The following is a 72,089-nucleotide window of genomic DNA, read 5'->3' on the forward strand; positions in this document are numbered from 1 at the left end:
GACAGGGAAGTTGGTCTGGTATTCCCATCTCTTGAGGAATTTTCCAGTTTGTTGTGATCCATACAGTCATAGGCTTTAGAATAGTCAATGAAGCAGAAGTAGATTTCTTTTTGGAATTCCCTTGTTTTTTCTATCATCCAGTGGATAAATATTACATTCAACAGATAACTTCTCCTGCCAGATTTTCTAACAAAAGTGATCTATGAACTGACGCCACATTCTCTCCAAATAACTGCTGCCGATTCATTGTTTTCTGAGTCATAGCAACCAAAACGAAGGTGAGGGTTTTAATAAGCTCATTTTGTAACCTTGTAACATTAAATAATACATACTTGCTATAATAAAATACCAGTTGAAATTGAGTGTTTCAGGTGCAAACAGGAATTTGTATTAAGAATGATAATTTGGGTGAGAAGCTAAAAACTAGAACTGAAAATCTCTGAACGTGTGTTCTCAGGAAAGAAAATGTTAAAAACATGAAGACTGCTAATGGCAATTTTAGTGGAATCTGTCACAACCTGCACCAACCCATTCATTTGTTACCACCCTGAAAGATTCAGTGCTGAGAAATTCTTCCATTGTGGCGGTTGCTACATTTATAAACGTAATGTGCAACAAGCCTTTTTATCTGGATTATTTGATAATTTTCCCTGTGACATGTTGGAGAGCATCAGTGATATAAGGGATTCTGCAATTACTAGATTAGCTGGCATTATTCTCAAAAACTTTTGATGTTCTTTTAGAGAAAGAATGTATGTATGCATCAACTGCTTGTTAGTTTATTTTTACTTAAAAATATCCTAAAGGTCCAGATTTTCTTCCCAGACAAGCAGATGAAGATGATGCAAGGCTTGATGAAAGGCTTAGTGTGGGCTGTAGTTCTAGACACTGAGACTGGACCTGGGAGGGAAGTAGGAACACGGCTTTGGGGGAAAAAAATAGTATTGGGGCAAAAACTGTCCTGTAGAAATTCTGGCAAAGACCTACCTGGAAAAGCATGCCATTAAACCTTAAAAGAAGGCCAGGCAAAAATGGAAGAATCAGGTTTGTCAGCAAGACTTGAGCAGGTAGGGTCAGGAGGGAAATAGAGGAGAGTGCCTGAGGCAGGGAGAAAAGAAAAAAAAAATGACTTGTTTTGATGCTCTGTTACCCAGACTCTAAGGCCTAAGCACCTAATATAGGCCAAACCTTATTTCTGTCCCAGGTTAATGAGTTAAGCTTGTCGTCGTGTCTGTGGTTTAGACAGCAGAAGGGACCAAAAGTTACAGTGGGTTTTCATTAATGTGCCTGGAGTTAAAAAGGTAGTGAATTGACAGTTTTCACACCCTGAATTTGAGTTTGAATTTATCAAACTTACAGTTTAGTTATAGATGGTGACTTCATAATAGAAAGCAAATCAGAAAGCCTATTATAGCATTAGGTGTGGTTTCCTTTTCCAACAACTTTGCCTAAAATGCAGGAACATTTTAATTATATTTCTGGTCATTGCTCTTGTTAGAATTGTGCTAAATTTTCTAATTTCTAAATGGGGCCACAAAACATTTGAATAATTTTTGTCTGTTTTCCTTATATATTTTAGGAGGAAGTTTCAGTTTGATTCTCTTGATATCTGATTAGATTTTCTAGCATCAGTTTTCCATTCAGTCCATTCAAATCAATTTGTTGAGGACAGTTGAAAGTCAGACTTTCCTCATTCCAGTCCTAGACCACCTTTCCAGCTTCAGTTTTTAAAAATGAGGCAAAACAGTTTCATCTTATACAACATATAACATCAGTTTCAGTTGTACAACATGATTAAATATTTGTACACATTGTAAAATGACCACCACAGTAAGCCTATTATAACATCATCATACAGTTGCACAATTTTTTCTTATGTAACTTTTAAGATCTCTTATCAAATTTCAAATATATCAATGTAATATGGTATTAACTATAATCACCATACTGTACGTTACATCCCCATGATTTATTTTGTAACTGAAAGTTTGCACTTGTCAACACTCTTCACCCATTTTACCCATTCCCTCCCTCTGGAAACCACCAGTTTGTTCTCTGTGAGCTTAGGTTTCCTGTTTTGTTTTAGATTCCATGTATAAGTGAGATCATATGTATCTGTCTTTCTCTATCTGACTTATTTCACTTAGCACAAGGTCCTCAAAGTCCATCCATATTGTTGCAAATGGCAAGATTTCCTTCTTTTTATGGCTGAATAATATTTTAGTGTATGTGTGTATGATATTTTCTTTATCCATTCATGCATCAACAGACACTTAAGTTGTTTCTGTATCTTGTCTCCATATCCTGATGGGAATACAGTTTAACACTTTTTTTTTTCCTATACCTTGTATATTTCAAGAAAGGTCAAGCATGTACCATGTTCTAATTTTTCTATCATAACAGTTTGGTATTATCAATTTCACATTATGAAAAAGGCATAATAAATAGGTTATATTTGACATTTTTACAGGACTTTGAAAAATTAAAAATTAGACCCCAAATGGGTAAGTTATTCCGGCTCACTTTCCTTAGTCCTAAAATAATGGGCAGGAAGGGTGTTCTGAAACTGTTACCGTTCAGGGTGGAGAAGCTCTATCCTATATAAAGTACAGTGGAATACAGGTGTGAATAGTAAAAAATGCTACTGTGAGAACCTTGACTTTGTCAGAGAATAATGATCCTCTATACAAATTATGCAGGTATATCTTTGATACACCATATTGCAATCTTTTTCACATTGCAATTGGAAGATCTCTAGGGATACATTCTCAGGTCTGTAATGCTTTCTTGGTTCAATGTTTGTGGTTTTATTTTGGTAAGTTTAAAAATAAGGACATATTTGGGGTTCATCTCAGCAACTTGCATCTTAAGCACTGCCTGGTGATCTCATTTATATTGGGTTGCCCAGAAAGTTCATTTGAATTTTTCCTTAACGGGTGTTCCTATAACACGTTAGGGAAAAGCCTGAACGAACTTTTTGGCCAACCCAGTACTTCTGTAATTCTCTTTAGCATGAACTGGAGGTATTTCAATAGGATATGAAATTAAGGAAGTATTCTTAATATGGACACGTAGTAGGTGATGAGAAAATGACACTATAGCATGCTCTGCTAGGTTTTATAGTGGCGAAGAGTGAGGAAAGTGGTGAGAAAATGATTCATTACAAGATTTATGTTAACATGCTGCTACTCTTGAGATAATAGAGTCTCACCCTAAGCAGTAACTATTTCACCTTCATCTGCATAATTAGATGTTATTGAGCTAAACTTGGTTTTGTGGTTTGTGCTTATTTTGTATTTTTTGCTATTTTTCCGTTTTATGAAAATGGAAGGCAAAAGGGGGTCATCTCAAAGTTATGTTCATATTTAAGTCTTGTGTGAAAAGGTTTTCCTTTTAAATAATTTTATATTTTAAAATAATATTTTAGAAACAGTTGTGTAGTTGAAAGATCATGAACCTTGGAAGTAAAGAGATTCTCAAGTTCTGATTTTGTGGCACCCTAATTGAGATAAGTTAACTTCTCTCTCTGTGCCTGCTTTTATCATCTGAGAATGATCACAGGAGCTTTGTTATTAAAATAGGTAACAGATGAACCCATGTGCAGTCAATATATGCTTGTTTTCCTCCTTCCTTCTTTCTCTTTATTCTGAATCTACATTTCACCTTCTAACCTTTTCAGTAGCAACCCACCAGGGAAGAGCATGGCCCATCGATTGGCAGCTCAGTGCATTTTTGGTCCATTTAGCCCTAGTGGAAATCACTTGAGAGAGGGAGTGGAAGATATGGCTAATGCACTGGAATTATTTATAAAAGTAAATTACTCATGCTGTTTCTAGTCCCCAAAAGCACAGGTAATCAGGATGTACTTAACACCTGTCTCCTTAGGCTGAGCTGGAAGCAATCTAAGGATAAAAGTCTCTTTTAGACTTTTTTCTTCAAATTAACATCTGCCTTGAATTTTTAATACTAAGTAATTAGCAATAAAGCAAACTTCTATACCTGTTACTAACAGATTTGAAATTATCTTTTTGATTAAATTTGGTGTGAAATAAAAACCTTTCAATTTTGGAATACAATGGTTTAAACAACTTATATACTTTTCACACCTACAGAAACAGAATAGCAAGTAATAGATAATAAAAGGGCTGACACTATCAATTCTTTTAATTCTTTAGGGGAAAAAAATCTCTTCCATGAAATCTTCGCTTATAAAATTTTACTGTGAGACTTCATTGTTACATGACAAAATCCTGCATGGTTACATGTAACATGACAAAAAGACTGCATGGTTACATGACAAAATCCTAACAGTAACAGAATGAATATGAGTTAATCTATCATCTCATTCTAGTTAGTTTGATAATCCATACAGTGTGGTAATGATTTAATACCATGGTCTGGTCCATCTTTAACTTTTATGATTCCTTATACTCATTTATTTAGCAAATAATCTTTGCGATCAATGCATTAATAGGTTATGAGCTCTAAAGAGATGCACTCAGCAATTCATAATCTACTAGAACTAAGACTTGTGTTCAATTACTACACTTTGGGATTTTTCTTTTTTTTTTTTTTTGGATGCCCATTTGAGGGGAATGGGAATAGAGAAGGACCCAGAGGTGGTGACTTTTGAGCTGAATCTTGAGGAATGGGTACTGTTGGTAGGACGGTGTAGTGACTATTCCACATAGACGAGCATGAGCAAAACATGAAGAGGGTTGTGTTCAGGAGTGGCAACTGTTGCAGATTGGGTGGAGTAGAGATCCTTCATAAAGGCAGTTAGCTTAAGATAGGCTGTAACTTCTCTAAGTGGGTGATTAGAAAGCTTAGAATGCCAAAATGTTTACCTAGGGTAGCAATGTGCACTAGGACCAATATGTAGAATGGAACAAGAGTGAACCTTGACGTTTAAAAGAACTTTAGATGCTTAATGACCATCAACAAACAGAGCTCATCCTATAACCTGCTTAAGAAAAGTTGCAAAGAATTGTATGTTTCCTAATCCCACTGAAGAAAACACTGATCCTTCATTGATTAACAAGAAAACAGACAGCTTCTGCCTACCATTCTGTCAAAGATTTAGTGATTAGTAACCATATTTCACTAGATCCTTAGACCTAATTGGCAATCTGTTCTCTACAATGGATTTAAATATATCACTCCTTGCTCTGACCCATGCATGACAAGTATAAGAATCTTGCCAATGCAAAATAATATGAATGTTTTCTCAGCTCCAGGTACAAAGCAGTAAGTATACCCAACTCAGTTTGTTATATCATAACAGCTAGGAGTATGGCTCTTCAGCCACACAGTGTGAGTCTAAATTCTGCCTCCACCCCTTTCTAGTTGTATGACTTTGAACAAGTTATTAAAATTTCCTGTCTAGAGTTGAGAATAAATACGGAGTTGGGAACGGGAGGAATATTAGATAATGTGGATATTCTTTCTTGATACAAACAACAAAAAGTGACAGCTTCGTAAGCCAGTTGCAATGTGGAATCTGAAACCAAAAGTTCTACCTTGTGATATTAAAATCACCCGTCTTTCCTGTAATTAGAATGGCTATTTTACCCATCCATGATTTTTTTAACGTGACACATTGGTCACTGAAAAATACCATTCATTGAATTACACAGATCTTCAAAATGCTAATACATTTCATACAACAATATTTTTTAAAAACCCATGTTAATTTGCCATCAGTGTTATTAAAAAAGTCTTTAGTAATTGAACTGATCTCAGGCTCACAATGAGGAATACAAGGTTGCCAATATTCTAAGCTACAATTATTTGCAACATGTATGTTAGGTTCTCCTGACAGGCTCACTGTTCATTTTGAGAAATGTCTAACAAATACCATAGACTTAATAGTTTGTCTTAAGTTATCTTTTCAAGTAAAAATGGAATTCCATGAAAAAAGGTTCTTCACCCAACTGAAATAATTGAATTTCTGAAAAATAACCATCATGTTTTGATATGCAACATAAGTGCTTTATACATAATTCGCATTTAATCACTGAGATTATTAGACGTATTCAGGAAGTTGATATATAAAATAACTCTTACAGCTTCATTAAATACACTCAAAATGCCATTTTAAAAAATTCAAATGCAGGTAGTGAATGCAGCTGGTACTACTCATACCCCGTCGCCTTGACTTAAAGCGACAGCAGTTTCACTACCATTTTGCACCATTCATGCAAATATGGAACATGTGAACAAGTTCTTTCTTCATTTTGCATGTGACTCTGTTAACTCTGTACATTGCAAGGGCTTCCCTGGTAGCTCAGCTGGTAAAGAATCTGCCTGCAATGCAGGAAACACGGGTTTGATCCTTCGGTTGAAAAGATTCCTTGGAGGAAGGCATGGCAATCCACTTGAGTATTCTTGCCTAGAGAATCCCCATGGACAGAGGAGCCTAGCGGGCTACAGTCCATGGGGTTGCAGAGTCAAACACCACTGAGCGACTTAACACAGTACATTGCAAATTATTTCTCTGAATCTGTGGTTTTTGTTTTCCTGTCTTTTGAAGAGATTTTCAATTTAATGTTTCTTTTTTTTTTTTACGGCTTGTTGTTTGTCCTAGGAAATCTTTGCCTAATCTGTGACCACTAAAATTGTCTTCTAGAAGTGTTGTGACTATTACTTTTAGGTCTATGACTCATTTTTAGTTATTTTTCATGTATGTTGTAAAGGGTCAGTGCTTGTTTTCCATATACGTCAGCTCCATCTGTTGAAAAAATCTGAAAATTACTTATTTTTTATAGATGTTAGATTGTTTGCTAATATTTTCAGGATTTTTGTTCATGAGGACCGCTGTCCTGTAATTTTCTTGTTTTGTAATGTCTTGGTCTAGTTCTAATATCAGAACAAGGCTGACCGCATGAAATAAGTTGAAAATATTTCTTCCCCCTCCATTTTCTGAAAAATTTTGTGTAATGATGACTGGTGTTATTTATTCCTTGAATGGAAACATTTATAAGAGAAACTATGGGATTGGAGTTTTCTTTGTGGGAAGATAATAACTTCAACTGTATTCATAGTATTTAAGGCTATTCAGATTTTGTCTCTTCTTGTGTCAGTTCCAGTGATTTTTATTTTCCTAATTTTCCCATTGTGTCCTATGTTGTCAAGTTTACTGACATAAAAATGGTCATAATTTGTATCCATAATTAAAATTCATAGTGGCAACTCTTCTTTCATTCCTGGTATTAGTGATTGGCAGTTTCTCTGGTTTATTTGATTGGTCTAATTAGAGATCTACTGATTCTATTGCTCTTTTGAGAATCAAATGTTGATTTCATCGATTTTCTCTTATTTTTCTTATAAATTGTTGATTTTTATCCTCTATTATTTCCATCTTTCCACTTAATTTGGGTTTGCTTTATTCTTATTTATCTAGAATAAAGATTAAGGTAGGTGATAAAGAATATCTACCAAAAGCCTGTAACTAAGATTATATTCAGTGGTGAAACACTGAAAAGCTTTCTTCCTAATTCTGAGAAAAAGGCAAATATGCCAGCTTGCATCACTCTTACATACAACATGGAGCTGAAAGTTCAAGCCAGTGTAATAAGGCAGGAGAATAAAAAAGATAACAATTAAAAAAGAAGCAACTTCCTTAATTTGCAAATGACGTGACTGCGGGAGTGGGGGCCTGTTAAATCACTCCACCATGTACTGTAGAAGAGGGGTTCTCATCTCTGCTTTGGAATTTGCTGTTAACATACCTGAAACGCCAATAACAAAAATGCAAGGAATCCTTTCTTCGAGTGTTGGCGGTTTTTCCCTAAGTTTCACATGGTATACATTAGTCATCCAGACATCTCGTAAATTTACTATGTATAACAAATGCAGATGTTCACGCTATCAGAGAGGTAGTGTATAAATAGGTTCTGGAGGCTAACAGTAAGATCTGTATTTTGCCGGTCACTAACTGTATTAACACCGTGGGCAAGTTTCTTAACCTCGCGGCTCAATTGAGTTTCCTCAGTTATATAGTGCTAATGATAATAGTATTTACCTCCCTGGGCTATTATGAGAATTAAGTGTGAAAACATGAATGAATACAGTGTCTGATGTATAGAAAAAGCTCAAATACTAGTTACTCATATTATTGTGAAACAAATGTTCCCATTCCCCTTAATGTGTTCCCTCTAATTAAAGATTAATGACAACATTACTCACAAAAGTTTAATACATTAGAGAATTTCCATCAAAAAGCAAGATTATATACATAGACAAAAATTGGAAAAGCAAACAAATAGAAAATTTGTTGGCAGAGGAAAGAAAATTAGCACATATGGTAAAATAGTCAATCCTACAAATTACTTACAAAATTATAATATAGAAATTAAATACCATTTTATAACTAGTAAATTAGAAGCATTATAATTAACAGCCACTGCTGACCAGGTTGGAGTCAACAGGTATACTATATTGACAACAGTGTGAATTAATTCTTTTTGGCAAACAATTTGCAATACATTTGGAAAGAAATCTCATGAAACTGACGGGCTACAGTTCATGGGGTCACAACAGTTGGACACGACTTAGTGACTAAACCACCACCACCATCCTTACGTCTACTGTATACAATACCGGGCTTTCCCGTAACTCAGCGTCTATAGCTTTGTCTCCTCCTCCAACAGAGGACAGAACAAATTCCATATTCAATCTTTCCAATGTGCCCCACAGTATCAGTTACCTGGGTGTTACCTGACATCCTCAGCTATGTATGAGGATGAAGGATGAGAAATATTAAACCCAAGGCCAGGAAGTATGAGCCTATACCAGGAAAAGGATACCAAAAAGGAACAAAAACTCAGTGGTAAGAAGAAATGCGGGGCCAAAATAACATGCCTGAGGTCAGGTTAAACCACTTCAGAACTTTCAAGATGTGGAGTTTGGAAGACATGGTTCTAGGGCTATACTGAGAGGTACTAAGAATCTTATCAGTGGTATTCTTATGCTGTTTGTTAGCGCCATCCTTTGACATCTTAAAAGGAAATTCATCATTTTGAATTGGAAAACAGAGGACACTAAGAAATAGTCATCAACTTTTGAGTCCTTTTGGTAGAACAGATGAATCTATTTATTTATATGTGTATCTGACTAAAAGAAAAAGATTAACTTGGTTTAGTCTGCTGGCTCCTATATTCTCACTCACCAATAGACGGTTATTGATTGGATTATGAAAAGGCTAACAAAATCTCTGACCATATTAGGAGACTTCAGATAAACCTGCATCAGAGAGCAGCATGCAGAGGATACCTTTCTCCCAAGCTCTTATTACAATACTCATAAAGATTAAAAAAAAAAAGACTGCACAGACATATTACTAAGCATAATATGATATTCAAACATCATTAAAACAACAGGAATCTGTTTAAGATCTGCTTTCTATTTGAGTCTAAATCAGAGACCTGGCACTGTCCTCAAGGAACTAAATACAAACAGCTCAGTGCATGCCTCGCAGCTTTCTCCGTGTTCCCTCTGTTGGTCCAGCCACGTGCTATATGATTCTTCCTCACCTGAATGACATTATTAGCAACAGAAAATACTAATATTACCTTAGGAATTAGCTAATTATTAAAAGCTGATTATCAGCTATATTTATTCTATAATTTAATTTCATCTGCTTCTTGGTAATTTTGCTCTTACATACAAAATTTACCACCAACTATGTTATCTCAGGCTCCCTAATATAGAAAAGACTTGTGTAAGAAAAAACATTTGGTGACATACATAAAATCACAATTACAGTAATTGGACCATAGTTAACACTGATTCAGAAAAGAGGAATTTAGGCTGTTATAAGTGATTATATAAGGAAGAGAAAATGGGCTAGGTAACAATATTAAATTTTTATATAAACAACATGAATCCCAAGTTCTTATAAAGTGTATATTTAAAAAACAGGTCAAGGTGAAGGAGTGAATCTTTACTTTTAACTTCCATATGTGATCATTTGTGTCTTTTTGCCTTGGATTCGTTTTCCTTTGGAACTTTTCCGTTTTGACACTGAGTAAATCTGGCTACTGTAGAAACACCATCCACAAACTTGGTTTTGAAAAGGACGTTTGCGTTGTTGAACATACCTTCTTTTAGGGATACCACAATGAACTTAAGGGAAAAAGGAAAACATAAAAAATTGTAGCATCCTTGAAGTTCGCTCTTTTTATACTGCAGTTAAGAATCATTTGGAAAAAATTTGACTTTGTTATCTCTTTAAATGCTGGGCTCCAAGCAAATGCACATAATAAATAGTTATCATTAGGTACCTAAATGAATTCTTTCCATATGCAGTTTTAGGAGTCTCTTAATTTTACTGTGAGTGCTTCATTACCCAAGTTACTACTTCCTGCTGGCTGACTGCTTGTTGCTATCTTCTCCAGTTAGTATCAACTGTCTTATTGCTAGCTCTAAATGCCACTGTTATCTGCTAAAAAATGCCATAATAAATACACAATCTATGATAACTATAAGCGAAGCCCCCCAGAACTGTTCAATGCTTTATCTATATAATCGTATTTGGTAGCTGTAGTTACTGCAGCAACAGTTCAATAAAAAACTGTTTTTAGCTTCAAGGGTTTTTCTCTGCTTTTTAGGAGGAATGAAGAGTATCCATCAAGCAACACATGACTTTCTGATAGATTTTCCAGGTACATCTTTGGAAATAGTCTTGTTTTGATTGTGCATCTTCTGGCAGCTAGCTAGAGAAAATAAGTAACCTAAATAATTCCAAGTGACAAAAAAAATAGATTCCTCTTCATGCTATAACCTGCAATTATAATTCCAGGCTCTTTCTTTAATAAGAGATGAAAGCCTCTTTCCTTCTGGAACCATTTGAATAGAATTATATATTTAAAGAGATATACAACACCTTGGTATTCCTCAATCCTAAATTCCTTATATATATTGACAACTACTAAAGAATAGTTTTAGACAAACAAATCTGAGAACTATTCTGAGCCTCTTTTTGGTTCTTACCTGAGAATGTGTGAAATGAGTACGTAGCATATGTCCAATATTCTGAGTATGAGAAAGATCCAGGGCTGCATCGACCTCATCCAGGATGTAGATTGGGGCAGGTTTGAAAAGGAGCATGGACAGGATTAATGACAGAGCCACTAAAGACCTAAGAAAAGAAGGCCGAAGGAAATACCATCAAAACTTGATTTTACCACTTTTTACCAAAGCGCTGAAGCAAATCTGGTATCCTATTATTATGAATAGTGCTGATTTAGCTGGAAGGTAGTTATAGAAAAAAGAATCTTAAAAGTTTCAAACTTGAAAACTTTTGTTGTATTAAAGTGTTTCTTTTAGTTTAGCTTTCCATTCTTCCCTCTCTTCAAGGAGTGTTATTTTGAATAGAACAGTTATATATTCTTCTTTCTTGTCAGATAATTAGAATGTTAAATTTAGCATCTAATCTTAAGAGACATCATATTACTGTTAATAGTTTTTCCTTTCCTTCCCCAAAACTCTTTTTCAGTTCTTTTCTATCCCTTTTAATTGTAACAGATTTTGTTCTAATCTGGTATGAAGAAATACAATACTTCTCATAATATTTTTTCTTAAGCATTTCATTAAAAATCTTTATTTACTGTAATGTAAAACATTTATAATTATTTAAAAATAGAATTAAAATTACAGTAACAGCTGTAATACACTTAACTCTATAACTTCAAATATCTTCTAGCATGCAGCACTACAGTAAACAGTCTAAGGCTTACTATATTCCAATAGGGTATTTATTAAGAAACATGTAAGTGGGGGAAGAATGTGTGTAGAAGAAGAGGGGGTCTAGGAAGGTGAAAACCAAATTTTCTAGCAAAGGAAAGGAATGAAACAGTACAATAAAAAGCAAGCAAGCTGACCTCTACCCTACAGGGTAGCTGAGGTCATTAAAGCGACCTAAAACTGCTTTTCAATGGCTTTCTCTGTGCCGAATATTTAAGGCATCAAGCTTTCAACTTAATCATTCAGGAGGAAAAAAAAAAGGCTCACCAAGGGTTAAACTACTATGCTAGACTGTGGTATATGTGAAAATAAGTTTATATTGTCTTAATTATGGAAATAATTTTTAGGTTCCAGTAAGAAAATAAGCAAATATTCTCTATTTTCCTCAAAAATTTTTTCTAGGACTTTGGCAGAAACAATTAAAAGATGTTGGGATCTATACTGCGGAATTCAATTTTGATTGACCAGGCAGCAGAAGCTGTTTTTTTTGACTCTTAGAACATTTAGGAATTTTATCAATAATGAAAAATAAAGAGTGGACTGCTATTCTATTCATAAAAATGACAAAAGATCTCATAAGAGAAATGAACAGATCTTAGTATTTTCTACATCCAAAGGAGAAGAGTTCCATCACAGCCAAGAGCATATGAGAGCAATCAAGGAGTATGGACTGTACATCCTGCAGGGGGAAAATATAAAATTAATACACATCTTCAATTATATGAATATTCACAATTTTCTCTCAGGGGGTTTTAATCATTTGGCTCTCTGCAAGTAAGGAGTTAGGCCAAATGATCTTCTAAAGTTTCTCTCAGTATGCTGTCTGAATCACTGTGTAAGGTTGGAGAAACTTTCCTGAAGTCCAGAACATATTATTTCCAGTACTCTTCATTGTTATGTAGACCCAAGTTTCCATTTGGCACCATTTTCCTTTTACCAGAGAACTTGTACAGTTCTGCTGGAATTAAATGCTTCCACCTTTTGTTTTTCTGAAAAGATATATTGCCTTCAACATGAAGAATATTTCTACATACAGAAGTCTAGGTTATCACATTTTTCTTTTAGCACTTTATAGATGTTGTTCCAGATTTCTGGCTTGCATAGTTTTTGACAAGAAGTCTAATCATTCTTATCTTTGTTCCTTGGCATTTAATGAGCCTTTTACCTCTGGTTGCTTTTAGGATTTTTTTTCTCCTGATCCTTGGTTTTCAGCAACTATGTATGACATGCTTTGCTGTGTTATTGTATGTGTAGGAAGCGAGTGTATACATTTATCCTACGTGTGAAAGTGAAATGTGAAGTGTTAGTTGCTCAGTGGTATCTGACTCTTTGCCACCCTCATGGACTGTGACATGCCAGGCTCCTGTCCATGGAATTCTCCAGGCAAGAATACTGGAGTGGGCAGCCATTCCTTTTCCAAGGGATTTTCCTGACCCAGTGATCAACCCAGCTCTTCTGCATTACAGGCAGATTCTTTAGCATCTGGCCACCCCTTATCCTACCTGGGCTTCCCTGGTGGCTCAAATGGTAAAGTGTCTGCCCGCAATGCGGCAGACCCGGGTTCAATCCCTGGGTCAGGAAGATCCCCTGGAGAAGGAAATGGGAGGCTGGTGGGCTACACAGTTCATGGGGTCACAAAGAGTCGGACACGACTGACCGACTTCACTTTATCTTACCTGGGGTTCACAGAAATCAAGTATGTGGATTAACAGAACTCATCAAATCTGGAAAATCTGGGGCTGTTATTTCTTCAAGTATCTTGTTTTACCTGTTCCTCTCTTTGAAATTCCAATAACATATATGTTAGAGCACTCAATGTTGCCCCACGGGTCACTGAAGCTCTTTCTCAGTGTAACTTTAATAGTTTATTGCTATGTTTTCAAATTCACTCGTGTTCCTTTTAATGTTGAATTTGTTATCAATCTCAGGCAGAGAACTTTTCCTTTCAGGTTTTTTTTTTTTAAATCTCTAGAAGTTTCAGTGGAATCTTCTTTAATAGTTTCCATTTCTCTCAGCTTGTAATCTTTGGAGATAGTTAATGTAACTCTCTTTAACTTCCTGTCTGCTAGTTTCATCACCTGTCACTTCTGGGTCTGTTTCTCCTCTAAGTTATAAATCACATTTTCTTGAGTTCTGCCTACTAGTGTTTATTAGATGCTGAACACTGTGATTATATTGTTTACAGTCTCAACTTTGTGGTCGGTCTTTTAATAGCGTTAGGCCTGCAATTAACCTTTGCTAAGGTGTGTCTAGAACAGCCTTCACTTTAGGGATGGTGCAAATATAATGCCACGATGTATTTCCCTGGGCCTTCCCCAAATTCTAATATTCCTTCATTTAGTAAGACTACTAGGCTTTGTGTGGGTTTCCCTCCCTGCATCTGCAGTCAAGAAATTACTCCTAGGGAGAAACCTAGAGTAAACACTGGACTCAGCATTTTCTTTCTTTTCTCTCAGGACCTTACTCCTGGTTCATTCATTTTCTAGTATCTGAAAATAATTGTTTCTCCTGTATTTGGTCTAGTTTCCTAGATGCTAATCCTTATTTCTACTTTGTTGCCTATCATTTTAATCAAGTGTTCTACTCAGAATTTATAGTCTCACAGATTAGACTCCTTAAATTCCACATGCAAATATAGAAAAGCAAATCTGAAATAAAATTGGGAGGTGACGAGTTGATGGATTATAATAAAATAAGAGGAATTATTTCAAAGGGATTACTCACTTACCTCTGACCACCACTAAGTTCAGTTAGGTTTTCTTTCCAAGTATTTCCTAAGGCAACCTTAAACTCCAGACCATCCAGCACAGTCTGCCCTTCTGGTGGTGCAAGCATAGCATTAGCACCAGGCAAAAGAGTAGAAAAAATAGACCCAAAGTCCTTGTTCACCTGGATGAAAAAATGATTTATATTATAGAAAGTTTTCCAAGAAAAATCAAATGACATGTATACTTGCAAACCAGCAAGTGAATTTTGTTATCTGTTACTCTTGTTTTGAAGTTGGCAAATTATGGTCCATATGACAAATCTGGTCATGCCCATTCACTCATGATTGTCTATAGCTGCTAGCAACACAACATAGCAACATTACAGTCCAGTGGTTGTAACAAGAGTATATGGCTGTGATATATTTGTGTGTCTCTTTACAGAAATCATTTACTGAGCTTTGCTCAAACTTTGAGGGGAAACTACAGGCTATACCTCTAACACTAAGACGAAGTTTTGATACAACAGGCGGCCATGGTTGCAGGAATCCTCAGAGACACACAATTGGATAATATAGGAGATTGAACTTTCAGCTGGAGGAGAAAAACAAAAACTTTTTTTGGTATAATTTGTTTTCTGTTGGCTGATATGGTAAGACAGGCCTGTCATTATCAGCTAACTTTAAAAACCTTAAGATCAGTGAAGTCTAGGAGAAAAAGAGGCATAAAATCAAATGTTCTTTTCTATACTTCTCACAGATTGTCAAGGGGCAGGAACAGAACTGAGCCCCAAAAGAAAAAGGCTGAAGAAGCTACTTGACCTATCCCCGTTAAGTTGCAGCAGGAGATTACACAGAGATTTAGGACCAATATTCTAGGCTGTAACTGAGTAATTTCTGTGCATACACACTTGATCACTGACTTGAGAATTCAGCCATCTGTCTTCAGACATGACTAATAATCTCAGAGGTTCACCAGACAAAACTGAGTGTATACATGCATGCACACTGCCACTCCCCCCCCCCCCCCCCGGCCCACAAAGATGTATGACAGGCAAATTCTCCACATTCGAGTATAAAATTCAAGTGCAAATACATATTTTATGAATATCTGTAGTAATAAGGAAATCTCCTAGACTTAAACAGTCTCCTAAATATAAATTTGCTAAGGAACATATATTTTAAGAACAACTGCACAAATGCTAATAGCCTACACAGAGAAAGTAGAGTCTAGTTTTATCTGGGATAGACTTCCGGAGCTACACAAAGTTCATTACAATGGGGAGAGGTCCACTCTTTTTATGGGGGAAAGATGGAAGATAACGTATAGTTTATAAACACTTGAATATTTTTGTCCAGACAGGAGAAAGGCAGCTCAAAATTAAGACAGTGAAATGCTAATAAATCCAAAAGATGACCATGGGATCCCATGTGGATTATTCAAAAGGGAAAAGACAATCTTATCAGTTAATAGGTAGAGAAGAATACAGCCCTATCACAGACAGGAAATAAGCTGAATATTGAAAATCCAATGAGGTTAAGAAGGAAACAAAAATACAACCAGTTTCCAAAATACTCTGGTGTTGTGAAGGAAGTACACTTGAAGCCATAAGGAAAGATGGAATGCTGATAATAAATACCTACCTCATTAGGTTACTGTTGAGAATTAAATGGGAAAATTAATAGGAGAATACTGTCTGACGTATATAATAAGCACTCAGTAAATTTACTTGGTTTGGGAGAACTTTAGAGACTGGAGAAAAATCAGTTTAAAATATAAATTTGTACTTGAATTAAATCCAGCAACCATGGGGAAACCAAGAGACAGAATCTCAGGTCTAGTGTTAAATCCAAATGTTGTACAAGGATACTGGGGCCAACTTTTTGCAAGCATTTTTTAAATGACAGAAATACTACAGGGAGATGGAACACTGAAAAGAAGTTGTAGAGCAGGAAAAATAATGCAAATGAAAAAGACAACTATTCTGCCATTATAAAAAATAAAGTTCCTGCAAAATTAAAAAAAGAAAAAGTGATAAGGTGCCCAATTAAATCTGAGAGGCCCAGGCTTGCTAAAATGCCAAACAGCACAGCATCTATGAAAGCTTCTGACTAGCAGTCTTTTGTTATGGTAGGAAAACTTTACAGAAGCTAAGGATTATGCTAAAGGAGACAAATCTATGCAGCCAGAGAAGTAGAAATAACAGTAAGGAACCTTGAAATCTGCTGAAGTTGTCATAAAACAAAACCAAAATGGTTAATTGGGATTCTGTTGAATATGAATCCTGGAAATACTGACTTCCCAATTAACCAGTTCTAATTCCTAAAGAGCAACAAAAGGTAATTTTAACTTAAGTTCTAATTTAGGAAAAGAGAATTCCAGTTTTCCTACATTTTAACTATTACGATCTTAGGCTAATTTCAACTTTCTAAGCTTTAGTTTCTTCATTTATAAAATAGAGATAATTATCAAAATTATTAAGATAATTCATGTAAATAAGAGCAAATGGTCTGTTAATAAATTATACTTACATAAAAATAACGTATTTTATAATTATTAATCTAACATTATAAAAATGATTTGCTAAAAAACCTAAGAATGTATAATACTTATGAATTCTGAAACACAATAATTTGTAAGTGGAATACAATCTTGCTATAGAAATATTCTTAGCACTATTTGACCTCTGCAAGTCACAGCAAGAGAAACTGAAGAGGTTACAACTGAAGGGGTCCTTTGGACAGGTATTCCAACAATCAGCACTTCTGCAATATGAAACAGATAATGCTTCCAGTTTTAAGCAGAGGATGAGTAAAGGGTATGGCAGATATTTGGAAGAAACCTTAGAATACTGTCCAATATTAGAACCTATGATCTCATGAGAAAGAGGGCAAATACTGTCCCTTTTAAAGGTAACCCAGAATTAGCAAGTGATGGAAGAAAGAAAAATGGGAGAAATCTACAAAGTTAACTTAATATAGCTTAAGAACCAGACAAGCAGATGATGAGACCATGATGGAGTGACAAACAAATCTTTCCAAGTCAGTAGTAAAGTCCAAAAGGACAAAATGCTTTAAAAAGTCTACAAGGTTTTAATTAAGGTATGAGCATGTGCCTCCTTCAAACACAAAAGTTGTTACTTCAGATTTATCTTAGAATACAATGCTATTAACATGACGTCATCTTCCATCTTTGCCTCATACAGAATAAATGATAATATTTTGGGTTCAAATACCTTTTGCCAAGCAATATTTATGGCTTGGTTTTTCTTCTGGTCCAGGTCCTCTATAGTTGCCAGGATTTTGGATTTGTCATTTTCTACAATTCTCTTCTTCTTCATCAAGTCATTATACTAGTAAGATAAAAAGCAGACTTAACTGAGAAAACTAAAAAATTTCTATTTTAGGCTTCAGTCAAGAATAAAGAGATTTTATTATTTTTATATGCAATACATACAACTCATTCTTACCAAAAAGATACACTACATTGAGTTATAACGTAAGCCAAACTGAGGAAAGTAAATATATCTATATGTAAAATTCAATTACTATAGCTGAGAATTTATAGCACAAACTCTTGAAACATTTTGACTCCACTTATATTCCCTATCTACCCAGGAGTCAAGGCAAAAAAAGGAATATTTGTCATGTAAACTCAAAAGTAGCCTTGCATGCAAGGTCAGTCTTAGCAGTGACATAAAGGTTTAACTTTTTAAACTCTTTACCATGATGTATAAAGTCCTACATAATCTGGCTCCTATTTGTCTCTGAACTTTTGGCAACACAGTCCTCCCCAGGCTCCAGCCATATGGCCTCATTTTCAGCTTCCTGAACATAAGCTCCCTGTAGCCTTACGGCCCCTGCACTGTTCTTCCTCCGCTTCAGACATGACTGGTGCCTCACGTTTCCACTCCAACATCTGAGTGGCCTTCTCTGCTTAATGAAGAAATTTACTGAAAAAAATTTTGAGGGAGGCTACAGAGGGATAATCAAACCATGAGGAGCAGCAGAACTTTCTAAACATCCTTTTAACTTATTTCTCCTCACAGCCTCGCATGTCAAGGCGGTTTCATATTCTCCCTGAAAAACTCTAGCCAGTCTTGCTTGCTGTCCCTCTCCTTTGTGGAGAAAAGGTTTTACGAGCTTGGCCACATTTTTATACTGTTCCTTGAATAATTCCATATATTTTCTTACATGTGGTGACCCAAAATACAATAACAAAAAAACAAAAGGCAAACCACTGATCAATATAGGCCCTTCCTCTCTGGTATGGAGATGGGAATTGGTAAAATTAAAAAAACAAAACTAGCCTAAGTTATTATTTATAATAAAAGCAAATTTCACGATGTTAAGCAGCTCAAATTCAGACAAAATAGTTCCCTTCCACGAATGTGCCATATATTGCAAAGCTTTAATGGAGAAACGAAAACCAGCAGGAGTATTTAACAGAAAGATCACAGTATGTGCATTATTAATCTGTTTCGTACCTAACATAATATAGATTCTTTGTAGATACTAATGTCAGTAACAGCTTTAAGAAACCCTTTACCAAAAAATTTGTTAAAAGTGATCGAGCTCATAGGTATTACCACTTACACAGCACTCTCATTAACTGTTATACAAATTCAGAGTTTTACAGAATTAAAGAAGATACAAAGCATAATATAAAATTACTCAGATTGCTATCTCCTATGGGGCCATAAAGAATAGGAATTGCTTTCCCTTTTGGGTTTTTCTAGTGACATGCAGACTGTAAAAGGTAAGGGAGATGGATAACACCATCAAGTAACTGAGAGCCTTAAAACAGAGAAGATGCTGCTGGATTTACAGATTAGTAAAACAGTGTCAATGTATACAACAATTTTAGTCATTTACTTATTTAATGGTTCTTGCAATACACTGGAATCAAAGGAAGACAGTGGTTAGAATGACTGGTGAGGAGGCAGACAGCAGGATACAGGTATTCCCTCACTTTTCCAAAGTTCACTTTATATCACTACTTTTACAAGAAAAGGTAAAAAGCATAAATAATATTCAGCATGTGTTCTGCAGTGAGCCATTCCTTACAGAAGCAGCACACACCCTAAGCAGTGAGAGTGGCACCATCAAGCTCCTCATGAGAGCAACACTGAGCATCTCAGCATCAAGCCTCCTCCCAGGGCTTTGAACTGGGTCTGTGAGCATCTGCGATTTATCTCACTTTGCTCTGTTCATCTGTTAGCAAGAAGGGCCCTATGGTAATTGCTTCTTGACTTTATACCATTTTGGCAGGAAGGGTTTCAAAGGAATACCCTACTTTTTAGATAGTGGGGAAAACCTGTACCGTCTTCTTCAAAGCCTTTCAAAAAGACAAGAGAAAGAAATGATATAAATGTGAGGCGTTAACACGATCGAAGTGTTTTTATTTAAACCAAAAATAAGAAAGGGTTTGAACATATTCACAGCAAAAGGAAAAGCAGTGGAAAAGTCATTTAAGCACAACAGGACACATAACTGATGATACAAAAAGAATGAAATAAGAAAAGAAGTAACTGAAAAGGAAGAAAAACAAAACAAAACAAATTTTCAAAAGCATAAAGCAAAGACTGACTCTAATAATTGTCTTGGGGTCATATCTACTGGAGACAGAAATGGCAACCCATTTCAGTATTCTTGCCTGGAGAATCCCAAGGGCAGAGGAGCCTGGCAGGCTACAGTCCATGGGCCGCAGAGTCGGACACGACTGAGTACACACACTGGGGGTCATATAAAACCATCAATGCTACTCATGTTTTACACAGTCATAGCAAAGTGACTTACACGCTCTTCAGCTTCAGTCAGTACATTCATCGCTCTCATGTTGACATTTCTTCCTAGTTTCTCCTTCATTTCTTGCAACTTGTGAAGTCTCTCACCAGCTTCTTTTGGGTTGTTAGCTTTGAAATCATAGGTGCTATTGGGTTGCCCAAAGAGGTGTTTTTCTACAGTAATCCAGTCGTAGTCTTTCAACATTTTGGACACCTAGCCACAAGATGATAATGGAATAATATCATTGCTCACAAACCTATATTTAAAAATTAGTTTCTTAAATATTTACTAATTTTTACAAACATTTTTGAGAAAAATCCCACAATGTCTCATTTGAAAAAAAATTAGATTCATTGTTGATTGTGAACCTGTAAGTATGAATATTTTTACCGAGAGGATAGGCTAAAAAAAAAAAAAAACAGGAAAAGATATTACTTAAGCATCAAAATAAATGTGAACTTAGAGAAATAGTTAAAAAGTGTATGTGGGTGTGTGTGTGTGGGTGTGTGTAAACATTGCCATTATAATGAGATGAGGCTCCAGATTTTACCAAATTCAATCTATTGCTTCAAAAAAACAACTTGTGAAAGTTTAGTCTTATACGAATATTTAAGTCATAGATAACTGTAAAATCATGAAAGTCTAATAGTGATTGGTATCTAATAATTCTTGAAATTATAATCTAAGTAAAACATTACCTTAAATATTGACTCCATCCCCTTGCTACCCTCTTTTGACAAGGCACAGTAAAATACTCATATAATATAGCCATTAAGAATTTTTAATTATAGTGCTTAAGGAAGACTTTCTTCTAGGGTAACTGGTTAAGATTGGTATTGACTGCTGAAAGCTAATCTTTGTCAATCATTCTTATTAATTCCATGAGTAGAGTCACACCACCAGACTCCAAAGTAATATGGTCGTTTCTAGTCTATCTTTCCTGCCCATCTGTGAGCTCCATGAACACGTTCTGTGGCATGCTGCTCATTCTTGTATCTTTAGTGCCTTGTATAAGTATACAATAAATATTTGATAAACTATGTATTTCAAAGAATACTTGACTTTTTAGCAGTTCTGCTTGCAAGTCCCTCTTTCTACCCTCTTCACTTAACTGTAAATAGAATCCCTTAGCAACCAGCAATACTAGTATTTTCAATTATATTTAAAAAGAAAAAAACCTATTAACAGTAATATTAGCATTGGTAATAGTTCAGTGAATCCACTAATACTAGGCTACTAGGCAAATGGGAAATCAATACTAATAAAATATTAGGATATTACCATGTGGTCATTAAAAAAATGCTTTTTAAACAAAGTAATGAACCCGAATAGGCACTCATGGCTCCTGCAGAAAAGGGTGGGAGACTGCCTTGTATGTTCTCATACATACAAAAAATCTTTTTGAAATTAAATCTCTTGTACTTTTATGATGCTAAAAAAGATTTAAAAGGCACCAAACTGTTACACACCAGTAAGAAAACATGATGAGTCAATTATTAAAACCACATAAAGGAAGCCTCCTAACTAAGCAATGAATTCCTGCAAAACTATGCATTTTCTTTAAAGTACTTAGGTTACTGTGATACATGAAAGAAATTTTAATTAAGAGTGACGAAAAAACTGTGGGATAACTTCAAAGACACTGCTTGGCAAAACGTCAGATTTCAAATGAGACTTCGAACACTGACTATACTAATCCTCCTAAGGACATCCTAAACCAACTAAGTCCTTACTTCAGAAGTTCCCTATGTATATTTCTCTGTGAGTTCCCTAAATTCAATTTGCAATAACGTAAAGAATATATATTACAACTATTAATACATTAGCAATTAGTTCTATGAACAAGTGGGGATTAAAAAAAACAGTTATTTCCATGGGAGGCCACTCAATATTTGGTTAAAAACATCTTGGAGATGGGAATAAAGCCCCTGAAATTAAATTTAAAAATAAAACATTTTTGCCATTTGGTGACTGCTGAGAAGCAGTCATAGTTGTATGCCTCAAAATTTTTACACAGTAGTTCTGTCATTTACAGTAAGTTCTTCATTGAGCACTTTACCAGAACATTTCAAAAACCCAGAGGCAAAAATGTGACTAAGAACAAAAACGAACAACACCAACATGCCTTGGCAGCAGCATCTTCAGCGTCCCGTTTGTGTTTGCTGATGTTGTGGTCCAGTTCCTTAATTTTAAGCTGAGATTCATTGTTTTGCTCCTTGTGTTTTGCTACTTCTGCATATTTAGCTTTAACTATGTTGTCTTGGGCTGTTATCACTTCTTTTTGCTTGGTCACCTCTTCTTGAGCTTTATTTACTAACTCCTGAAATGAATAATTACAAGACAACATACAGCAAGGTAAGATGGAGACATTTTTTGCTTTACTGAAAGATTATCCAACAGACTTCTAGACAAGATGGCAATGTGTCATCTACCTTCTACATTTTATATCCCCATGAAAATGACTAACACATTTACAGATAAAACTTGTATTACCACTAGGAAAAAAGGGATGAGATGCATTGTTCCTGCTGGAAGGCAACAAAGTTCCTGTGACACCGAATAACCGTCAGCACCTAGGTGGAGGAGGGGTTACTGGGATTTGTCCTGTGAGTTCTCTCAAAAAAGTGGGATTCTGGTGGTGGTTACAAAATAACATGACAGACCCGCAAATGCCATTTATTATGAAGGCAAAGAACGGGGGTGGAAGTAAGGTAAGCTGGCATTTGTTCCTTTCCCTTCTATAGAATTAAGCCGTAAGGCCTCCGACAGTGGCAACAGAAGGTCAGGGTGTTTCGTTCTAGCACGGGGGGTTACAGCAGAGATATGGAACAGGAAGAGAAACTGTTTTGAAGAAACAGATCTGTGGCACAGAGAAAAACTTTTCACTCTTTTACTATCATCAGTTTCCCTCTCAAGTGAAAATTATGGCTGGGATTTAGTCTACCAACTCTCACCTCCTCCACCTCAAAGTTCTTTGCTAGATCTTAAAGGTCTTTCTGGTAAAGTCACAAACTCACACAAACATCTGAAAAAAAAAAAAAAACCTAGCTCAACTCAGATTTAGGTACAGGAAAACAAAGAGTAGAATAACTTGCTAAAAGACTCTGAGGAATAATAGATCTGTTGAAGTGATGATAAGCATCAGTAAAAATTTAGGAATTTTTTAAGGCATGCTCGTTAGAAAACAAGATAATTTTGAGCAATAAACAATACCTGACATTATGGTTAAGTTATTGAACATGACATAAGTAATTTCTTTATAATGTTTGTGTCATTAAAAGTCCTTTGCAGGAGGAAGTTAAATTACAGTATTCATCTAAAAAATCCAAAACAAAAACACATGACAAAAACATGTTTATGAAGAAGATTCTCTCACACCTAAAGATTTAAGATGGCGTCACAGGTATAAACTGTTTCAATCTACAATTGTTAAGAGAAAAAAACAAGGATATCTATCACTTCAGATTGAACCAGAGTTTTTAGTTTTTGTTTGAACATAATTAATTTGAAGGCAATTTCTCTTCTTAGCTCCCTAAGAGGGCAAACAGAAACAATTTAGAATATTGAGACTAAAAGAACAATGTTTACAAACTAAGAGATCCATTTTATAGTTTTCCATAGAGAAATAGATATTCTCTTTATAGAAATATGTATATGCTTTGATTTTATCGTTATTTAGATCAAGGAAGAAGTGGCTTATTTTACTTCCACATTTCTTTTTAAAAATATGACATCTAAGTTTTTTAAAATTCCACAACTTGAGGTCCATGAAAGATGGTAAAAGATATGGAGGAATGAGACAAAAAGGCAAGGCAGAAAAGAAACTGTAGAAATGGTAATCAGCAACACAAAACACAAAGCTCAAAAGCATTTTGATCCTTGATCTTCAAAAATATAGTTAAAAAATTGTTCTGCTATTGATTTGATAATGTGTCAAATATAAAAAAACCCTCGAGTTTAACCACAAATAGAATGAAGAGAAAAGAACCACTTTAGGAAACAATGCAGAGTACAACAATTAAAACAATTATCTCGGGAAAGAGTGTGGCAGGAAATGTGAAAGTGGAGGCCAAAAGGCAAAAACACACTTTACTCTAGAGTAGGTAAATGGATGGCACTCCCCTGTTAGAAGCTGTTACATTTCAGTTAACATGACCTACAAAAAGTACCTAACTGCAACAGAACAGAAAACTAAAAAAAAAAAAGTGGTATCAAAAAACCAAGGTGATTAATTATACTTTGTATAGCATGGTGACAGTAGTTAATAATAACGACTACTATGTATTTCAAAGCTGCTAAGATAGCACATCTTAAAAAGTTCTCATCACAAGAAAAAAATCTGTAATTATATATGGTTACCAGACTTACTGAGGTGATCATTTCACAATATATTAAAATGCTGAACCACTATATTGTACACCTGAAACTAATATAAATGTTATGCCAATTATATCTGAGTTTTAAAAAGTAGGAGTAGAAATACTGAAACAAAACAGAATTCAAGGTCAAAATCAAAAAAAGGGTCAAGAGGGTATCCAATACTCATGAGGGAGCATTTCCAATATTCACAGGAAAGAGAAATATCTTCACAACATGAAACCCTTGCACCCCAAATCCACCCTTTAGCGCCGGCTTCTGAGATGGGAACACTTCTCCCTTGCCAGGTGTAACAATATGAAGCCTCATCAGTAAAGGATGCCGTGGGGACACTGGAGAAGGGGCTTTACCTCTTGGTTCTGATGTGCTTTTCTCAAAGGCAAGGCTGTCACTTACCTGGCTTCCCCTGGCACCCCAGCAGCAGTCTTTTCAGACGGTCCCAGGCTATGCACCTCCCTGCGGCCAGTCCCCCTGGCGTCCCAGGAAGCTGTTTTCCCAGCAGATGTCCCGTGCAGCACTTTCCTCCGCATGGTTCCCCTCCTACACCAAGCCCCACCAGCAGAGGGCCACAATGAGGTGTTCTCCAACTACATGTAGTTCTCAGATTTGCAGGTAGAATGGGGCTCTTTTCCAGATTTGTTCCTTCTGGGGGTGCACTGCCTCAGGTTCTGGGTAATGACTGCTCCTGTATCTGCTGTTCATATATTCTTTAGAGTTTTCTCTACCCCTTAGCAATCAATCATACATCATTCCAAAGTCCTGTTAGAGTTAATAATTTTTCTTTAAACTCTGCCTGGTCAAATTACTGGGTATTTTTCATTTTCTAGTAGACCTGCACTAAAACAATTAGTGATATTATTTCAGGACTCTTTCTGATTGGTAATCATCATTTTCCCTCTCATGACAAGGGTGAAGAGACTGAGGCCTCTGAAGTCAAACACCTCTAAGCCACCATCTCAGAAGCAGGCTGACATCTGTATTTCTCTGACGTGCTTAAACCCCTCTCACCTCATTTTTAGCCACCTCAGAGGCCATTACTGCAATCTGACCCTCGTAGGACATGATAGCTTCCTTTACTGCTTCAAGCTGTTGTTGATACGATGCATGCTCTCTCCTGAGCTCCTCCAGCTCCAGGGTGATAGCTTCAACTTCCTATAAAAAACACAGCATCTGGGCATTCAACAGTTACCAACTACTGAAAAATAATTACACACATGTCAGCAAAACTAATAAGATACTCAAGCAAGTAAGGACCATAGCTTACTCAACTACTGAAAACATGTAAGCTGCTTCCCAAGAAGAAAGGGGAAAAGAAATTTATTTTTCTGTATTAAAAAATGTACATACAATTTTTATGGGTTCAAAGAACTTTGCATAAACTATTTCATCCTTTTATTCCTATAGGGAAAAACAATACAAATTCTATATGGCAGATAAATTAGGAGAGGTAAAAACCTTGTTTTAAACAATTATTTAATGACAAAAAATTACTTTCTCCATTTCCCATTATAGCCTTTAGTTCTTTTCAAAATGCTTTGTGTAAAGCTAAATATTTACTAGAAGAATCATAAGGTGGGTTTAAAAAGAACTGTGAAGGAAAGTCAGATTTAAGTGAAACTGTATTCAATAATGAAATTATATGGAAGTGATTGAGCACGTAGCCTTTGTAAACAGAAAAACATAGGTTCAAATTCCAGCCTTGAAACTATCCAAAATAGTCTACAATTGATTAACACTGCAAATGTAACATGCTTTGTCATCATTATTCTTTCACAGTGTATATTTCAAACAAGATGATCACCAAACAGAAACAGCAACAGTGAGTCTCTGATGTAACACAGCTTGGCTTACATGATACAAGCTTTGGTCCACTCCTGAATGAAACATTATCAAAATCAAACATTTATCAAGCAACCTTGTCTCTCACTTTTGGATTATGGATGAAGAAGGCCAAATCAACCAATGGTATTCTACCACCCTTCAGTTCTACACTGATGTGAAAAGATTAATTCTATTAAAAAAAAAAACAATGACCTGTTGTTTCTCTTTCATTTTCTTGCTAGAAGCATCTGCTTTAGTTTTGGCACAATCTAGTTTTTTCTGGGCATCCTTCAGTTCTTTCTCTCTTTCAGCTTCTGCATTTTTCATTTTATTCTCCAACACCTCATATTTTTCTTCGGCTTTTTTCTGAATTTCTTTGGTGTTTTTTAAGGTCTCCTCACTTTCCTCTGCATCATAAAGCAGGCAAATACAACTAAATGAGATCTTCCAACTAGTAACAGTTACAGATAAGGGCTTACAAATTCAACTTGTAACAGAAGAAAAGGTATAGAAAGTTGGAGGCAAGAGTTTTTTTTTTTTTTTTTAAATTAACTGTTTTAACCTTATTCTAGAAATAGTATGTTGAAAACACAGGTCATACCTTAGAGCCATACTTGAATTATCTAAATTCTGTAAAGAAATTATTTCCAATCACATGAAATTGAGTAACATAAACTTTACCTACAATTTAACTTATAAGATCACAGACCATTTTATATACCATATGCTTCCTAAAACCAGAACTGAGCACATAACTATGGTATTTTTATTTTAGTTATAAGAATACTTTTAATTAACCCCATAAAAAAGCTTAACTTAGTGTTCCTTGCTCATTTATTTTTATTCAAGAAAACTCTTATTAGAGAAATATTGTGAGAACATACCTAGGACGAAGCATAGGAAACATATTACCTCTGAATTTATAAATTAAAAAATAAAGTAAGATAGAATGATCATGTTATGGTCACAATCAACATTAAGTGTTAGGACTAGGTACAAACATAACCTTGAAAGCCATGATTATACAGTGTCCTATACTACTTTTCACTGTAGAATATCATTCTAGAAATCAAAAGAGAAATAAAAAAATACCCAACACAAAGATAAACAGAAATACAACAAACCAAATGTACATTAGATGTAGCAAAATCAGTTCTAGGAGTGAAGTTCACAGCAACAAATGCCCACCTAAAGAAACAAGAAAGATCTCAAACAACTTTACACCAAAAATCTGTCCCATTTAGAACTGCATCAAAAAGAAGAAAAAACAAAACCCAAAGTTAGTAGAAGGAAGAAAACAATAAAGATCAGTGTGGAAATAAATGAAATTGAGACTAAAAAGAAATAGAACAAAAATCCATGAAATTAAAAGCTGGTTCTTTAAAAGTGACAACCTTTCAGCTAGACCTAAGGGAAAAAGACTCAAAGTCAGAAATAAAAGATACAACTAATACCACAGAAATATAAGGAATCATAAAAGGTAACTATGAAAAATTTCACACCAACAAATCAGACAACCCATAAGAAATAAATCCCTAGACAAAGACAACCTATCAAGATTAAATCATGATGACATAGAAAATCTGAAAAGACAGATTAGTAATATGGAAATTTAATAAGGAATCAAAAACCTCCCAACAAACAAAAGTCCAGGTGAATTAAATCAAACATCTAAAGAATTAAAACCAATCTTTCCTTTTCAAATTCTCCCAAAAAGCAGACAAAAAGGAAATTTTCCAAACTCATTTTGTGAAACTATCATCATCCTGATATTGAAACCAGACAAGGATACCAAAAGCAAACTATCATTCCTGATGAACATAAAAGCAAAAATCTTCAACAAAACATCAGCAAACCGAATTCAACAACACAGTGAAAGAATCATACACCATGACTAGGTGGGATTTACTGCAGGGATACAATGATGGTTTAAACATCTGCCAATTAGTGAATATGATACACTACATTAACAAATTCAGGATAAAAGTCATGGTCATATCAATAGCAGAAAAAGCACTTGAGAAAATCCAACATTTATGATAAAAACACAGTAAAGGGAGTATAGAGAGAATAAACAAGGCTATATACATGACAAGCTCACAGCTAACAGCATACTCAATGGTAAAAAGCTGAAAACATTTCCTCTAAGACCAAGAAAAAGATAAGCATGCCCACACCACTTTTATTCAACACAGTGTTGGAAGTGCTACAGCAACAGGGCAAGGAAAAGAAGGTCATCCAAATTAGAAAGAAAGAAGTAAAACTGTCACTATTTGTAGATGACATAAACAGAAAACCCTATTATAAACAGAAAATTGAAAAGATGCCGTCAAAAAACTGTTAGAAATAATAAGCAAAGTCAACAAAGCTGCAGAATACAAAATCAATTACAAAAATCTGTTGCTTCTATACAGAAAACGATCCCATTCACGATTGTATCAAAAAGAAAATACCTAAGAATAAATTTAACCAAGGAGGTGAAAGATATGTACACTGAAAACTATTAAACACTGATGAAAGAAACTGAAGACAGAAATAAATGGAAAAATATTCTCTGTTCAGATTTGAAGGATATTGTTAAAATGTCCATATTACCCAATGCAAGCTACAGATTCAAGTCAGATCCTATCAAAATTTCAATGGCATATTTCATAGGAATAGAATGAACAATCTGAAAATTTGTATGGAACCACAAAAGATCCTGAGCAGCCAAAGCAATCTTGAAAAAGAACAACAAAACTGGAAGCATCATACTCCCTGATATCAAACTGGTGGCTCAGACGGTAAAGCGTCTGCCTACAATGCGGGAGACCCGGGTTCGATCCCTGGGTTGGGAAGATCCCCTGCAGAAGGAAATGACAACCCACGCCAGTACCCTTGCCTGGAAAATCCCACGGACTGAGGATCCTGGTAGGTTACAGTCCAAGGGGTCGCGAAGAGTCGGACACGACTGAGCGACTTCATTCACTACAAAGCTACAGTAATTAAAGCAGTAGAGTAGTGGTATAAAAAGAGACACAAGGATCAATGAAACTACTGAATAAAAGAACCCCAAAACAAAGCCCATGCATACATGGTCAATTAATTTATGACAAAGGAGTCAAGAATATACTATGGGGAAAAGACAGTCTCTTCAGTAAATGCTGCAAGGAATCTGGACAGTCACTTATAAAAGAATGAAACCGGACCACTTTCTAACACCACATACAAAAATTAAGTCAAAATGGATTAAAGGCTTGAAGGAAAAACCTGAAATCATGAAACTCCTAGAAGAAAACAGGTGGTTAGCTCCATAACATAGGTTTTGATGATTTTTTCAATTTGACACCAAAAGCAAAGGTAACAAAAGCAAAAATGAACAAGGGGGACTATATCAAACCAAAAAGCTTCTGCCCAGCAAAACAAATCATCAACAAAGCTAAAAGGCAACCTACTGAACAGGAGAAAACATCTATAAATCATCTACCTGAAAAGGGGTTACATCTAAACCATATTAAGAACTCATATGATTCAACAGGAAAGAAAAACAATCAAATCAAAAAATAGAGGACCTGAATACACATTTTCCACAGAAGATGTACAAATGGCCAAGAGGTAAATGAAAAGATAATCAACATTAATCATAAGGGAAATTCAAATCAAAACCACAAAGAGCGATCACCTCAACTGTTATACAGGCTATCATAAAGACAGGTGGTGTTCACTGCTTCATTATTTACAGCACCCAAGACATGGAAACAACCTGAGTCCACTAATGGATGAATACATAAAGAAACTGTGGCATAAGCATACCACGGCATACTATTCAACCATAAAAAAAGAAGGAAATCCTGCCATTTGCAATAACATGGGTGGACCTTGAGGGCATTACATGAAGTGAAATAAGTCAAAGAAAGAAAAATACCATATGATCCACTTATACGTAAAATCTTAAATATCTTAGGTCACAGATACAAAGAAAAGATTGGTGGTTGCTAGAGGCAGGGGGTGGGGAAGGTGAATGAAATGACCACATTTTTAATTTTATAAAAGAGAAAAAAAAAAAGAATAAAAATATTAGTGGGGGAAAATAGGTCTGTGAATAGTCCTAAGGAATAAGAGAAATTTAAAACTACCATATACAATTAAATTCTGATTAAAGATGTTAAGATAGGTTCTTAAAATTAGGGACAGAGATAGTTATAAATTCAATTACACATATAACAAAAATACTATAAACACAAACAAAACCAAAAGACAAGCATATAACAAAAAACGTATTTGTAATGTGGTACATGAGAACAATAAAAACAAGCTATGAGCAACCCAACAAAAGAGCGCAAATTAACAGAAAATTATTACATATAATTAAAATAACTAATTCAAATATATAATAAGCATGAGAGCTTCAAATACCACAAGTATGGTTATCAGTTGAAACAGATTAGCATAAAATGTTTTTATCTTACCAATGATTTTTTTAAGAGCATCTAATTCTTCCTGTTGCTTGTGATACGAGCTTTGCTGAAGCTTGGTTTGTAATAAATCTACCTCCTCAGCTTTCATCTCCCACTGCTGTTTTAGGTGGCGATACCTTAAGGAAGAGGAGTTTATAATAAATGACAATTTTTCTGATGTTTAAGACATGCATTTAAACAAGCTCTTACCTAAAACAAACCCATACAACATAATGTAAGATGCCACTGGTTACAAGACTCATTTTGATGACTTCCAAACTTCTGAAGCATCAATTAAACTCAAGTTTGACTTGGTTACTGAAGGTAAATACTCTAAATGACCAAGACCAACAGTAACTATCCACAAAAATATTAATTTTAGCAAATACTAATAATCTTGAGAATAAATAAGTTACCTTAAAAATAATCCTTCTCACTGATCCTTATCTAAAAGAAAAACTCCATAACAGCCCCCATCACAAAAATAGAATATATAACAATTATATAAAATTTCAAAAATTTGGTTAGCTCAATCCCCAGTTTCAAATGTTTAAAAAAATAACAACATTCCCTCCATTTTGTAAGGAGACTGGTGGTTTAAAATGACATAGTACTAAACTTAAACATTCACCCAGCACTTTTTTTTGCAGATCCTGTAACTGTCCCCCAGTTCTGACAGCTTCAAATTACGGCTTTGGAAGGTATTTTGCTAATTCAGCTGCAGTGAAATTTTAAATTATAGTAAATTCAAAGGTTGCTTGTAACTAGAAATTCATGAGGTTTGAGAGCAAAAAACAAGCAACTTATAAATACTCCCTTAAGTATTCTTGTCTGAGACTGCTTGACAGCAATTAAAAAGCCATAATTTTAACTCATTTTTCAACTCATTTAAAAATGTAAAGAAATTAAAAAAAAAGACAAGCTATTTTCCTGATATGGTCTATGAAAGAATGGCTTTAGGTGACCCTTCCACTTTCATTTTTCAAAGTCTATTTTTCTTCCTGGACCTCAGGGCCACAATTACTCTACAAAACAACTCTGCAGAATAAATGACCTAGTACTGCTCAACAAACTTAACAGTTCCAAGCCAAATGTGACTACAGTTGAGTTTGTAATTCATTCCCTTAACAGAGCTTCCACATTTCAGAAACATCTTTTTGTCTCTTTCTCACAGAAAGTTCTTTCATTTTATGATTAATGTCATAAGTCAATGAAGGTAAAAGGTAGGCTTTACATGTATATAATGTTTGAAAGTGGGCATTTTGATACAATTTACATCTTGGAATGGCCACTTTGACAGTGTAAACAATCTTTTCCATATATATACTGTGTCCCAATAAAGTCTTAGTACTATTCTAAGCTTTGATAATTTCAGGAGATAAATGCCAAAAGTCTACCCCTCAAAAAAAATTTAAGTTTTTATCTTTTATTTTCTCTTACCTTTATTCAGTATTGTGAATTCTAAATAAAATGTTTAATTTAATTTTATCTCATTTCCCACTCACCATCTTCAGAGAGGTTAGAAAAAATTACCATTAGACTCTCAAATACTGGACTTTGTTAAGTTTGTGGCATTTATACTCCTGAAGTTTTTAAAGCAAGTAAGGACTCTTCTGGATAACCACATGGTGAGTTCACTCAACATCATTCAGGTGTTTATTCAAAAGTCATCTTCTCAGTAAGGCTTTCCCTGCCCACCCCATATAAACTTACAACGCTTCTTTCCTATTTTACATTTTTATTCTTAGAACTTAGCATTATCTAACATAACTTTTATCAATTTAACTTTTAATATTGTCTGTTGCCCCAACTCCACATATGAAAATAAGATGAAGGAAGAGATTTATCTATTTGATTCACTGCTATATTCCCAGTTCTTTGAAGAGTACTTGGCACATGAGGAACGCAATAGTAAATAATGTTAAGTGACAAAAACGGTTACATTGAATAGCATGAACCCAATTATGGAAAAAAAAAATGGCATACACATATTTCATCATATATAAATATGTATCATACAAAAACAGAAGTAATGTTGAACAGTACACATACATACCTATATCCACACCCACAAAGAAAAAAACACTGGAAGTAAACACTAATTTTAGCCCTGACTTTTGACATGAACTTGTTTAACTTTCCACAGGCAACCTAGCTATCTTCAACATGTACAGGACAGCCATAGGCTGCAAAACTTAGTGCAGACGCCCAATCAATGCTATAGCACATTATGTAACTTCAGATCAAGGACTCTAGAGTCCTCTGGTATCAACCTTCAGAGCATCTGTGTGTTTTCCCACTAATCCCCACAGAATGTTAACAGAGTATATATATATATATATCTCAGTAGAAAAATAGGAATATTTGGCTGATTTTTCTTTCTTCCTTTTAGTTCTTTCCATAATTTCTTAAAACATCACTTATGTTAAAAAAAAATAACTGATAACTTATCAATTCACAACTTATTCAATACCAAGGTTATTTTTTTTAAGTTGTAAGTATTTCTTTAAATATTAGCTTTTTTAATCTTCTACCATGTAGATGCAGATCTTTGACCAAAAAAAATTTTAGTAACAGCTTAATACAACCAAAGTCTTACTTTTCAGCAGTGTTTTTAAGACTGGCTAATTCCTCTTCTAGAGCCTGTAGCTCATTCTCCTTGGTTCTGAGCTCATCTTGAACAGCTTTGAGTTCTTGAAACTTCATTAAAATGGAAGTTGCCTGGGATCGAGCACCTGACAGAGACAAATTGAAACAGGCCTTGGACACGAAGTTGCCATGTATTTAGTAAACAATAAAGTTTCCTAAGAGATTTACACTTGAAATAATTCAACAGCCAATCTTTAGTGGCTTATGAAGCTACAGAATCCATTTTATCATTTGAATCGTAGGGCATACATATGTGATAACAAATACTGTATATGTGGTGGATTATTTACTCAAAATAATCATCACCTCTGCTCGCTGGGTGGATCCCTCTCAGGACCATTTTCTGCTCTACCAAGATCAGGCTTAGCCATGTGCTTTGCTCTAGCCGATGAAGGGGGAAATCTGCCTCTTCTGAAAGCAAGCTTTCAGAGGCAGCACATAATTTGGTTTCCCTTTCCCATGAGTAAAGTATGTTCAAAAAAAAAGATTTTTCAGTCAGCCTAAGTCCCATAATGAGAATAACATGGAGCAGAGACAAGTAACATGATGTAGCATAATTATAGAATAAATCTGTAAGCCACTGAGATTTGGGGGCTGTTTATTAACATATCGTAGCATGGTCTAAACTTGACAGCATAGTAAACTGGTTTCATCTTACATGCACTATAACTGTCTGGCAGTAACAGGCTGAGGTGTTAAGCTGTCAAGAAAACTCTAGGTTTGATGGAAGAAAGTGAAGGTCAATCAACAATGCTATCATGAACACTTCGCTTATATGACATGGGGTTACATACCTGCCATCACTTAAGGAGTAATTTCAAGAACATATAATTCAGTGAAATCTAAAATGTTCCTTCTAATCTAGGTATTTTAAAATGTTTGGTCTCTATCTTTCAACTGTAGATACTAGTCATTGTGTACACTGGGGAACTTGATCATGAAACTCATTATAGTGGCTACTGTTTCCTTGGACTAGAAAGAAATCAAGATACTTCATAACTCAAGAGGCATCCAAGTCTCTTGGTCTGGTTAAAAGCACAAACTGTGAAATCAGACTACCTGAGTTTAAACTCTGACCCCTGGCTCTACCACTTAGCAGCTTATCTTAACCGCTCTACTTTAGTCTAGGCAAACATATAATGGAAAAGACAGTAACGTCTACCTCAAGGCTGCCATAAAGATTAAACGAACTAATTAAAGTCCTTAGGATAGGGCTTTATAGAATGATAGAAATGTTCCATATATGCAGTATCCAATTACCCACTAACCACTGTGGTTACTGAACCCTTGAAATATGCCTAGTGCAATTAAGTAAGTTATTTTATTTAACTTTAATTACCTTATTTAAATGGAAAGTCACATGTGGCTAGTAGCTACTGTATTGGACAGTCCAGGCTTACAACACTGCCTAGTACACAGTTAAGTACTATTCAGTATTTGTTATTTATTACATGGTCACTTGACATGGATATGGAAACGGTGTCACAAATGTTAGGACAGGAAATACAGTCACTGCTTAAGAATTCCTTTCTTCAGGCACCAGCTCAAGGGCAGATTTAAAGTTTTGCTTTACTTTTGACAGGAGCAGTAGCATATACACATATTAGAAGTTAACATGTTTCCTAAAGGAAAACTGGGTGGCCAAGCTATAACTGCACTGAATAAAAATACTTTTGTTTCCCAGTGACTAGAATATCTTAATAAGGCAAAAATGAGAAAACAAGAATAGACTTAAGACGAGCAAGAAAAGCTATAGTACTGATTACTACACTATGAGTTCCATCTGGATGATGACAGTGTATAATTTCTCAATTAACAATAAGTAACTGTCACAAATGAAAACTCAATCCTTTGATTAGGAATAAAACACTGAATTAAATTATTCCAACCCCAATATTTCCTATTTAAAAAAGACCCCATCCTATTTAGAACCAAGGATTATGAGGACAAAATGATATAAATCCTACCTCCACTCAACGTCCCATGAGGATCAAACACATCGCCTCCTAGAGTTACAGTTCTAGTCATTATCCTTTTATCAAAAGCTACTTTTTTTGCATTATCCATATTGTCACAAACAAATGTCATTCCAAAGACAAATTCCATTGCTTTCTGAAGTTCTGGTTTGTATTCAACCAGGGAAAGAGCCACATGAACATTATTAGGGCCAACCTGTGGGAAAACATATGTCACGGAATACATATTACTCCTTTCCTTTCAAATACTATTTTATAAAATACTAATAATGCCCACAACTGTTAGTATAAAATACTAACTTAATATACACACCCAGCACTATAACCCCTTCTGAATTTTCTAAAATGCTATAGAAAACTCACTTTTAGAAAAAAACAATTCAAGTTTAAACACTGAAAAATCTAAGTAAAACATTTAGTGAAAATACCAGTCATGAGTTTCAATCAAGTAGAAGCCACTATCAAGTTTCTAAATTCAAAGTGGATTATCTGTGAACACACTTTCTTAAAGTACAATTTCTAGATCAACACAGTTACACAATTACATGTTTTACTTCAACTATCAACTTGGCTGTCCCAAAGTGAATACTTTCCCATTCAAATAAAACATGCTAGAGCAACTACCTTCCAGTTACAGAAATGAAAATAGTAATTGAGAATAAAAAAGTAATTGAAAAAACCTCTCAATCCTTTATTTTGATCCAACTGTCTTTTCTCACCCTTTGTTTATAATGTCTACCTCAGCCTTAAAAAAAAACCTCAGTTGTTTTTAAAACAACCTAATATACTTTATGGAGGGTAGTAGTAGCAGAAATCATAATGAAGGCAGCTCTCTGCAACATATGTTCAGCAATGTCCTCTAACACAGCAGCTACCATTCAGTGTGTATGGCTAATGGATCTGGGTAAAAGTACTTCTGTTGTTACTTAAAACCCCAACTTACTTCTAACACTGGAACTTGACCTAAGACAAAAATAACTTCCTTCTAGACTCTAAGGTGATTTTTCAAAGTAAAAGAAGTACTAACCAAAATTACCACCTATTTACTCTATACTCATCTTTCTTCTCCTGATAAACAATTTTCATTGAAGGCTTCTCAATTTCAGAAATTTACTGACTATCCATTTATTATCTTAATTATACATGCAGTTTCAGGTTTCACAGAATTGTTTTTTCAACTCATGAACTTAGAATACCTGCTCAAATACTGAAAACACTACTGAAAGTTAAAACTGGTTTCATGTTCTTATCAATATTATGCAACCACAGTAGCCTTTTAAATATATTTCCTTGCACTCATATAGTCACTAGAAACCTGATCTAGCTCAGCAGCTGACTGCATATCCTGGCTACTTGCTTTGTATGTTCATAGGTTGGTGGGCAATCTAGAAAAACTCTAGTAGAGAAGCATCTCTGCAAGACTGACAGATGCTATTCCATAATGGCTATCACTATAGCTGGTTTAAGTGTGCCTGGCATGAAAAAAACCTGCAGAATTCCTATATTCCTCTATAAGCACTATAATTCTAATTAATCAGAAATCAAGTTTAATATTTCATGTGAAAGTGAGTCGCTCAGTCATGTCCAACTCTTTATAGCCCATGGAATTCTCCAGGCCAGAAAACTGCAGTGAGTAGCTGTTCCCTTCTCCAGGGGATCTTCCCAACCCAGGGATGGAATCCAGCATTGCAGGTGATTCTTTACCAGCTGAGCCACAAGGGAAGCCCTGGTGATGAAAGAGAAAAACCTACAACCAAGAGATTACTCTACACAGAAGGATCTCATTCAGATTCAACAGAGAAATCAAAAGCTTTACAGATAAGCAAATGCTAAGAGAATTCAGTTGATACAAATGAACTTATTTATAAAACAGATTTCAAAATCTCACAGATTTCAAAAATCACACTTATGGCTACCAAAGGGGAAGTGTAGGGGAAGTAATAAATTAGGAGATTGGGGTTAACATTTACACACTACTATAAATAAAACAGATAACTAACAAGGACCTACTGTATAGCACAGGGAACTCTACTCCCCAGGTGGCGTTAGTGGTAAAGAATCAACCTGCCAACTCAGAAGGCATAAGAGATGAAGGTTTCATCCCTGGGTCAGGAAGATCCTGGAGGAGGCCATGGCAACCCACTCCAGTATTCTTGCCTGGAGAATTCCAGAGACAGAGAAGCCTAGCAGGCTACAGTCCACAGGGTCACAAAGAGTCAGACATGACTAAAGTGACTTCACAATACACAAATATAAAATAGATAACTAACAAGGACCTACTGTCTAGCACAAGGAACTCTACTCAATATTCTGTAATAACCTATATGGGAAAAAAATCCAAAAACTAATGGATATACACATGTATGTATAATTGAATCATTTATCAGTATACCTAAAACACATTTAAACCAACTATATTTCAATAAAAATCTTTTAAAGAAGACATTCTAATAGTACAACTTTAAAATATCAAAGGGAATTTCAGTCCTCCAACATTTCTATTCTCTTTCCATCTAATTTCACAAAAGCTGATTTTATTCTCTTTGGTATCTTAACTTTTTAAAGCACGGTAACATGATAAAATTTTGTGGTTTGATATATGACTGAAATCCCAATTTACTTCAGAGGACAAAGTTAATGTTCTATAATTAAAAAAAAAAAACCAATAAGATGCAGACAAAGCATATAAAAAAAGACTTACAAGATTCTGAGCAATCCTCAGAGTTTCTGGAGCAATACATCTGGATGAAATTTTATTGAGTGGAATTATAGTGTATCGACGCTTCAACTCCCCCTTTTCTAATAGCTTTTTTCCAGTAACCTAAAACATCGTGCATTAGAAATGAAAAAAATATTAATAACAAAAAACATTTAAATGGAAACAGTACAAGTTTAGGAATTTACAAATATGCTCAGTGCCCACTATCCTGAACAATCAAAATTCTAAGATGGATATGTGCATTCTGGACTCTGGAGTTAGCATACAACTCCCTCTGGAATAATGTTAATAAAATATAATATAATCAATAGCATAACAAAAAAGTTATTAACTCTATCGTTTTACCCTGTAAAGATAAACATTTAGCCTTAAGTGAAAGTCGCTCAGTCAGGTCCAACTCTTTGCAACTCCATGGACTGTATAGTCCATGGAATTCTCCAGGCCAGAATACTGGAGTGGGTAGCCGTTCCCTTCTCCAGAGGATCTTCCCAACCCAGGGATCAAACCCAGGTCTCCCACACTGCAGGCAGATTCTTTACCAGCTGAGCGAGCCATCAGGGAAGCCCAACATTTAGCCTTAGAAGAAGTTTAAAACGTCAAGAAAGTACCCAATTCTTCTAAGAGCACATGATTTTTCAAGCTAGCAGCTATTATAGGTTTAACAGCAATTATGTTTCCTTTAATTAAAATCAGTTTACCTCTGTGTCTACTACAACATTGTACAGTCGGTCCCCAGCCACTAATTCTAAAGCAGTGGTTGCAGAAGTATCTTTGACACTGATCAGTGAAGCTACAAGTCCTTTCACACAATTTCTATTCCAGTTCTTCTCTGGATCCCTAAAACAGAAAAGTGAACAAAAATTAATCTTAGACAAGAAAATAGAAAAAGTTGTATTTTACTAGTCAAGAGCTCTTTCTGATGATACATTAACTTGAAAGCACAATAATCAGTAGTTTTAACAAAATTAAAAATTTTCAAATGTCTCATGACTGTCCAGCTACAGACACACCTTTTATTGTGTTTCACAAATATTGATGTTTTCTGTTGTCATTTTGTTTTTTACAAATTGAAGTTCTGTGGCAAACCTGCATTGTCAGCTGACAGCCTTTTTAGTAATAAAGTTTTTATAAATTAATGTACCCTGGTTTTTTAAAGTATGTATAAAGTATGTTATTGTACCCTTAATAGACTATTGTTTTAAAATCAAAAGATCTTTCAGCATACATAATGTTTTCAAGGTAACAAAAATAACTTTGATGTTCTAATCTTTGTAATACATATATTAAGTATTCCAAGAAAAAAGCCATATAGCATTAATAAAACAAGTTGTAAAATGTTAACATAGCTACTTAACATTAATGATAAAATAAATAAACTTTTTGGACTAATTCTCCTCATTTTGGTCTTGAGATTAGTGGCATTAGTAGCTTTAAATTTCACAAGAATTTCCCCTGTCTACAAATCTGAAACATTCAATAAAGATTTAAGGAAAAAAAGAAAAACCAATTAAGGAAAAGCAGTTTATAGTAACTCTTATACAAAAATATATCCTACTTACTACTATGTTCAAATTCAAGATTTAACTCTTACCTATAGGCAAACCGAAGATTGGGAAATCTGGCCAAGAGAGCTTCATCCGTTTCTTTCAATCTACTGATATCACGAGATAGCTGCCTGCGCCTTTCCAGAAGGCTTTCCTCCTTATTTTCTGTGCAGTAAGCCATAAGTAAATTGAAACCAAGCTTTAGAAACTCAAATATTCTACTCTTTTAAGGAAAATGTTAGTAATCTCTATTTCCAAAGCATTTCTAAAAGCAAAATGCAAATCTCTGATAAATATTAAAGAAAAGCATACTTAACATTTGAATTTCTATTGTGTCAAGCAGACATATTTTCAACACATAAAATCATTTTCATGCCAAGAAACATATGAATTGGACACCTAACTAATGTAGAAATATATAAATAACATTTCTGAGTTTTCAAGTAGCACTTCAGAGTGATTAATACTCAGTACTGAGGAAGGAGTAGGAAATGCTCAATACAGAGGTTTCAAAAATTCAAAGGACTGTTTTATACTTCAATATTTTTCTGATTATAAATAATTTCTATACTAATTCCCATTAACATTAATGAGATAAAAAAATTTCCTACTTGCTATTTCTTTTAAGTTTCTATTAATAATCACTACCTCCTAATGATTTAACATCATGTCTTTAAAGGCATACCTTCATAATTTAGCCTTTTCATTTCAGTTTCAAGTTTTTCTTTAAGTTTTTTCACAGCTTCTAATGCTTCTTGATCTTTCCTATAGCCACTATCCATCTTCTTAATTTCTGTTTGTTTAGTCTTTAATTCTTGCTGGGCATGTTTCAACTTCATCTGAGCCTGTAACAGAAAAACATATAACAGCCTATGAGGCAGATAGTGCTAGAGATAAAATGGCCAGATTTAGATTGTTATAAGAGACATCAGCCTTGAAAATTTAACTGACTACTTGGATCAGTATATCAACAGGTCAAACATTTCCCAATGTATTCTTCTCAAAATACTACTCAGAATATAAATGAATATATGCTCAAATCATTAAATATCTTATAATTTAAGTCTATATTTTTAATATTTATAAAACTAACATCAATGAGCTCAAGGATTAATATCAAAGAATTGTCATTAGCTGATCAAATTAAAAACAAAATAGAAAGCTAGAAATCACTTCCTTCTTTTTCACTTAGGTATGCTTATTTGCACTTATATATATTTATGCTGTCCAACTGTGCACCTAACTGTATTGATGAGGAATAAAAGTATATACGAAAGGGATGCTAAATTGACAGAAAAATTTATATGCTGTAAGTTTGACACTGAAATGCTATAGCTTATATAATTGAGCACTATTCCTTAAAACCATGAACCAGTATTCTAAAATCTAAATGAGTGTATCCTTCCTTTAAAATGGAATAATGTTGGATTGTTCCCAATGTAAAATAGGTTAACAAAAATGCTGAAAGGACTTTAAAGTTTTTCTGTTGATTTACAAATTTTTTGCAACCATCACCTTTGAATGAAAAAGTTGCAAATATATGATTGAAAACCTTTAACAGGATTAATACATTTTTAATGTACATATATTTTTATAAATGATGAGTCCTGCATATACTTTAAAGATGAGTTTTCCATTAAAAAACAAATAGAAGAATGCATGTGTGTATACATTTTTTTCCTTCTGCCATCAAAACTCCTGTGTTCACAGGACTTCCAAGCTGCACAACTAACTAAACAAATCTGAAAACCATTTTGATAGATGGAAAAGCCGTTGAAGATTATGAAATCAGAGTAGGAAAACCAAAGACTGGAATGGGGATAAAAGGGAGGTAGAGATATCAACACTTCCAACAAGAACATTACAAAATTTCAGACACAAAAATTTAAAAAAACTAAGTGTGGCAGGCATATAAATGAAGATGATGTTTTTGTTTTTTTTTTCAACTGCCCTGTGCATATTTTATTTTTCCATTTATTTTTACTAGTTGGAGGCTAATTACTTTACAATATTGTAGTGGTTTTTGTTTTCCTATTAGAGCTTAAAACTTCAACTTTTTATAATGTCAATAAAATACCAAAAAGATGAAAACAAATACACTAACCTCAAGTATTCCATACAATGCTGAAAACAGAACAGAGGATTTATTGCACTTAAAATTTCAATTAATCTATAAAGGTATTTTATGCTTTATGGCATCTTATACTGACATTGTCAATAGGCAGCAATCAATATAGTTGAATTCATTGTTTTAGGTGCTATAAGGAGCAGCAGAATGTAATAAACAAGTTCCTTGATAGTTATCTCAATATTTTCAACATTTTGTTTAACAACTGCCAAAGCATAGTGTGAAGGAGCTTCACAAAAAATAAAAATAATAATAAATAAAAACGGCAATCACATAGTTCTTGCTGTCTATACTTACCTGTTTGGCTTCTGTCTGAGTTTTACTTATGTCATTTTTACAGGCCATCATCTGACCAGCAAGAGTCGCTTCTGCTCCGTCTTCACTGCTGGACAGGCCAGCGGAAACAGCATTGAAGTGCTGCTGCGCAGTGGCCAAAGCTTCAGCGTCTCTATTACTTGCTTCCTGAAGGGCACTGAGTCCATCTGTTATTTTTTTAACCTCTTTTTCCTTTGCTGCTAAAGTTTTAGAATCCTTTAGAAGAGTTTGAAATTGGAAAGCATTATATTTTAGAAAACCACTGAAACATATATACCTTTAATGTCATCAAATTTCATACAAGTTTGAACATAGTAATTTAACCATAATTTTAAATATTTTATTCCCATTTTGAAATTTCTCAGTTTTTAGGATAAATGTACCTCTTATCCTAATAGAAATACCTTCATTCCATGTTATAGTCAAATCTGAGAGAGACCGAGTTAAAATAGTATTGCAAATTTAAACAAACCACTTGAAACAACTAAAAATCAGGTTCTAAAACTATAATATTGAAATAATATTCACTCCACCCCAAGCATAAAAGAAATTTCAGGATTAAGAGCACGTGTATGAAAATGCTTTTATAAACTATTAAAGGCCATGAAATTTAAGTATTAAATTATTATGGGAACAGCTTCCCTGGTGGTTCATACAGTAAGTAAAAAATCCGCCTGTGATGCAGGAGACCCGGTTCAATCCCTGGGTCAGGAAGATCCTCTGGAGAAGGGAATGGTCACCCACTCCAGTCTTCTTGCCTGTAGAATTCCATGGACAGAAGAGCCTAGCAGGCTACAGTCCGTTGGATCACAAAGAGCTGGAACGACTGAAAGACTAACACTCTCACTTAAATTCTAATAACCAGATATCTAATGCTATACAAGATACCAGCAATAAAAGAAAAAAAAAAATCTAGTTGTATTTACATCAAAGTGATCAGAAATTTGGCTCACTTAATTCATGATCCACTGGGTATTTATTAGATATTTACCATGTACCAGGCATTATTAAAGACATTAAAGACACAGGGTCCTCAGTGAGCCTATATTTCTAAGGTAGAAGACACAGTAAACAAATAAAGCAAAAAATGATGGAGCTACTGTTTTAAGAATGATGAGGAAAGGCCTTTTTGTGATGACATTTTGAGCAGAAATCTAAATGAAACAAAAGGTGTGACCATGCTAATACTAGGGAGATGGTATACTTGCCAAGCTCTGAGGAATATGCTTGGGTATTGCAGGAACTGTGGCTGGAGCACAATAAGCAAGTAAAAAAAAAGACAGCTAATGAGGATACTACTGAGTATTACTGAGTTCCTGGGAGGTGATGGCATGAACCACGTGAGGAGTGAAAGAGGTGTGAAAGGTGGCTCTATTCTGGATATACATATATATCTGGATATTCTGGATATACTTTTAAAATCAACAAAGTCTGTCGATGAATTAGATACCACAGGGTTGGGAGAAAGAGGAAAATTCAGGAGGACTCCAGGTTCTGCAGTGAACAGCATCGTTACTTACATGAGGAAAATTCAGTAGCTCAGACAGGTTTGGGTAGGTGAGGAAACTTTAAGAGTTCTATTTTGGATATGTTAAGTTTTAGATTTTTTAAAGTCATCCATATAAAAATGTCAATTAAATAGCTGGACAAATGAGTCCTTCAACGAAGGAGTCAAGGTTAATTATAGGTTCAACATGTAGATGGTATTGAGGGGTACAGGGCTGGATGGGATCACTGAAGAAATGAGTATATATAAAGAAGTCTGATCACCAGCCCTGGTGCATGCTAAAATATGTATTTTGATTTGCACTTCTAACTTGGATTCCAAATTCGTATTTTCAACTATCAAATCAATATCTCTACTTAGATGTCTAACTAGCTCTCAAGCCTATTATTCTCCATTCAACAAATGGTAACCATATTTCAAACTGTCAACAACAGAACTCTGGAGTTATTCTTCAGTCCTCTTTCATATTTAAACAAACACCAATCTGCTGGGCACTATTTATAGTAGCAAAGACATGGAAACAATCTAAATGTCGATCGACAGATGAACTGATAAAGAAGACGTTATACACACACTGAACATTACTCAGACATTATAAAGAATGAAAAGTTGCCACTGGACCAATGGATACCAAGGAATGGACCTAGAGGTTATCATACTGAGTGAAGTCAGTCACAAAGAGAAAGACAAACATCATGATATCACTTATATGTGGAATCTAAAATATGATACAAATGAACTTATCTACAAAATAGAAAGACACAGAGAACAGACCTGTTGCCGAGGGGAAGGGTGGGAAGGGGAGGGAAGGATTGGGAGTCTGGGATTAGCAGGTACAAACTGTTATGTATAGGATGGATAAACAATAAGGTCTTACTGTGCAACAAAGGGAACTACATTCAATATCGTGTGATAAACCATAATGGAAAAGAAAATAAAAAAACAAAATACGTGTATAACTGAGTCACTTTGTTGCACAGGAGAAAACAACATTCTAAACCAACAAACTATACTTCAATTAAAAAAAAAAATCTGCTGGGTATATCTGTTGGACCTACCCTTAAAGTACACATAAAATCCCACAAGTTCTCTAATATTCCACCTTCTGTTGCATCTATCCAAGGACTATCATCTGCACTACCAACTACTACCTGGTTTCTCTACTTCTTCCCTTTAATTTATCCTCAAAACAGCAAAAACAGTACTACTAAAATATTAAAATGTCACCCTTGTGCTCAACCAACTCCAGCAGCTTCCCATGCCGCTCAGAATAAAGGGCAGTCCTTCACATATTTTGCAAAACCACATGTGATCCTACACCCCATCTCTATTATTCAGTGGTAACCAGCTTTACTTCTCTCTGCTTTTTTCAATATCTGAGGCACTTGGAGCAACTGCTGCTCTTTTGTCTGGAACATCTTCCCCCACAGCCTCCCAATCTATCTATATCGTTCTCTGACCACCATCAGGTCTCTAATGAAATAGAGGCCTCCCAATGAGACCTTTAATGTCTACTCAATTTAAAATTCCAAATTGCACCTCTCTGCCCAATATTAACCCTATCCACTGCTTTTTTTTCTCCTCATCAGTCACCATTATATAACATACTACATATTTCACTTATTTTCTTTATCATTGTTTTCCTCATTGGAATGAAGATCCACAAGGCATTTTGTTCATTACTGTCATTTTGTCAGTTGCTACATCCTAGCCTAAACAATTACCCTGGGTCCACAGCAGGCATTCAATAAATATTAACAGAATGGAGGAATGTATATTACTAGAATTAAACACTTCTCATTTGCTTCAGTTCAGTTCAGTCACTCAGTCGTGTCCGACTCTTTGCGACCCCATGAATCGCAGCACGCCAGGCCTCCCTGTCCATCACCCATTTGCTTACCTCTGCCATATTTTTCTCCAGTTCTTTGCGTTTGTTCTCTTCACTTGCCAGATTCTTCTTCTTGAAGTCAAAGGCACTTTGAGATTTAGTATTAACTCGCTGAGCTTCTGTAAGAGCATCTTCTAAAGATCGAAGTATACCTCCAACTTCCTATAATCAAATGCACCAATTCAATCATGTACTTAAAAATGTTAGTGTATAATTTATATACATTTATTTTTAATAAACTATGGACTCTACACATGGACATCACCAGACAGTCAATACCGAAGCAGACTGATTATGTTCTTTGCAGCCAAAGATGGAAAGATCGATATAGTCAACAAAAACAAGATCAGGAGCTGACTGTGGCTCAGATCATGAACTCCTGATTGTAAATTCAGACCTAAATTGAAGAAAGTAGGGAAAACCACTAGACCATTCAGGTATGACCTATATCAAATCCCTTATGATTATACAGTGGAAGTGAGAAAGAATCAAAAGATTCGATCTGATGGACAGAGAGCCTGAAGAACTATGGATAGAGGTTCATGACACTGTGCAGGAGGCAGGGATCAAGACCATCCCTAAGAAAAAGAAATGCAAAAAGGCACAAAAGTTGTCTGAGGAGGCATTACAAATAGCTGTGAAAAGAAGAGAAGCAAAAGGCAAAGGAGAAATGAAAGATATACTCATTTGAATGCAGAGTTCCAAATAGCAAGGAGAGAGAAGAAAGCCTTCCTCAGTGATTAATGCAAAGAAATAGAGGAAAACAAAAGAATGGGAAAGACTAGAGATCTCTTCAAGAATATTAGAGATACCAAGGAAATTTTCATGCAAAGATGGGCACAATAAAGCACAGAAATGGTATGGACCTAACAGAACAGAAGATATTAAGAAGTGGAAAGAATACACAGAAGAACTATACAAAAAAGATCTTTAGGACCCAGATAATCACGATGGTGTGATCATTCACCTAGAGCCAGACATCCTGGAATCCAAAGTCAAGTGGGCCTTAGGAAGCATCACTACAAACAAAGCTAGTGAAGGTGATGGAATTCCAGTTGAGCTATTTCAAATCCTAAAAGATGATGCTGTGAAAGTGCTGCACTCAATATGCCAACAAATTTGGAAAACTCAGCAGTGGTCAGAGGACTGGAAAGGTCAATTTTCATTCCAATCCCAAAGAAAGTCAATGCCAAAGAATGCTCAAACTATGGCACAATTGCACTCATCTCACACGCTAGGAAAGGAATGCTCAAAATTCTCCAAGCCAGGCTTCAACAGTACATGAACTGTAAACTTGCCGATATTCAAGATGGATTTAGAAAAGGCAGAGGAACCAAAGATCAAATTGCCAACATCCACTGGATCATCAAAAAAGCAAGAGTTCCAGAAAAATATCTATTTCTGCTTTATTGACTATGCCAAAGTCTTTGACTGTGGATGACAACGTTCTGAGAGTTGGGAATACCAGACGACCTGACCTGCCTCTTGAGAAATCTTTATGCAGGTCAAGAAGCAACAGTTAGAACAGGTCATGGAACAATAGACTGGTTCCAAATAGGAAAAGGAGTACATCAAGGCTGTGTATTGTCACCCTGCTTATTTAACCTCTATGCAGAGTACATCATGAGATGCTGGGCTGGATGAAGCACAAGCTGGAATCAAGATTGCTGGGAGAAATATCAATAACATCAGATATGCAGGTGACACAACCCTTATGGCAGAAAGTGAAGAAGAACTAAAGAGCCTCTTGATGAAAGTGAAAGAGGAGAGTGAAAAAGTTGGCTTAAAACTCAACATTCAGAAAACTAAAATCATTGCAATTGGTCCCACCACTTCATGGCAAACAGATGGGGAAACAGTGGCTGACTTTATTCTTTTGGGCTCCACAATCACTGTAGATGGTGATTGCAGCCATGAAATTAAAAGATGCTTGCTCCCTGGAAAAAAGTTATGACCAACCTAGAAAGCATATTAAAAAGCAGAGACATTACTTTGCCAACAAAGGTCTGTCTAGTTAAAGCAATGGTTTTTCCAGTAGTCATGTATGGATATGTGAGTTGGACTATAGATAAAGCTGAGTACCAAAGAATTGATGCTTTTGAACTGTGGTGTTGGAGAACTCTTGAGAGTCCCTTGGACTGCAAGGAGATCCAACTAGTCCATCCTAAAGGAATTCAGTCCTGAAAATTCACTGGAAGGACTGATGCTGAAACTCCAATACTTTGGCCACCTGATGTGAAGAACTGACTCATTCGAAAGGACCCTGATGCTGCGAAAGACTGAAGGCGAGAGGAGAAGGGGACGACAGAGGGTGAGATGGTTGGATGGCATCATCAACTCAACAGACATGAATCTGAGTAAACTCCAGGTGTCGGTGATGGACAGGGAGGCCTGGTGTGCTGCAGTCCATGGTTTTGCAGAGTCGGACACAGCTGAGCAACTGAACTGAACTGAAACTATATCATTATCATACATTAAGATAAATTTTTTTCAGTAGAGAACACAATGCCCAGTAAATCCAAAATAGTTACATTATTTAATATTTTTCAGTGTATTATTATTCTTACACATGTCTGACCTTATCTTTTCTTTTTTCCAACTCTTCTATTTCATGACTGAGTGCTTTTATTTTTTTATCATTCTCAGACACTTCTTCTTGAAGCTTCATAATTTTATCCTGCATTTCTTTTAATGCCTCAGCTGAGCGTTCTTTAGTATCTTCAGCCAGCAAAAACTGATAAGCTATATATAAACGACTCAGATGTTCTATTTCTCTCAATAGCTTTTGGTACTCCAAGTAGGAAGATCTTTCCTAAAAGAGAAATCACCAATAAAGTATAACTCTACATCAATATTTTTAAGCAAATTTGGAAATAATTTAAATACAGCAACACATAAAAAGTTCCCCATTACACAATAAATGTAACAGATTTTGTCTAAAACTTGAGTAATTATGGATTATTAATTTTAGGAAACTTCAAACAACATTAGAACTGTGGCTTTTTAGATAGCATAATGTCATCTTTAGTGAAGTCTTTGTGGCTATTTCTTCTCAAATATAACCACAGAGTTGGGATTATATAACCACACAATTGGGATTAACAAAGAAATATGGACATAAGATCATAGACAGGTGGGAATAAGTCTATAGATAAACTATGAATGATACACCATTAAATGTATTTTGTAGTACTATTACCAAGATGCCCACCCTACATTCATTCATATAACTATATGTATCAATATTTGCTAAACTTGATTCCCACTGGGACCTACTAGGACAAAGTTAACAATGAAAATTCCTAATCTGCAGATGAAGAAACAAATTCAGGGTGATTAAATGAGCTCTTCATATTATTAGATATAGAATTTGGCAAAATCAAATATGACACCTAGGTTTAAACTTGTCATCTCGTGTTTTTGTACTAAATCATACACACAAAAGGCAGAACCTTCAAGTTCACAATTTTTCAGTTTTTCCAACTACATCGATGCTACTGTATGGATTCAGAGGAGAGCTTGAGAACTACCAAATTCTAATGAACATTTAAGAAATTTCTAAATACATGATTTAAAATATTTTCACTGAAACAGTGATATGATGTCAGAAGTGCAAAGATTATAGAGAAAACAGCCATCCGTTTCAATACCTATTGTCTACTAACTGCCCTGACAGTGGTAATTGCAGTGATAGCCCTTCTTACCCTAGAAGTTACTCACTCTACCAAGAGTTTCTAAGAGTGCCATATCTTTTAAGAAATGTTTATTCCACTCAATTCTAACTATCCAGGAAAATTTAAATTTACACTTGTCTTCAACAAAGAATGAAAATCTGGCATGCTGTTTTCTGAGATTATGACAGTCAATCTCTAAAACCATTATGACTTAACAGATATGAAGTGCACTGTCCTCTATAACCAGAAGGTTGAGCATGGACTATCAACTCTAACTCCTCATCTCATCTCCAAGAAACATTTCTGAGGAGTGGTACACGTGTCGCCCCCATGTGTATCATCATGGATGCATCACCAATTTTGAGAGACATTCTAGCTGGCTGTCCTCACATATATAGTACACACCTCTTTTAATTTTTGAATGGTTGGAGTAATTTCTTCTTCAAGTATCTGGAAAATAAAGGAAAAACTATTTTTGAGTATGTGAAGTACCATTAAAGAAATTTAAAAGGGAGAAGACTAAGGAAAACTGAACAAAGGCTGGGGAGAGGACAGGTGTGGTAAAATTTCCCTCTTTACAACAGGGAAACTCTAAAAGAAAAGCACTTGCTTCCCTAAAAATATTTTATATAAATTTAATTACCGTCTTAATTTCTCTCAGCTTAGCCTCCTTTTTTTCTATAGTCCTCTGAGCATTTTGTTTTTTGTATTCATACATCCTGGTTCCAGCTGCTTCTTCTATCATGGACAAAATCTGGAAAGATGATTGCATTAATGTTTTAAGAATCAAAGCCAGTGAGTCTCATTGGAATTTACCTTAGGATATTACTTAAGGCCTTAACTTCATGAAGCATCTTAACAAAATAGTTAAGGACCATAATAGATAAGTACATGAAAAAATGTACATATTATCTATAACCCTAAAATTCAACAAACATTTCTGGCCTTCACTCCCAATTCTAAAATCAAACTTTATGCTACACTGAGGTTCCAGAGTACATATCATTGAAAACTGAAGCCAGTAATTCTTTCTTTCTCTTTTCCTTCAAATATAAGAAGAAAGTAAAAGGTAACCAACATTTCATTTTATAAATTTCTGCTTAAAACTGTTCCAAGCGAGACTTCAGCTGTTTTGTTCCTCCAAGGACGAAGCCCGGCCTAACATTTACATTCCCACTGCGGCATATACTTTTAGAACTTGGGCAAGTAATTTAGTTTTCCCTTTTTTCATCTGCTGAGGACTGAAAGTATCTCGGTGTCATTGAGAAGTAAAGTAATTCATGTGAGAAGCACACTGAAAAAAGGCAAATACTAATTATAATTTCATAAGGACAATTTTTTAGCACTCCTTTATCAGAAGCTTCTAATTACTATCAATCCCTATCTCAAGAGGATTATTTCTCTGAAAACCAGTTTGATTTCTATATATTGGGCAGATTTTGAATGAGAAGTTCTCCCTTAAGATGTTATCTGAAGAAAGTAAGTGTGACCTATGGTTAAACCAGACTAGTATCATCAATTATCAGCCATCTTTTTAGTTCTTCTCCATAGATAAAAATACCAAAAGAGCCTTTGCTCTTACACAAAACCTTTATTCCTTCATACCAACTCTTCTCAAGGGGGCTCCAAGTCAAAATTAAGTCTTAGTGTCTTAAGCAATCCATTGTATCTAATGAATTAATTTCACTCAAATCTCTTCCTATATATAGGGTTTAACTCTGACATGGAACACCAGCTGAGAAAAGCTACTTTAGAACCAAAATTTCTTTTAATACTGTATGGGCACATAAACCTCCTAGAAAATAAGTAAGTGGTAAGCTCCCAACGCCTGTGTTAGTGATGATTTTTTTTATTTGATACCAAAAGCAAAGGCACTAAAACCAAAAATAAACAAGCAAGACTACATCAAACTAAAAAGCTTATGCACAGGAAAGGAAACCATCCACAAATACAAATCAGGCAAATACAAATCAAAACCACAATGAGACATCACCTGTTAGAATGGCTTTTATCAAAAAGACAAAAAATAACAAAGACAAGGTGAGGATGTGGAGAAAAGGGAAAACGTGTGTACTGTTTGTGGGACTATAAACTGGTGTATCCATTATGGGAAACAGCATGGCGGTTCCTCAAAAAATTAAAAATAGAACTACCATATGATCCAATAATTCCACTTTGGGACATTTATCTGAAGGAACAAAAGACACTAATTTGAAAAGATATTTGCACTTCCATGTACATTGTAACATCATTTGTAATAGTAAAGACATGGAAACAATCCAAGTGTCCACTGATGGATGAATGGATAAAGAATATAATATTTATATATATAAATTAAATAGAATATTATTGAGGCATACAAAAAGGAAATCCTGCCATTTGTAACAGCATGGATAGAACACAAGGGCATTATGCTAACTGAAATAAGTCTGACAGAAAGATAATACAGTATAATTTCACTTACATGTAGGCTCTTTCCCAAAAAAACCCCAAAACTGAACTCATAGATTTGGAAAGCAGATTGTTGGCTGGCAGAGGTGGGGGATAGGTGGTGAGCAAAAGTTAAAAGTGCCAGTTATAAAATAAAAGATCCTGGGGATGTAATGTATGGCATGGTGACTATAGTTGATAATACTTAACTGCATATTTGAAACCTGCGGAGAGTATAATTTAAAAGTTCTCATCTTCAAAAAAAATTCTGAAAGATGTGATATACAGTGATCAATGCTGACTAAACTGTGGTGATCATTTTGTGATAAACACATATACTGAATATTGTATATGTATTAAACCTTTTTGGTGTACACCTGAAACTACTTTATTATATCTCAATTAAAAAAAATAACTTAAAAAAAAACTGTTTAACAAGGTCCTAGGACTTTCCTTTTACTTCTTTTAAAGATTCTGATTTAATCCTCAGAACAGATCTTGAGGTAAAGGTTACAGACTCTAGTTTATGGATGAGGAAACTAAGGCTCTGAAAGTTTACATTATATCACTTAAAAAAAAAACTAGGGCATGGTGTCAAATATTAAAAAACAAAATTATTTTCGCCACTAATCATTCTTAAATAAATGTTCCCAAGAATTTTAATAATGGAAAAATTATGTTTAAAAATTGATTACCTAAAAGATTAAGACAATACCTACAATGACCATCTTTACTGTGCTTAAAGAGTACTCTTACCTCTGGAGGTTTCATATTCATCACTTTTGTAATTCGGCCCTGAAAATACAATGACAAACTTACTGTAATAATGGTAAATTCAGAAAGAATAACCTAAAGGCATACTTGTTTATCTGTACTAAAGCTGTTATATCCTAATATACCAATCTTTGGGCAGTTATTTCTCCCACCTACATGAAAAGGTGTTTCTTTTTTAAAATTTGAGAACAAGGGTAGCTTATAATTCTAGAATTTTGCTACTTACTTTCTTACCAGTGATATAAATTACATAAATAATACAAAGTTAACTCAAAACTGTATTTCTGAGACAGGTAATGATGTAGAAGTCTGCAACTCTAAAATGGGTAAGCATGTAAATAAATGTTGGCATAATTACTGAACATCTCTTGATTTTTTAGAATAGCCCTTCAAGATAAGTCAAAGAAAATTAACTCCAGATATTCTTCAAAATTCAAATGTATGCAATATACTAGAACACGTAAGTACAAACAACTAACCCACATTTATTAACAGGTGTCCAAACATCAGGCTAACAACAAATTAAAAAATGAAAAATCCAAACAGAAGTATTTCTCCTGTAAGTTAAAAAAAGATGCCAAAACTATTATGAAAGAGATATAAAGTCCACAAACAAAATACCTGCATGATGAGAAAGTGAGGGTTGTTAACATTAAGACCAACAGAACAGAAGAGATCGTATACTCTGGTATTATTTGCATTTACTCCATTGATTAAATATTTATTTCTGCCACCAATAACTACCTGCAAAAGAAATAATTTTAAAAGACATAAATGAACACATATATCTTGATAAGATGATAAATTCCCAAATACATTATCTTTTATTTGTTTTTTCCAACTAATGATAAATAAAATGAATCTAGGGTAAATGGTGAAGAAAGTATAAGGTGGTCAAAAACAATGTGAGAGGGGCTCCTAATCTAGGGCCTCCTAACCTCCCACGCGGCAGACTAGGTCTTTAAGGTGCCTTCGACCTTGTTTCCAAAGATGTATAGAAATGTGGCTTCTATCCCTGACCACCCTCTTCTACTACTTTCCATACTCAGAGGCTGACCCATCTTCCTCCACTTTTTGATTTCCAAAGGAGTCAAATACTAAAAATGAAAGACACAGTTTTAGTAACAATCCTCGTCAAGACTCTAAAACGACTAGTAAAACATAAGACTTGTGAATATTTGAAAGAAAAAGAATAATCATGGAACTGCAGCATGGGTTTAACAAGAACAACTTATACTGGACAATAGCTTGTTCAGTCTACTGCAGCATGTACATCGTCATCTTGGAGGTATGACTGCTTCACCCATTTGCTGAAGTCCTTAAAGACAAGATTCGTTTCTCATTCTTTCTATCTGTATTTCCCAGTGCATTTGAGAATGCCCAGCACACATCAAGCACTTAATAAATATTAAATACATATGAATTCACTTCTTTTCCTGACAGTATTAGGGTGGTAGGTCATTTATTAATATTTGAGCAACAATCCTAATATATCCTAAAGAAATTCGAGGAAGTCTTTATAACAAAATTCTGGAGAAGATACAGTCATATGGACCACAAGAGGACAGAAATTTTGGATTAGATTAGTAGCAGATTTTCTTAAAATCCTGAAAGGGTAATTATTTGACAGATGTTTAATGACAGAGAACAGGATTTTGTCCCAATCTAGTCAATCCTTTTTTTCTTTTCAACCAGAGTTTTCATTAAAATAGAGACGGAAATCTATAAGCTACATAATGTTAAGATGAAGGGTAAATAAGAATTAACAGAATTTTTAAAGATAAAACTCTGACAAACTGAAAACTCGGTCTGATTATAATAAGATAAGATTTTAAGGGACAAATGTTAAGGTCCTCCATTGGTTTCAAGGACCTGCTTAGACGCAGAAATGGCAGTATATGGCTAAGTAATAACATGAACAAGTTAGACTGATTTTAAGTAAATCAGATATGAATTCATAACATATCATGTACTCTTCAACATCATATTGAGAAAAAGAAAACTAGAGTACTTAAAATGAAAGAAGTGACAATTCTGCTTAATCCTGTCCCAGCCAGACCAATTCTGGTCCACGCAATTTGAAGTGCCAAGCATTAAAATGTCTGTGTGTGTGTGTGTGTGTGTGTGTGTGCACGCGTACATAAATAAAACTGGAGCAAATGTGCATTCCATGTGATGAGACAAGTGGAAGACCTAGGAACAATTAAATATCAATTGAATGACCTAGAGAATTTAGCTGAGAAAACAGACTTACAGCAGAACACTGATATATTGAAATAAAGAATAAATTACACGTTCTCTTGGTGCTCTCAAGATAACTAGGATTTATGTGTAAAACTTGAAAACAACAGTATGGTATGGCTCCATTTGCAAGAATAACTTGCTAATTTCCAAAAACAGAATGGGTTACCTCAGAAAACAGTGAGATCCCAAGAGCTACAGGTGTTCCAGCACAGAGAGACTCAAGTGCATGGTTTATGGTTTAAATGAGCATGGCTGAGTGCTTGCATGGATGGATTTCACATCCCTTTCAATCCACTTGGTAAATGGTGGAATTTGCTTAAGCAAAACAAGATATTCTTAAGGAATCTAGTCAGTATTTGATCCATCAGATTGCTCATAAACTTTCCAGTAATTGTATTGCCAAAATGCACCTGAGACATGCAAGTTTTTAGGGAACCAAATATTTAGTAGTCACTCACCTGCCTTGTTACTGTAATTTCATCATGAACCTCAAATCCTAAAGGACTCTGCTTTTTGTCAGAATTATCAAAGGTGATTGACACCAAGGCTTTTGTAATACCAGCTTGCCCATTTTTGTAAACTAAATCTTGTAAGTTAGAAGCCCGAACCTAAAATAAAGGAAAAGTTTATCAGTTACAATACTCAGTACTGCACAAAACAGCACTAAAAATAGCTTTCTTGCTGTTGGTAAACCACCCATGTAGTATCCATTAAGAAGTCAGGAACAGGAAGTGGTATTCATAGGCAAGGAAAGCAAAGAAAATGGGCATCGACCTGAAATGGGCCTCTCTCTCCATAGGACTTTTTAAATCCTGAACTAAACTGTTTTCTACTCATTTCTTAACAAGAGCTCATTTGAAAAATTTAAGGAAAGACAGTGTCTAAAAATTTCACTATTTATTCAATCCCAATAGCAGATCCCAAAAAGACATTATGAGGGCGGGGGCAGGTGGAAAGGATACAAACCAGAATGAGAATGTGTGAGTTTCAGTGTTGCTTCAAACATCTTAAGAAGATTAACCTTAAGCAACTCCTCTAAGTTTCTACCTTCTCACCTAAAATATGGAGTAGTAATACCTACCTTTAAAGGACTGCAATGAGGTAGAAGATAATTCACATAAAAATGCAAATGAAGAGAATATTGATAATATTGGCCCTCTCCAAGTGCAAAGATTCCCTTGAGATTCCTCAAACTTAAATTCACTAAGTCAGAAAGTTTACACTTTACCTGAGACAGGTTGGAGATGCCCAGCAAAAAGCAGATGGAGTCCAATATGTTGGATTTTCCACTACCATTTAAACCAGTGATAGCATTGAACAGAGGGTCAAAACCATTGACTTCAGTCCTCTGAGCATAGGATTTGAATCCCTCAAGGATGATTGACTTAATGTGCATTTTAACTACTGACAGGTAAATCTCTGCTAGGAATCAAGCCACTAAGCAGTTCTGTACAAAACAGAAAAACAACGCATAAGTGCAATGTAAAACTGGAATCATAATAAACAGACTAAACCATAAGAATGACAGCGCAATAGAAATAAAACAGCCACTTACAAAGCCATTTCCTCTGATGTAAAGGTATCTTTCTTTAACTTAAAAATATACAAGAATTAGCCTCTATTTAGAAGTTAACTGGGCTTCCCCGGTGGCTCAGCGACAAAGGAATCCTCTTGCAACGCAGGAGCCACGGGAGATGTGGGTTCCATCCCTGGGTCGGGAAGATCCCCTGGAGGAGGGCAGGACAATCCACTCCAGGATTCTTTCCTGGAGAATCCCCATGGACAGAGGAGCCTGGTGAGCTACAGTCCATAGGGTCGCAAAGAGTCAAACACGACTGAAGTGACTTAGCACGCACACACGCAGAAATTAATTGAACCTGGAAGCCAACCAGCTACTTCTCCAGGCTCATAATCTTCCACCGTTAACATACTCCAGCTAACACAGATTACTGATCATTTACCATCGCATCCCCTTCGCCCAGAATGCACTTCTCCCGGACACTGACATGGCTCACTCTCCTTTATATCACTCACGTCTTTACTCCAACGTCACCTAACTAGGTTCCTTCCCAACTCTCGTATATAAAAAAGTGCCCTCTACCCATCCCCTCCCTCTGCTTTCTTTTTCCTTCACGGACTTACAGCTGACACTAATCAGTCCTTATTTATTGCTCTACCCAACCTATCATAATGTAATCTTCGGTAGCATCTTCTACATTCGCCGTTGTATGCCAGAATACTGCCTAACACGAAGGCGCGGGATGGGCGGGTGGTCTGTAAATATTTCTTAAATATCAGTAGACATACCCCAGATAAATACCCGAAGGCTTTTGCTTTTACTCAGGCTCTTCCTTCGCCCCACCAGGCCTTTCTGTCAGCCCTTGTTCGCCCTACTCCAAGGTTGGACAGGAACTAGTCATCCTGCCAGGAATCCCTTTAGGACTAAAGTTACTCTGAAACTCCTTGCTACTCTGCTCCCCAGCCTCCGACGCCCATCTCCCGCCAGGAATGCCCGGCTAGGCCCAACCGGCCGCGCGCACGCACCTGCCTCGCCGCTGCGTCAGGTCGCCTGGGCTTGAGGCGCCGCTGAAGCTCTTCTAATCACTAAGGCGAAGAGTGCGCCAGTCTTGCCCGGCTTCGGGCGCTAAGAGGCGAACGCCACTAAAGCTGCTCCTACATTTGCCCCGCGCGCGGCACCGGGGCGGAACTATTTTTGCCTTTGAATTTCGGCGCGAGCGCAGGACCCCACCTCCACTACCTATTCCATTGGCTGGTGCCTCAGAGATGCCTGACTTAAATGTTCCATTTTTCTCTTCCATGAAGCAGTTAAAGGGACAAAGAGATAGAAAAGAAGGTCGAGAAGGTAGCGGCTCAGGAAAAGCGACGGGTCGGACCTGAGGACTAAAGAAGCTGGCGGCAAATGTTGAGCTCGGTATCCGGCACACCTCGGGCAGCCCCGCACCTCAGCCTGGGGGCCTCGCGCTCGCCGGCCCCGCCCTTCCGCAGGCCGGGTCTGGCCGCCATCGCGCCCGGGAAGCCCCGCCTCCTCTCAGGGCCGGGGGGGGACTCAGTGGAGTAGGACCCCCTGGTCTCCGAGTACCGAAGGCAGGATGGCTTCGTGTCGGTCTCCTCGTTCTGCCTCAGAATCCCCCTGGGCTGGGCCAGGGTTCTCTAAATGGAAGCTGCGCCTTGTTGCGGCTGGGGCGGCGCCAGACGAACTTCTGAGGACTGTCGATCGCGTTCTGGCTCCGCCCCTCGCCGGCAGAGGACCCTGGCGGGCTTGGGTTTCCTGTCCCAAAGGGCCGATAAGGCTGTCACCAGAGTTGTGCTCCGCCTGCGGGAGAAGTTGAGTGGGGTTGATAGTAGATGGGGACGAATAGGAGTTCCCCTCGTTTCTCTGAAAAGCTGTGGAGTGATAAGCAATGGCAGAACTAACATTTCAGAGAATTTTAGGGGCAACACCTTTTAACAGCTGATATTTATTGATTTCAGGTGCCAGGTTGCGTTTCAGGCGCTTTTTAAAATCTTAGCAATCCTATGAAATCCGTGTTATTGTTCTCATTTTACAAATGAGCAAACTGAGCCGCAGGTTAAGCAACTTATTCCAAGTAGTAAGCGGGGAAGCTGAGGTGTGCTTCCACACAGTCTTGCTCTAGAGCTAGTATGTTTACTTCTCTTCATGTGCAGCCTCCAGTGCTAGTAATAACAGATGCTGTTATCAGTGTGTGTTTTTCTTAAAACAAAACAAAACAGCCAATTTACTCACAGTTAAGCATGTTGATACTAATGAGTTAGGAAGGACATAGCTTCATAGTGTTCTATGGTGCTTTTCCTAGGTGATGTATAAAAGAGATGATGCGGCCAGTATGCTATTTTAGGTTGTATATTTAAAGTTGCTTTCTTGGCCTCGATTGACTTTGCAGTATTGGACGCCAGTCAGGCTACCAAGAATGGGCCATTGATTTGAAAATCTTTTCTACTTGGGAAAATTAAAAGTTTTGTGGGGGTTTTCTGTTTGTATAAGAAAAATTACTTTATTTACTCTTATCTCACCCACTTAGGTAAGTCAGTCGTTACAGGCCTAACATCATTTAGTCAAGCGGTTATCTTTGATATTGATTCTCTTCAGTCTTAAATACATTTCTTTTCAACTATGTTCTCATTTCATCTCTTTGAGAATGAAGAATTTTAATTTGCAAACAGACCCTAATGTGGATTTTATCAAGTTGTGAAATAAATAGTTCTTTGGGGTGAAAATGTAAGTGTCAGGACAAACATTGTTAGCCTTTGCACTATTTTAATAAATTAATAACCAGCTGATATTATTTATGTCAAATGGATGAAAAAATACATGCAAAGACACTTTTGCTGTATAAGGACTTCTGGGTAGTTATAAAAATAGACACATCTAACTACTTCCACTAAAAGTAATTATTATAGTGAAAATTACCTATAAAAGGAGAGGTCTACAGCAGTTTTAGTCTTAGAGCATATCCGAGGCACTAACGAATTGCAGTTAGTACAGATGAACTTAAGGAAATCTAATGGCTTAGTGAAAACTGGCTTCTGAGGTTGCCATAGAGAAGTGGAGAACACCAAGGCATGAAGCCACTAAAACCCCTCTAATGTGAGGAGATTAGGAATGGAAGTAAAGATAGTCTATAGGGTTGTTGTTCAGTTGCTAAATAGTGTCAAACTCTTTGCAGTCCCATGGGCTGCAGCACACCAGGCTTCCTTGTCCTTCCAAACCCAGAGTTTGTTCAAACTCAAGTCCATGGAGTATAGCGTAGATACAGTATAAATAGGGCACTGTTCTTGTTTCATCACCGTGAATCGGAAGCATTTGAGTACTTCCCTATGATCCTTTGGTTAAGAATCTGCCTGTCAATGCAGGGGACACAGGTTTGGTCCCTGGTCCTGGAAGATTGCTCATGCCACGGGGCGACTAATCCCATGCATCACAACTACTGAGCCCATGTGCCACAACTACTGAAGCCTGCGCACAGTAGACCTTGTGTCCTGCGACGAGAAGCCACCGCAATGAGAAGCCCATGCACTACAACCAGAGGGTAGCCCGCACTCGCTGCAACCGTAGAAGGCCAGCATGTAGCAATGAAGACCCAGCACAACCAAAAATAAATTAATTTTTTAAAAAAAGCTTTTGAAAGCTTGAACACTGGTGGGCAGGTGGAGTCTTTGTCCTTATGTAGAAGGCAGTAGTACCAGCGAGGACACTGATAAATAAAACAGAACCTAGGAAAAAGATTTGATCTTCTCTTCCAGGGCATTGGGAAGGACCCACTTCCCAAAGCCTCACTTTTCTAATTTTGGAGTCGTACAAAATCTATGGAACTGAGTCAATCCTCTTTCGCTGGAATTTAGGACAGAAGGAGAAAGAAAAATGAAGGAATTTTACCTTCAGTGCAGAAATAAGGAAAGTTTGGTTCATTTTGTTGAGAGATTAATTTCGGTTTCAGTGGGAAGAACTGAAGTTCATATTGCAAAATTGAGTAGCAGCACATTTTGAATACACCAAATAAAACCAATCTGGCAAACTTGGAAAGAATGCCAGCTGAGCATAATTTAAAATGAGGACTAGAAAAGGAGGTGATTATATTCTTTCATGTAGACACATTTATTTTCATTTCAATGACAATATTGTTTTCAGTGGGCTTCCCAGGTGGTGCTAGTGGTAAACAGTCCACCTGCCAATGCAGGAGACAGGAGAAATGCCGGTTCAATCCTTGAGTTGGGAAGATCCTCTGGAGTAGCGGGTGGCAACCCACTCCAGTATTCTCACCTGGAAAATACCATGGACAGAGGAGCCTGGCATGCCACAGTCCATGGGGCCGCAAACAGGCAGATGCAGCTGAGCACACTATTTTCAGTACTACACGTTCTGTTTGGTTCCTTGTGAAATCTGCTTTTATTTTCCTTCTGATTTCTATTATTTTGCCTCCTTAGTCAAGTTAAATATCTTTATCTTCTTTTTTAGGTCCTTCTACTATTTCAAGCTTTTGCGTTCCTAACTCTGTAACAGTTGCTGACTCTTACTCATAGTGATTTGTTTCCTCCTGTGGTGCTGTTCTTGCATGGGGTTGTTTGGTTTATGGGAGTCTCTTATGCCCCAAGTTGTGAAAGGGTCCCTTCAGAGCACTTATACATTTGTTTCTGCCAGCGTTCTTTGGCTCTTAAAGATCTGGGAACATTTGTAAATGATTGTTTCTCAGTTTGTGTTTCCTGAATTATACAGATATCGTAAATTCATGTCTGTTGCAGGTCTGTGGTTTTAATTTATCACAAGTAGCTTTTGTTTTATCCCCCTGTCCAAAGCTCCAAACAAAAAACAAACCTTCTTACCTCTTCCAGAGGCTAGTACGTGGAGCTTTTCCAATCACAATGACTGGCAGATCTTTAAGGCTGCAGGTTTCATATAAGGGCCTAGTTCCAGCTCCTCTGGCTCACTGAAGCTCAAGAGCTACTGCTTGTGCCTCGGAATGTAGCCACTGGCTCCTGAGGCCTATTGTTGTTTAGTCATTCAGTTGTGTCTGACCTTTGAGACCCCATAGATTGTACCCACCAGGCTCCTCTGACCATAGGATTTCCCAGGCAAGAATACTGGAGTGGATTGCCATTCCCTTCTCCAAGGGATCTTCCCAACCCAGGGATTGAACCCACACCTCCTGTGTTTCCTGCATTGGAAGATGATTTTTTACCACTGAGCCACAGGAGAGCCCCATGGGAAGCCCCCTGAGCCCTATAGCCAAGTATAAAGTAAATGTTGGAAGACTGCCTGTCTGCATGTTCTTTACATTTTCAGTTTGTTTCTGGCACTTTGAATTTTCTGGGTTTTGTTACTGTGCATGGTATATGGTTTATATAACAATAGTTACATTTTATCCAGTAGTTCTATGACTTTATGAAGAGAATTTCAGTCAGCCAGGTTAGAGAAGGCCCTTCCACTTACTTTTCATGAAGCACATCAGTGATCTTTGTTTTGCTCCTCGTGAACCTTGCTTTCAGATTTTTCAATTCAGCATTCAAATGAACTTTTCCTGAAAAACAGAGAAAGATGTCTGGTATCAGCTCTTAAGAAAATATTTTCATTTACTATTCATAAAATCCAGTCTCTTGGTACTTATTTCATATTTGTTCTTTCAGTGTTTCCTGTTCCCCTTGGCTTTTATCACTTCCACACTGGTTACCAGCCAAAGCTACTCATATTGCTCTCCTGTTTTGCCACAGCCCTTCCTTTATGGGGAGGATTATTCACTCCCCTTTCTCAAATATCGTTCTCATTTCATCTTTCTCCCTTTCACAGTGGTCCCTTACTACTTTTTACTTCAAGTCCACACCCATCTGCTTGACCTTCTTTCAGCTGGTTTCCTTTTATTACCAACTCAGTTCTTACTAGATGTCACTGTTAGATATTTTCCACAAGATCTGCCCCTTCAGTAATCAGCACTTTCTCTCTCTGTTACATTATTCAAATTCCTACTTAAATTTCTACCTCATCAATACTTATTAGCCACCAGTCTCTGCTCTCTCTATATCAGAAATACGACATCTCTTTACTCTGTATAAACTCTTGGTGAAAATTGCCTGTAGAATTAATTCTAACCTCTTTAAGATGGCATGCCTGGCCTTTTGTAATTTATTCTCCATCTGCTTTCCTAAGACTCATGTCCTGCAGCTTCTTCCTTATATTACCTTGTCATTTGTTGTTCACTACTATAAACCAAGCACCAACCAATGACAAAAAAAAAATGACAACTTTTAAAATGAATAGATGAATTCAATAGGCATTTGTCGAATGCCTACCTTATTCTAAGAATCTACTATGTTCTGGAATACAAGATGAATAAGATGTGGGCCTGTCCCCAAGGAATCTATAGATGAATAGAGATGACATGCATAAAGAAATTAACCAGAGGAAGAGTGAAAGGCATTATAAATGATAGATTGCACAAGCAAGGACATGGAAGATAAACACAGTGTAAGAGGCAAGAGTAGCAAGATTTAGTGTAGGATAAGCCAGATTATGGAACATTTTATGTGCCATCTTGAAAAATTTGTTGTCAATTTTGAAATATTGATGTTCTCGTCTATGTCTTTACGTCTTTGCACATGCTGAACTTATCCCCTCTCCATGTCTACTCCCATGTGTATTTCTACTTATATTTGAAACCCTGAATTTGATCCATTTCTGGGAGAATTATTTGCAGATTCTTATGTAATCCCTTAACCCTCTATCTAGACTTTACTTCTAACCTATATTCCTACTGTGACATACCTTCTGACATTCCTCAGTACCTAGCATAATATTGGTTGAATATGAATAAATTTAGGAGATTCATTTGCTGCTTTCTGATTAAAGTAAAGGAAAAGAATAGATTTAAAAAGTCAAAGGACTTGGGAAATATTGAAATATACAACATAATCCATAAATGATTCAACATTATAAGATTCAGCAAGTTAGTGGTGATGATTATTTCATTGATCTGACATTGAAAATTTTTTTACACCAGCTAGCAGTGTTCTATTTGTGTAATGCCACCAGCAACCACCTATTTCAAATGCTAAAAGAAGATGTTGCTTAAGTGCTGCACTCACTATGCCAGCAAATTTGGAAAACTCAGCAGTGGCCACAGGACTGGAAAAAGTCAGTTTTCATTCCAATCCCTAAGAAGGGTAACACCAAAGAATGTTCAGATTACCCCACAATTGCATTCATTTCACATGCTAGGAAGGCGATTCTCAAAATCCTTTAAGATAGGCCTCAATAGTACGTGAACTGAGAACTTCCACATGTAGAAGTTGGATTTAGAAATAGCAGAGGAACCAGAGATCAAATTGCCAAAATCCATTGGATCATAGAAAAAGCAAGAGAATTCCAGAAAAACATCGATTTCTGCTAAAGCCTTTGTGTGGATCACAACAAACTGTGGAAAAGTCTTAAAGAGATGAGAATACCAGACCACCTTACCTGCTTCCTGAGAAACCTGTATTCAGGTCAAGAAGCAAGAGTTAGAACTGGACATGGAACAATGGACTGGTTCAAAATTGGGAAAGGTATATGACAAGGCTGTATATTGTCACTCTATTTATTTAGCTTATATGCAGAGTACATTATGCGAAATGCCAGGCGGGATGAATCCCAAGCTGGAATCAAGATTGCTTGGAGAAATATCAATAACCTCAAATATGCAGATGACACCTCCCTAATAGCAGAAAGTGAAGAACTAAAGAACCTCTTGATGAAAGTGAAAGAGGAAAGTGAAAAAGCTGGCTTAAAACTCAACATTCAGAAAACTAAGATCCTGGCATCTGGCCCCATTACTTCATGGCAAATAGATGGGGAAAAAATGGAAACAGTGCCAGATTTTATTTTCCTGGGCTCCAAAATCATTGCAGGTGGTGACTGTAGCCATGAAATTAAAAGACACTTGCTCCTTGGAAGAAAAGGTATCACAAACCTAGACGGTATTATAAAGCAAAGATATCACTTTGCCTACAAACGTCTGTACAGTCAAAGCTATAGTTTTTCCAGTAGTCATGTACAGATGTAAGAGTTAGACCATAACGAAGAATGAGTACCAAAGAATTGATGCTTTCAAACTATGGTGATGGAGAAGACTCTTGAGAGTCGCTTGAACAGCTTGGAAATCAAACCAGTCAATCGTAAAGGAAAACAACCCTGGATATTCATTGGAAGGACTAATGCTGAGCTCCAGTACTTTGGCCACCTGGTTCGAAGAGCAGACTCATTGGGAAAGACCCTGATGCTGGGAAAGATTGAGGGCAGGAGGAGAAGGCGATGATAGAGGATGAGATGATTGGATGGCATCACCGATTCAATGGACATGAGTTTGAGCAACCTCTAGGAGGTAGTGAAGATAAAGAAGTTTGAGCAACCTCCGGGAGGTAGTGAAGATAGAAAAGCCTGGTGTGCTGCAGTTCATGGGGTCACAAAGAGTTGGATACGACTGAGCAACTGAACAACAACTACAACCAGTGGCCACTGTGATATTCATAACGAATCTGCCATGGAATGAGCATCAACAGCTGCTGGCTTCTCAGAGCTCTCAGCCATATACTTTTCCCTGTCCTTGCTCTTTTGACCTGTAAAATAAAAACAAGCTTCTACTAATGCTGGAATAGCTGGAGTTTCAGGTTGAAAGGATACAGTTCAGGTATAACCACATCCCTAGCTTCTTCTTTTTTTTTTTTTTTTTTCATTTGTTTTTATTAGTTGGAGGCTAATTACTTCACAACATTGCAGTGGGTTTTGTCATACATTGACATGAATCAGCCATGGAGTTACATGTATTCCCCTAACCCTAGCTTCTGTCCAGGTATTATCATACCCTTCCTTCCCACTCCTTTACTGGACAAGGAAGACCATGTCACCAAGTCTTTTCTGCCATTTCAACATCTCCTCTCCCAATCTGTGGGTAGTTACTTGAAAAAAAATCCTAGTATACTTTTGTTATGTTACTTCATGTTATTCAACAATTCCATATAATTATTGTCTCTGTTTCATAGACAAAGAAGGTGGATCATAGAACTAAAGATTAGAGTAGCACTGGGCCTAAAGTCCATCCAGTTATTCAGCAAATGCTTGAGCGCTCACAATGTCAGTGAGCAGCACAGCAAGAATTTCTGCCTTACGGAGCTTAAACCGTGGTGGATATCAGTTCTTATTTTATTGATTGTAAAGCGTAACTTTTTACAACACTCTCATTCTGCCTTAGTAGTAGCTATCAGTCTCAACACCTCAAATAATTGTCCTTTCCACGTGACTACTGAAGCCCTCAAGTCATAGAAACCCCAGCTGGCCTATTTCACCAGATGCTTGGGCATTCTCAGTCAGGCCTGGACATTCTCCGTCATGCTTGGATTTATAGTGGGTACTCGGGCTTAGGTCAAGAACAAAAGCTGAAGCATTTTAAACACTGCTCACAGGGAATGAATTCTTAGGGAAGTAGCAATGTTCCACTAGGAGTAAATGCTGTAACAGGCTAAAGGATGGACTTGTAAATATTCATAAAAAGTAGATCGGATTTAGTATAGATAGAAGTCTTGAGCAGGTGCAATAGGAAGAACTGCTCCTGTTAGGGCTGGTTGGTGGGATCTTCTTTTTGTATGGAGAAATGTTGCCAGCAATTCTTCTTGGGAGACTAATTTAGAATAATTTTTATTTTGTATATTTTTTATTAGTTAATGAGATCTAGGAGTGTAATAACCTGGTGAGAATTTGTCTGCAAATGGCAATCAAATTAGTCTTATTCATGAACTCATAAATAAGCTATAATTCGGCATTTTATGTCTAGGGGAATTAAAATGGGGGTCATGCTGTTTAAGAGGATAAGGGAATTTAACTATACACTGGGGAATTTAGAGCAGATTTATGATGAAGATATTTCCTAACTGGAAGCTTAATTGTGATTTAAATTACAGGTCAAGCTGTGCAATGTGTTTTCTTTTTAGGGGAAAATCTTTGGGGAGATAAGGTGTGCTTGTTTAAAGAAGAAGCAGAAAGTAAATGAAAAGGCAGATTGCATTTTCTGTTTTTCTCTTAAAATTTCAAGCTGCTGTAAGTTGAATCATTCCTGAGTTCCTGATGATGGCTGTTGCGAAGTTTTCGTTTTACTTTCTTTGTGTTAGTCTTGCCCTCTATTCCAGAGCAGTTATTTTACTTGACAGTAACAAAAAGATGTAGCCAGCATATCTGCCAGCAAACAAAAATGGAAACCAGAGATAAGGTATTCTCAACTCTTATAGAATTGTGACATCCTATCATTTTAGGCTGACTCATAAAATCAGCAGCTTCTGCAAATAGAAGGGCCCTTGAAGAATTACAACCACATATTTTTCAAATGGGGAAATTAAGGCTTCTAATGATTTTCTTAAATTTACTCTTTATCTCAAATAAGTCTATTGAGGAAATAAAATATATGTATGAATGACTTCAAAATATAAAGAAATTGCTTTCTGGTGAAATAAAAATTCAAACAGATTATCAGAGGTTGGCTATGTAGTGGAGATCTTTACTTGGAAAATAACAGACTCTTACAGCCCAGACCTTTATTCTCTGACATTTCCCTCTCCTCCAAGAAATACTTCAGTAAGTAACAGAACAACCACCATGCGGATTCAGTTGTGGACGGGGATGGAGTCTGGGGTGGGCAATGGCGACAGAAAGCCTGAGAGGGAATGGGAATGATCTGTTCTCCTTTTAAGGCTCTGAAAGAAGGCCAAGTCAAGAATGGAATATTTAAACAATCCTTGACTAGAATGTTAAGAATAATACTAGAGAAACGATACAACGTGGTGAAAAGAGAGAAGATTCTAGCTTACAAGACACAGCGTGGGTCAAGAAGGTCCTCTTGAGACTCACAGGTGCAATGTCCTCTATGCCAGAAAAAACACCTGGCACTAGAGTGGAGTGTCCCATCGGAATTCCTCCTCTTATTCCCCCTGCCCCACCATCTTCCACCTTAGTTTCTCCATGCCTTGTTTGGGAAACAACCTCAGTCATTCACTTAAAGGACCTATTCCTCATACGAGGCAAATATGTAACACAGGATTGGTGCAGGTGCCCAGGGAGTCCACAAAAAGAAAAAAATCATGGCTGGGAACACAGTCAAGAGGTACATCCTTGGAGGATTTTCCTAGATAGACTTTGAGCTGAATCCTTAAAGAAAAATATGCCTTTGACAGGTGGAGATAGGGAATCAGCAGTCCAAGTGTAGAAGATTACTTGGCACAGCCTTCCAATAAGTTTACTAGAAATTTGTACTCCTCTTATAATGGGTGCTGAACCACACCACGCAGAATCCCCCTGTGGGACCAAGGCATGAGATCCTGAAGTTCCCAGGAGACCTGGTTGCAGATGGCTCACAGCTGAGCCTCTTCCCTGGCATGGCTCTCCACGGAGGAAGCTGCCCGGCTGAAGTTAATCTTCCATTCGCTGTTAGGCCATACCCAGTGACTGGTTCGTGCAGGGACACGAAAGCCCCTTTGCTTCAACCAGGATAACTATAAAGGGCCATCTCAACAGCTTCTCAGGCCACCAGCTGAAGCCTTGTGACTGCACCATGGTGTGGCTTCTCCCTCTGGCCAATTCTGTTTTCTGCACTAGGGCACCGTGTTCTGGACAGCGGTCCCAAATAAACTTTCTGCACACAGATCTCTGTTTCAATCTACTCTTTGGGGAACCCACCTAAGATAATACTAGATAAAATTTGAAATACTATAGGCTATTTTAGGGGAATTCCCTGGTGACTCAGAAGGTAAAGAATCTGCCTGCAATGTAGGAGACCTGGATTCAATCCCCGGGTCAGGAAGATACTCTGGAGAAGGGAATGGCTACCCAGTCCAGTATTCTTGCCTGGAGAATCCCATGGACAGAGGAGCCTGGTGGGCTATAGTCCATGGGATTGCAAAGAGTTGGACATGACTGAGCAATTAACACACACACACAGACACGTACCAGCTATTTTAACAGAGTCTAATATAGAGCTCGGAAAGCCTAAAGTGTACATATGATTCCGTCATTAGAAGTGCTGATTCATGGTCTCTATGGTAACAAGTTGACATCTCAAGTTAAGTGCTGAATTACTAAACCAATTTATATTCCACTGACAACTGGAAAGGAGAGAAATCATACCTGAGCTATGGTCCTTCTGTTCTCAGATTCTGCCAAACCCATCAATAGGTTCTGGTCACCCAGTATTAAGGGCTCTATCAGAAAGGCTATATCAGGAAGTTATGCTGTAGGAAAAAAGAAAAAAATTACCAAGTGCCTTAAAAGCAACAATGGTTTATTTCTTGTTCGTGCTATATATCCATTGCAGAGGCAGGAGACATTTCTGCTTTTCATAGTCAGTAAGGAAGCAGCCATGACCTAGAATCCTGTGGATTACTGCTAGAGGGAACAAGAGCTCTGGAAGGGACAAGAACCAGAATTTAAAATGCTTCATCAAAAGTGACACACATCACCTATACTCACAATTCATCACAACTATTTATTACAATGCCTTCAGGCTATGCGTGCCAAGTCACTTCAGTCGTGTCTTACTCTTTGAGACCCTATGGACCATATAGCCCTCCAGGCTCTTCTGACCATGGGATTTTTCAGGTAAGAACACTGGAGTGGGTTGCCACAAGGGGCTCAGGAAATGCAATCTCAAAATGTGCCTGGAAAGGCACAGAGTCAGAGGGGAGAACTGGACTTTTTGGCAGGGCTTCCCAGGTGGTGCTAGTGGCAAAGAACCCATCTGCCAAAACAGAAGATTTAAGATACCTGTGTTTGATCCCTGGGTTAGAAAGATCCCTTGAAGAAGGAAATGACAACCCACTCCAGTATTCTTGCCTGGATAATCCCATGGACAGAGGAGCCTGGTGGGTTACAGTCCACAGGGTCGCAATGAGTCGAACACAACTGAAGTGACTTCACTAATGACTAATGGAAGATCTTGGAGTCCAGAAACTCAAAAAGGAAAAGAAATAGGTTAAACAGGTAGTTGAATTTTCACTTAAAAAGAATCTTAGTAGTAAGTAACCATTGATCCTTTATTATCTTTCAAATTATATTTGTGCTATTGTTTTTATTTTATGTATTCTGAAAATATGTACTAAGTATCTTCTAGTATTTGTAAAGTGCTGCGATGGTTACTCTTAGGGCAAAAACTCTGGATTTGTTTCTTTAAAGACACATATTTAGTTGGAGATATAGGGCTTCCATGATAGCTCAGTTGGTAAAGAATCTGCCTGCAATTCAGGAGACCCCGGTTTCAATTCCTGGGTCAGGAAGATCTGCTGGAGAAGGGACAAGCTACCCACTTCAGTATTCTTGGGCTTTCCTGTGGCTTAGCTGGTAAAGAATCTTCTTGCAATGCCAGAGATATGGGTTTGATCCCTGAGTTGGGAAGATCCCCTGTAGAGGGGAAAAGCTACCCATTCCAGTATTCTGGCCTGGAGAATTCCATGGACTGTATAGCCCATGGGGTCGCAAAGAGTCAGACACAACTGAGCGACTTTCACTGTATAGGAATTCAAAGTATACAGAAGAAGAGAATTAAGAGATAATGTCAGGGATGGGGGTTGAGGGGGTATGAAAGGGTGGGCAGTGTTTAGTGGGTGTAAAGGTAGGAATTGTTAAGTACTGAGTTTCTGTGCTTAAAGCTAGAATAGACAAAACTGTGCCTTCTGCAAGTATATTTGAAAATACCCTGCTGATCTGGGCTATAAGAAAGGGACAGGTAAGCAAAAGTATATGTTACATTATTGCTTTTAAGTACACTTCTTATTTCTGTTTCCCCCTCCCAGTTCAGGCCCTTTAATTTACATTTAAAAATTTCCATATTTCTGTGGTTAGGATAAATGACTGTGAACTCAAAGGTGATATTGTTGCTCCTTGAAATTAGGATCCCTGCTTTTTTGGTGCTCTGTACACTCCCTTCTAAGTTAATGATGATTTATGGTGATAATTATAACATATTGCTCCTCTAACGCCTCTTTTAGCTTATAAAGCAAGTTCACATAACTATTAAAGTTATTTCCATAATATGCTCAAGAGTTAGGTTCAGGGAGTTTTAGTAAAATTACTCCCATACCATAGACAGAGGGATTGAGGCTGAAAGAATTAAAATAATTTTATCATGAGAGCAATAATTTGTAGCTATGAACAAACCACCCTAAAACAGTGGTTTAAAATAATAGTGCTCATTTCTTTGCTCACCTGAGGGGTGGTACTTGGGGTCTCTCAACAGTTGCAATCAGGTGATGGATGGGGCTGAGGTCACCTCTGAGGTTTAATTCATGTTTGATGCCTGGGCTGGGAAGTCTCCAACATCCAGTATGAGAGCAGATTGGGCTTCTTCAGGCATAGCTCTCTCCATGGTCTCCCTCTCCACACTGGGTGCGGGCCACCCTGGGAAGGGGTGTGAACTGGGGACACGTGGTTCTCTGCAGCTGAAGCCATCTCTGAAGATGATGGCAGCCATGGACTGCCTGCCAACAGGACTCCCAGCAGCTGAGGCAACACAATCTTCATTGAAGGAAGATGACCTCACTTTTGTTCCAAATCCAGTACCCTGCCATTCGCATTGTCTCCACTGATTTAACAGCACTAGTCTGTTGACATTAATACATGTTAATTGTGAATTATACAGTGAAAATAAGTAATCACATTGGGACACTTCATTAAATAATTATATAGCACTCTGTGTATTTCTATTATGGGAACATGATATTCCTCACTAATATGTAAGTTTCAATGAGCTCACATCCACATGAACACCCAAATCTTACTTGCTTCGAGCTCCCACCCACTCCTCCAACAACTCTAGCTCCTTTATTTATTTATTTAGCTCCTTTATTCTTACAGTTCAGTTCAGTCACTCAGTTGTGTCTGACTCTTTGCGACCCCATGCATCGCAGCACGCTAGGCCTCCCTGCCCATCACCAACTCCCGGAGTTTACTCAAACTCATGTCCATCGAGTTGGTGATGCCATCCAGTGATGGTGATACCATCCAGTCGGTGATGAGATTACAGCCATCTCATCCTCTGTTGTCCCCTTCTCCTCCTGCCCCCAATCCCTCCCAGCATCAGGGTCTTTTCCAATGAGTCAACTCTTTGCATGAGATGGCCAAAGTATTGGAGTTTCAGCTTCAGCATCAGTCCTTCCAATGAACACCCAGGACTGATCTCCTTTAGGATGGACTGGTTGGATCTCCTTGCAGTCCAAGGGACTCTCAAGAGTCTTCTCCAACACCACAGTTCAAAAGCATCAATTCTTCGGCACTCAGCTTTGTTCACAGTCCAACTCTCACATCCATACATGACCACTGGAAAAACCATAGCCTTGACTAGATGGACCTTTGTTGGCAAAGTAATGTCTTTGCTTTTTAATATGCTATCTAGGTTGATCATAACTTTCCTTCCAAGGAGTAAGCGTCTTTTAATTTCATGGCTGCAATCACCATCTGCAGTGATTTTGGAGCCCCCCAAAATAAAGTCTGACACTGCTTCTACTGTTTCCCCATCTATTTCCCATGAAGTGATGGGACCAGATGCCATGATCTTAGTTTTCTGAATGTTGAGCTTTAAGCCAACTTTTTCACTCTCCTCTGTAGTAACCATCCTCAAACATATGTGGGAACACCCAAGAGATGGGGACATGTGGATTATGAACCAGTTGAGGCAGCCAATTGCTGTCAGCCTACATGTAATGTTCGAGGCTACACTATCAATGCTCCTATACTTAATTCCATGCTTGTTGCAGTGGAAATTCACGGCTGGAAACCAAGTTCCAGACGCCTATATTCCACCACTTGATCAACATTTCCATTAATATCAAGGCA

At 36.6% G+C, this 72,089-nt stretch overlaps 1 protein-coding gene across 2 annotated transcripts; it reads right to left on the reverse strand.

Moving 5' to 3' along the window:
• Positions 1-9,093: 9,093 nt before the first annotated feature.
• On the reverse strand, positions 9,094-57,442 carry SMC2 (structural maintenance of chromosomes 2). 2 transcript variants are annotated; one of them, XM_061163516.1, is made up of 25 exons: positions 57,263-57,442; positions 55,947-56,165; positions 55,177-55,326; positions 53,096-53,218; positions 52,457-52,495; positions 49,914-50,024; positions 49,676-49,720; positions 48,175-48,408; positions 45,609-45,758; positions 42,184-42,417; positions 40,444-40,603; positions 39,806-39,923; positions 38,913-39,051; positions 38,197-38,316; positions 35,487-35,691; positions 33,470-33,605; positions 30,883-31,007; positions 26,648-26,841; positions 25,622-25,765; positions 22,362-22,556; positions 20,249-20,449; positions 17,686-17,802; positions 14,474-14,634; positions 10,993-11,140; positions 9,094-10,125 (listed from the first exon to the last, which is right to left on the reverse strand). In XM_061163516.1, exons 2-25 carry the CDS (start codon positions 56,112-56,114, stop codon positions 9,967-9,969), a joined length of 3,576 nt encoding a protein of 1,191 aa, XP_061019499.1. In that variant the 5' UTR covers positions 56,115-56,165; positions 57,263-57,442; the 3' UTR covers positions 9,094-9,966. The 2 variants fall into 2 exon arrangements, with proteins under 2 accessions (XP_061019499.1, XP_061019500.1); XM_061163517.1 differs by lacking the exons at positions 53,096-53,218; positions 55,177-55,326 and having other exon boundaries at positions 56,128-56,165; positions 57,263-57,440.
• Between the last annotated feature and the right edge of the window lie 14,647 nt (positions 57,443-72,089).

Source organism: Dama dama, chromosome 16, assembly GCF_033118175.1.
Source record: "Dama dama isolate Ldn47 chromosome 16, ASM3311817v1, whole genome shotgun sequence".
NCBI classification, from domain to species: Eukaryota; Metazoa; Chordata; class Mammalia; order Artiodactyla; family Cervidae; genus Dama; species Dama dama.

Excerpts from the sequence above, each read along its gene's own strand:
- SMC2 (XM_061163516.1), bottom strand. The coding sequence starts at position 56,114 with ATGCACATTAAGTCAATCATCCTTGAGGGATTCAAATCCTATGCTCAG. Across the intron at positions 55,327-55,946 it reads GCATCTCCAACCTGTCTCAG|GTTCGGGCTTCTAACTTACA; the intron begins GTAAAGTGTAAA and ends CCTTTATTTTAG. Across the intron at positions 52,496-53,095 it reads CTCACTTTCTCATCATGCAG|GGCCGAATTACAAAAGTGAT; the intron begins GTATTTTGTTTG and ends TTGTATTTTCAG.